Raw genomic sequence first — 72,089 nt, forward strand, 5'->3', positions numbered from 1 at the left:
TATCTATATACATGTATATTTCCTTCATATGAAAAGCGTCTAAGGGTATTACGTCGCATACCTCGAAGCCTATTAGCAGGCTGGTGAAAGCTTCATTCAGCCCGCTCTTTGCAGACTGAACCTTCTCAACCACCGCACCCATCAGGATGTGGTGCTCCTCCATGATGGCAGCACATCGTAGTGCCTCCACCAGAGTATTCGGCGCCTCCAGATTAGTGGAGGTCGCCATCGGAGTCGACGCTCCCCCTCCTTCTAAGGGGGTTGCTCGCTCGATTCTGGAGCCGTATGGGACTCCTGAATGAAGTCCGGCTGGGGCCCGGGCTGGTCAGGGTCCCCGTCGTCTGTCGCCATGGGGGTTGCACCCCCCATGTCTTCGGCAGCCGAGGTATTACCCTTGGGCGCCGTCTTGGTAGCTTTGCCCACCCCTCCGTGGCCTGGAGAGGTACTTCGGGACAACACCTCGGTGTCATTCGCGATGATGGGCGGTGAGGCTCGCAGAGGCGTCTCGCTCTCTGCCATCTCTGCTGGCAGGGAACTCCCCTCAAATAGCGAAGGATGGGGGAGGTTTCCGATAACCCACAAGTATAGGGGATCGCAACAGTTTTCGAGGGTAGAGTATACAACCCAAATTTATTGATTCGACACAATGTGAGCCAAAGAATATTCTCAAGTATTAGCAGTTGAGTTGTCAATTCAACCACACCTGAAAGACTTAATATCTGCAGCAAAGTATTTAGTAGCAAAGTAGTATGGAAGTAATGGTAACGGTGGCAAAAGTAACAGTAGCAGTTTTTGTAGCAATCGTAACAGTGGCAACGGAGAAGTAACTAAGCAAAGATCAATATGTGAAAAGCTCGTAGGCAATGGATCAATGATGGATAATTATGTCGGATGCGATTCCTCATGCAAGAGTTACAACATAGGGTGACACAGAACTAGCTCCAGTTCATCAATGTAATGTAGGCATGTATTCCGAATATAGTCATACGTGCTTATGGAAAAGAACTTGCATGCCATCTTTTGTCCTACCCTCCCGTGGCAGTGGGGTCCTATTGGAAACTAAGGGATATTAAGGCCTCCTTTTAATAGAGTACTGGACCAAAGCATTAACACTTAGTGAATACATGAATTCCTCAAACTACGGTCATCACCAGGAGTGGTCCCGATTATTGTCACTTCAGGGTTGCTGGATCATAACACATAGTAGGTGACTATTGACTTGCATGATAGGATCAAGAACTCACATATATTCATGAAAACATAATAGGTTCAGATCTGAAATCATGGCACTCGAGCCCTAATGACAAGCATTAAGCATAGAAAAGTCATAGCAACATCAATCTTAGAACATAATGGATACTAGGGATCAAACCCTAAAAAAACTAACTCGATTACATGGTAAATCTCATCCAACCCATCACCGTCTACAAGCCTACGATGAGAATACTCACGCACGGCGGTGAGCATCATGAAATTGGTGATGGAGGATGGATGATGATGACGATGGCGACAGATTCACCTCTCCGGAGCCCCGAACGGACTCCAGATCAGCCCTCCCAAGGAAGATTAGGGCTTGGCGGCGGCTTCGTATTGTAAAACGCAATGAATCCTTCTCCCTTATTTTTTCTCCCTGAAAGTGAATATATGGAGTTGGGGTTGAGGTCGGTGGAGTCCGAGGGGGCCCACGAGGTAGGGGGTGCGCCCCGGGGGGCGCCCCGCACCCTCGTGGACAGGGTGTGGGCCCCTTGATGCTGATTCTTTCCCCAATATTTTTCATTAATTCCAAAATGTGTCTCCGTGGATTTTTAGGTCATTCCGAGAACTTCTATTTCTACACAAAAATAACACCATGGCAGTTGTGCTGAAAACAGCGTCAGTCCGATTTAGTTCCATTCAAATCATGGAAGTTAGAGTCCAAAACAAGGGCAAAAGTGTTTGGAAAAGTAGATACGTTGGAGACGTATCAACTCCCCCAAGCTTAAACTTTTGCTTGTCCTCAAGCAATTCAGTTGACAAACTGAAAGTGATAAAGAAAAACTTTTACAAACTCTTTTTGATCTTGTTGTTGCAAATATGTAAAGCCAGCATTCAAGTTTTCAGCAAAGATTATGAACTAACCATATTCACAATAACATTTAGGTCCCATGTTTACTCATATCAATAGCATAATCAACTAGCAAGCAATAATAATAAATCTTGGATGACAACACTTTCTCAAAACAATCATAACATGATATAACAAGATGGTATCTCGCTAGCCCTTTCTGAGACCGCAAAACATAAATGCAGAGCACCCCTGAAGATCAAGCACTAACTAGACATTGTAACTCATGGTAAAAGTGATCCAGTCACAGTCATACTCAATGTAAACTAATAGCAATGCATGTGAATGACAGCGGTGCTCTCCAACTGATGCTTTTTAATAAGAGGATGATGACTCAACAAAAAAGTAAATAGATAGGCCCTTTCAGAGGGAAGCAAGGATTTTGAAAGGTGCCAGAGCTCGAGTTTTGAAACAGAGATAAATAATATTTTGAGTGGCATACTTTCATTGTCAACATAACAACCAAGAGATCTCGATATCTTCCATGCTACACACATTATAGGCGGTTCCCAAACAGAATGGTAAAGTTTATACTCACCCACCACCAACAAACATCAATCCATGGCTTGTCCGAAACAACGGTGCCTCCAACTAACAACAATCCTGGGGGAGTTTTGTTTGCAATTATTTTTATTTGTGCATGGGACTGGGCATCCTGGTTATCGGCCATTTTCTTGTGAGTGATGAGCGGAGTCCACCCATCGTGAGAATAACCCACCTAGCATGGAAGATATAGACATCCCTAGTTGATACATGAGCTATTAGAGCATACAAAACCGAATTTCATTTGAAGGTTTAGAGTTTGGCACATACAAATTTACTTGGAACGGTAGGTAAATACCGCATATAGGAAGGTATGGTGGACTCATATGGAATAACTTTGGGGTTTATGGAAATGGATGCACAAACAGTATTCCTGCTTAGTACAAGTGAAGGCTAGAAATAGACTGGGAAGCGACCAACTAGAGAGCAGCAACAATCATGAACATGCAATAAGATTAATCAACAATGAGTGCAAGCATGAGTAGGATATAAATCACCATGAACATAAATATTGTGGAGGCTATGTTGATTTTGTTTCAACTACATGCGTGAACATGTGCCAAGTCAAGCCACTCGAATCGTTCAAAGGAGGATACAACCCTATCATACCACATTACAACCATTTTAATATCATGTTGGCACGCAAGGTAAACTAGTATAAACTCCTAGCAAATTAAGCATGGCATGAGCAACTATAATCTCTAATTGTCATTGCAAACATGTTTCATTCATAATAGGCTGAATCAGGAACGATGAACTAATCATATTTACAAAAACAAGATAGGTCGAGTTCATATCATCTTCTCTCGTCTTAATAAGTCCATCATATATCGTCATTATTGCCTTTCACTCGCACGACCGAACGTTGTGGATAATAATAATAGTGCACATGCATTGGACTAAGCTGGAATCTGCAAGCATTTAATACAAGGGAGAAGACAAGGTAATATGTGCTCTTGGTTAAATCAACAATAATGCATATGAGAGCCACTCAACATTTTCATCATGGTATTCTCCTCTCGACCCCCAAAGAATAAGAAAAGAAATAAAACTATTTACACGGGAAAGCTCCCAACAAGCAAAAGAAGAACGAGAAATATTTTTGGGTTTTCTTTTAATTACTACTACTACAGGCACGGAAAGTAAACTAGCTAAAAGCTATAACTAATTTTTTTCTTAAAGTTTCTTTTTTTTCAAACACACAAGAAGAAAGCTTAGAAAAGAAAATAAACTAGCATGGATAGTAGAATGAAAAAGTATGAGCACCGACAACTGGCATGAGTGTGTGAACATGAATGTAATGTCGGTGAGAAACGCGTACTCCCCCAAGCTTATGCTTTTGGCCTAAGTTGGTCTATGGCCACTGCTAGCTTGGCGGATATCCAAAGTGATAGCTGGGCTTGTACTGAGATGCAGCAGCTTCTGCCTGAAGAGCTGCAGCTTGGAGGCGAGCTGCCTCTGCCCCCCTCTCGTACTCGTTCGCCTCCTCCCTGGTTATATCATATCTCCTTTTTTCCTGAAAGTTAAAGAAAGTAGAAGCAGGGAGGGCAACCTGGACAGTGCGCTGTCTGTCAAAGATTAGTCGGTACTGGAGGAACTGTTCATTCCTCTCAATAAACTGATGGTGAACCATAGCACTATTATCTAGATAAGCAGGAGGTAACTCCATATCATTTCCATGTATGGGTACAACGAAGATAATTAGCTACACGAGTTGCATAAATTCCACCAAACAAATCTCCACTTATACCATTAAGATGCAACCTTCGTGCCACAATGGCCCCCAAGTTATATTGTTTATCACCTAATACCGCACTCTTGAGGACACAAAGATCTAAAATGCACATGTGACAAGCCTCTTCTTTACCGTTAATGCATCTACCTATAAAGAGAGCAAAATAATGTATGGAAGGGATATGAATGCTCCCTATGGTAGCTTGTGTGATTTCTCTAGATTCCCCCACAATGATACTAGCACGAAATTCTTTATATTCAGATTTGCGAGGTTCACTAACATCGCCCCACTGCGGGAGTTTACAAGCAGTATTAAAATCTTCTAAATCCATGGTATATGATTTATCACAAAGATCAAATAAAGCAGCGTGAGAATTGCACGAGGATGTAAATTTAAACCTCCTCACAAAGGAATCAGTTAGGTAGTGGTACTGTAGGCAGTTATCTGACACGAAGTCCTCAAGATCAGCATTACACACATACGCGTCAAATTCATCCTTGATGCCTGCCTGGACCATAAACTCCTCTGACGGCCATTCACAAGGCCGCACTTGAGCTTCCCTCGGTGGTTCATCATCCGGCTCACGTATCGCAAGCCTTAGTCCTTGCTTCCTTGAGGAACCACCTTGGTACATTTTCCTATGCATTTTTCTTTGAAAAATTTCTGAAATTTTAGTGACTCAAAATAAAAGTGAACCAAACTCAACAAGATTGATAACAACTACTCCCATGAGTGCCTAGAGGCCATATCATGCATTAAAACTACTTTGGACCATATAAATTTGACATGCAAGATCAAGAACAGGGTCACCTTAGCAGCAAAAAATTGCAATAAATAAAGCACTAGAACAAAAACTAATTGGACCATTGGAGGAGTCACATACCGAAGAACAATCTCCCCAAACAGTTTTGTGAATGGAGCTTTGAGCAAAGAGATCGAGAATGGCAGCAAGATGAGCTAGAACACAGGTCTGAGCTATGGGAGGATTTTTTATGGAGGAAGACGAAGTGAGTGGGTGATGGAATAAGTGGAGGGGGTCCACGTGGGGCCCACGAGGCAGGGGCGCGCCCTAGGGGGTGAGTGTCGGTGTCAAAACCGGCAGATCTCGGGTAGGGGGTCCCGAACTATGCGTCTAAGGAGGATGGTAACAGGAGGCAGGGGACACGATGTTTTACCCAGGTTCGGGCCCTCTTGATGGAGGTAAAACCCTAAGTCCTGCTTGATTATTCTTGACAATACGAGTAGTACAAGAGTTGATCTACCACGAGATTGGAGAGGCTAAACCCTAGAAGCTAGCCTATGGTATGATTGTTTGTTGTTCTATGGACTAAAACCCTCCGGTTTATATAGACACCGGAGGGGGCTAGGGTTACACAAGGTCGGTTACAAAGGAGGAGATATACATATCCGTATTGCCTAGCTTGCCTTCCATGCCAAGTAGAGTCCCATCCGGACACAGGACGAAGTCTTCAATCTTGTATCTTCATAGTCCAACAGTACGGCCAAAGGATATAGTCCGGCTGTCCAGAGACCCCGTAATCCAGGACTCCCCCAGTAGCCCCTGAACCAAGCTTCAATGACGATGAGTCCGGGGCGCGGTGTTGTCTTCGGCATTGCAAGGCGGGTTCCTCCTTCGAATACACCACAGAAGAGTTTGAATACAAGGATAGTGTCCGACCCTGCAAAATAAGTTCCACATACCACCGTAGAGAGAATAATATTTCCACAAATCTAATCTGCTGACACGTTCTGGCAGCATGACATCACGCCACGGCCCGGTAATTATTTGAACCGTTTTTCTTTAACCCGCCCCGCACATAACGCGAGGCGGTTTCTTGACACGTCTTGTCAAAGCAGAGATCGTGTTCCCCTTATTACGGGATTCTCATCAATACGGACGTGGGTAACCCAACCGCGCCATCAATTACGGCGCTTGGTGAACAAGCGAGTTTTACCAGGCTAGTGGAGGCGCATAGTTTAGTCCGCCCTTATAAAGGGATAAGATCTCACATTTTTCTACCCACGCCTTCTTCCTCCTTGCTCATCCATTCTCACGCACTCGAGCTCCAACGCCCAAGTCCACATCCTTCTCCTCAACTCCAAACATGTCTGGAGCGGGAGGCAAGTGGATGGCCTCCACCGTCATGGAGGCAAGTGGATGGCCTCCACATGTCTGGAGCAGAGCCGGATACTTAGCCGCGGATATCGCGCACCGGCTGCCAGCCGCGGGGCAGTTCATCCCTACCCTAGAACCTCACAAGAGGGTGGTCTTCCTCCACCACTTCGTCCGCGGACTGGGGTTTCCCCTCCATCCATTTGCCCGCGGCCTCATGTTCTACTATGGGCTGGACTTTCATGATCTGGCCCCTAACTTCATCCTCAACATCTCGCCGTTCATCATCGTGTGCGAGGCCTTCCTCCGCATCCGGCCCCACTTCGGCCTGTCGCTGAAGACCTTCAATATCAAGCCGAAGGTGGTGGGTGGCCAATAGGCGGAATGCGGCAGAGCCATGGTGGGCAAGATGCCCAATGTCACATGGCTCGAGGGCTCCTTCGTGGAGACCATAAAGGGGTGGCAATCAGGGTGGTTTTACATCACCAAGCCGCGCAACACAAACTGGGCGGCGGCCCCCGAGTTGCGATCCGGAATCCCCATGCGGCTCACTTCCTGGAAGGAGAAGGGCCTGTCCTGGGGTTCATCGGTGGAGCTGGACGGACTCCAGAAATGTATCCGGAACATGACAAGCAAGAAACTTAAGCTTGTCAACATAGTCCAAGTCATGCTCTTCTGCCGGATCCTCCCGTGTCAGCAACGGGATTTCAACTTATGGGAGTTCGACTCGGCCCGGCACCAGACTCTAAGCGAGCTCTTCGACACGACGCACAAAGACGTCTAGAGGGTGCTGTTCAAGGGCGCCGAGGTCCCTCCCTCTCTCACCGAGGACCGCGGGTTAAGCGCAAAGCGCCCTGCGAATCCGGTAAGTGCTGTACATTTGGTAGGATATTTATTTCCCATACCTTAACCCTATGCGGGATCTGAGCTTTCATGCCTTTAACAGGACTGTGTGGAGGCATCAGAGCAGATCGACTGTCCGGCCTCTCTGCCCAAAGACACTGCGGGCGCTCTCCTGAGAGAGATGCTGACTCCGGCTCCTTATAAGGTGCCGGAGAAGACCAAGAAGAAGGCCAAGGTGTCGGTGTACTAGAGTAGGGGTACCCTAGTATCCCGAACTTGTGCACGGGCAGTCGCAGCGTCCCGCGGCAAGGCTTGCCGGGTGACTGCCAAGGTCCTCTGTGGTTACTTTGGAGCCATTCAAGAACAAAGTGTCCAAACCAAGGCAAGGCGCTTAAGGAGACAAGACCCCGGCAAGAGGAGCTTGCCGGGAAGGCCACCCAAGGCATCTCAAGAAACTTGCCGTGGCGCACCTCGCGCCTCGGCAAGGCCTGATGAGCGACAAGCTCCCGGACGTGACAAGACAACAACCGCGGCAAGGCGCTTGCCGCGGCAAGCCATCACTCCGCGCCCGCACTCCAGCACATCCACCAACGTATCGCTCTGGGGCCTTTCCAGGCATACGTGGCGGGAGGCTGTGCAGCCAGGGGTGCGCGGTGGCAAGCGGCGCTGACAAGATTGCCACCGTGGCGAGCAGTGGCGTCCCTGATGGTCCTTTTTGCACTGTTTAGGCGACACAGACGGGCATTTAATGCCCTTGTCCCCTGCCGTCAGGGTTAGGTATGATGCACTATAGCAGGTAGCTGTACCTACCGCAGCACCTTTCCATTTTTACCCTTGTCTACGTTGCCACCTGTCGGTGACCCCTTGAGCATATAAAAGGAGGCCATGCGCAACGTAGGTGGGGGTTAGCTGATTCAAGTTAGCTAGCTCAGAGAACACTCACGCTCGGTTTAGTTAGCCGCTGGTGTGTATTGTAGTACTCCGCGCTCCAGAGCAAGAAATCAATACAAACCACAAAGTAGGAGTAGGGTTTTACGCATCCGTGCGGCCCGAACCTAGGTAAACTGCTCGCGTGCCTCGCCTCGATCCGCTCTTTGCACGACCTCCGCCCTCACCGAATTGAAAGGGACTCGGCCCGCCGGTCCCATAGGTGTTCGTGGATCAGTCCCCCGACATCTTTGGCGCGCCAGGTAGGGGGGCGTCGAGATTGTACAAACCAGGTCCGGCGTTCACGCGGGCTAGATCTTCATCATCTTCATCAACATGCCGCCGAAGAAGAAGGTTTCGGAGGCAGCTGCTCTATCCGCGCCGAACCCACCACCGCCAGAGCAAACGGTTGGTGGGGCGGACGCCGGCGGAAGAACGGGCGTCGACGAGGGAGCTCGCGGTGCTGCCAGGTCCAAGGACAAGGCTGCCCTGCCCATCGGCGGCGTGGCCGGCTCCCACAATGACCGGGCGCACTCCAAGACCTCGGCGTCCGTGCATGCACCGCGCCCATCTCAGGAAGCGCGGGACCGGCAGCGTCATGGTACTCACGGTACCATGCGTTTGCTGGACTAAGATCGAGCTGGTGGATCTCGGAGCGCTCAAGACCAGCATGCACGCCAACATGCTGGCACGAGCGAGGCACGGTCGCCTGGACGGGATACTGCTCCTTCTAACATAGTTAGAAGTCCGAGCATATCTCGCTCCTCGCACCGTTCGCCACCGCCACCCGCCACTGCCACAGAAGCTTTGGCGCGAGCTCAACTGCTCCTGGACTACCCTCCAGCGCCGGACAAGATCGACGACTGGAGGGCCACCATTCGGAGTCTCATCGGCTTCGCCAACGGCGACGCCCAACGGCAACCGAGCACGTCGCAGCCGCGGCAAGTCAGCCAGGCACAAGCCGGTGGCGACAAGACCGGTGGGGGTGCAACCACTGTGCACTCTCCGCCCCGAAGGCCAAGATCGCCGACTCGCCGGATCCACCTCGACAGCGACTCCACCGCGTCATCAGATCCACGAGCTCGTCGCGATCAGCGCCAAGTTCTTCACGAACGACAACAAGAAGACGCTCGTACTCGCATCGAGCGCCGAAGAGAAGCGCGACGTCAATCAGACCAGCGCGCTGGGCCTCTGTCGACATGCATGCGCCAGGGGAACCAGGCGACTTGCCGTACGCGGTAGGTTGCCCTGCGTTTACTCGTGAGCTGCGGCAAGTCTAGTGGCCCAGCATGAAGAACTTCAAGCCAGACGTACCAGAGAAGTACGACGGCAAGTCGCATCCGTCGGAGTTCCTCAGCATCTACACCATCGCGGTGCAGGCTGCCGGGGGACGGGACGACAAGATCCTTGCCAACTACTTCCCGCTGGTGCTCAAGCCCAACGTCAGGTCCTGGCTCATGCACTTGCCGGACAACTCCATATCCTCCTGGGCAGACCTTTGCCATCAGTTTGTCGGCGCCTTTACAGGCGGCCACAAACCTCATGGCCAAGAAAGTGACCTTCATCTGCTCGCCCAGAAGGAAGGAGAGCCTCTGCGCAAGTACATTCAGAGATTCAGCCGTGTACAGCACAACATCCCAGATGTCCACCCTGCCGCGGTCATCAGCGCGTTTCATCAGAACGTGCGTAACCGCAGGATGCGGGAGGAGATGGCGATGTGCAAGATCAGAGACATCAGTGAGCTATATGCCCTGGCCGACAAGTGTGCACGTGCTGAGGAAGGGAGGAGACTCCCCGGAGAGAATATAGGAGCAGGAGGATCTGACAGTGAGGATGCTGCCCCGGCAAAGAAAAACCGGCGGCGGAACAGGAAGAAGAAAGGAAAAGAAGTGCTAGTCGTTGAGCAGTCCGGCAATGAAGGTGGCGCCAATAAAGCCAAAGTTGGTAGCTCCGGCAAGGAGATTGCCGCATGCACCAACTGCCAGGCTGTGGCAGCCGCCGACAAGCAGGACGGCTCCGACAAGCAGTACTGCAAAATCCACCGCACCAAGGGCCATGCCCTCCAGAGCTGCAAGAAGGTCGAGCAGCTTGTCCAGCAACAAAAGGCTGAATACGAGCGGCGCGATAAGGAGAGGGCCCAAGGCGGCGATGGAGAATCCGGCAAGAAGCGCGCCGGCCGGGGAGGACGTCGCGGCAAGGCCAAGCAGCGGCAAGGAGACAGACCTCCCCGCGGCCGCGACAAAGATGAAGATGACGACGACGACGAAGACATGGAGGATGTCGAGACCAGTGAGCAGGAGTTCCAGAAAGCCACAGAGGTCTTGTGCGTTGACGGTGGTGCTTCTCTACATACTTCGCACCGCCAGCTCAAGCAGTGGGTGCGGGAAGTCAATGCAGCGGAACCACCCGTCGAATCACGCAAGCTTCTGAAATGGTCCAGCACGCCTATCATCTTTGATATTGAGGACCAACCTGATCGCACAACTGCAGTCGGGTGCTTGCCGATGTTGGTTTCACCAACTATCCGCAACCTCAAGGTCACTAAGATGCTAGTTGACGGCGGGGCCGGCTTGAACCTGATCTCCTCCGCTGTACTCCAGAAAATCCAAATCCCTGACAGCGAGCTCGAAGAGACCGGCACATTCCAAGGAATCAACCCGGGAAGGAGCAAGCCGAAGGGGAAGGTCACGTTGCCAGTAACGTTTGGCAGCGAGCTGAACTTCAGGACTGAGAGGGTCACTTTTTACGTTGCCGATATTCCATTGCCTTACAATGGGATACTTGGCCGTCCAGCACTCGCCAAGTTCATGGCAGCCTCTCACTACGCATACAACATGCTGAAGATGCCAGGCCCGATAAGCGTCATCTCCGTCCCCGGCGGCAAGAAGGATGCCCTTATCTGCGCAGACAAGATCTACCGGGAAGCGGCAGTCGCAATAGACCGCAAGTCACTTGCCGCTGAAGCTCCCGGGGGGAAGAAGACCAAGTCCGGCAAGTGTTCTGATGCCCACTCCGGCAAGCGCACCCCTTCGGAGTGATGCGCTGCCGTCGAGGACGCACCATCGAGCTCCACCGGCAAGTGTAAGAAGACAATGGCAGCTCCGCCAGAGACGAAGAAGGTGTCCGCCAAGGAGGACGGCTCTGGTGGTACCTTCACCATCAGTGCCACTCTCGACCCTAAATAGGAAAGCGTGCTCATTGCTTTCCTGCGGGCGAATGTCGACGTGTTTGCGTGGCAACCGTCTGACATCCCCGGTGTTCCCAGGAAAGTAATTGAGCACCATATTGCCGTTTGTCCTCATGCGCGGCCCGTCAAGCAGAAGGTCAGGAAGCAGGCAGTGGAGCGCCAAGAATTCATCGCAGAAGAGATCAAGAAATTGGAAGCAGCAGGCCTTGTCAGAGGAGTGCTCCATCCTACGTGGTTGGCCAATCCTGTAGTCGTGCGCAAGGCAAACGGGAAATGGAGACTTTGTATCGATTTTACCGATGTTAACAAAGCTTGTCCCAAAGACCCATTTCCTTTGCCGCGCATTGACCAGATTGTTGACTCTACAGCCGGATGTGATTTGCTTTCATTTCTTGACGCATACTCAGGATATCATCAGATCTTCATGGCAGAAGAGGATGAGGAGAAGACCGCATTTATTACTCCATGTGGCACGTACTGTTTCGTACGGATGCCTTTCGGATTAAAAAATGCTGGTTCAACATTTGCAAGAGTAGTCCATGTCGCCCTTGAGCCGCAAATACACAGAAATGTGGAAGCCTACATGGATGATATAGTGGTCAAGAGCAAGGACAGGGCAACTCTGATTCAAGATTTGGATGAAACCTTTGCAAATTTGCGCAAGATCAGCCTCAAGCTCAACCCAGAGAAGTGTGTGTTTGGAGTCCCTTCCGGCAAGCTTCTCGGGTTCTTCGTGTCTCAGCGGGGAATTGAAGCCAATCCCGACAAGATCAAGGCCATTGAGCAGATTGAAGCACCAAAGCGCGTCAAGGATGTACAAAGACTTGCCGGTTGCGTGGCTGCTCTCAGCAGGTTTATCTCTAGGTCTGCTGAGCGCGCCCTGCCATTTTTTAAATTATTGAAAAGGGCAGGTCCAATGAAATGGACTCCGGAAGCGGAGGCTGCGCTGCAAGACTTGAAGAGATACCTGTCCTCCCCTCCAATACTTGTCGCACCTAAGCCACAAGAGAAGTTGCTGCTGTACATAGCGGCAACCAATCAAGTGGTTAGTGCTGCGTTAGTAGCGGAGAGGGAGGCAGATGACGAGCCAGCAACCACGGCAGGCGCATCCAGCGACAAGCAGGGGGCTTCCCCGACAAGCTCTGGTCCCGACAAAGATGGATCTGCGCAGACGCACGAGGAGCTACAGAAGAAAATGGTGCAGCGCCCAGTTTACTTTGTCAGCTCCCTTCTGCAGGGGCTAGGTCAAGGTACTCTGGCGTGCAGAAATTGCTTTTCGGCCTCCTCATGGCCTCGAGAAAGCTGCGCCATTACTTCCAAGCACATGAGATCACAGTTGTCACTCGCTTTCCGCTGAAGAGGATACTACAGAATCCCGAAGCAACAGGCAGGATTGTTGAGTGGGCACTGGAATTGTCGAGCTTTGGCCTTAAGTTTGAGAGTACTTCAACTATCCAAAGCAGAGCATTGGCAGAATTCATAGCAGAATGGACGCCAACATCAGATGAAGAAATTCCAGAAACAAGCATCCCCGTCAAGGAAGCAAGCAAAGAGTGGCTGATGTACTTTGATGGTGCCTTTTCGCTGCAAGGCGCCGGCGCTGGCGTGCTGCTTGTCGCACCCACCGGAGAGCACCTCAAGTACGTAGTCCAGATGCACTTTCCCAAGGAGCAAGCAACAAACAATACTGCAGAGTATGAAGGTTTGCTTGCCGGTCTCAGGATCGCGGCAGACCTTGGGATCAAGAAGCTCATTGTCAGGGGTGACTCGCAGCTTGTCGTCCGCCAAGTGAACAAGAATTATCAGAGTCCGTTGATGGAAGCCTACGTCGACGAAGTGAGAAAGCTAGAAGAGCACTTTGACGGCCTACAAATGGAACATGTTCCAAGAGCTCAGAACACCGTTGCAGATGGCATGTCAAAGTGCGCCGCACTTAAGTTACCTGTGGAACCAGGGATCTTTGTGCTCAAGCTGACTCAACCGTCCGTGAAGCCATCAACTGGACAGAGCAAGAAGAGGAAGTTGATTTCTGGTGACTATTTGCCGGCAGAGCTCCCCGAAGCCGCCGACAAGAAGGTCCCCAAGATCAACACCAAGAGCGCTGAGGAGCAGTCTGCTCCAGCAAACCCCAGGGTTTGTTCCGTTGAAGCAGAAGCTCCCGGCAAGTTTTGCTCTGGCAAGCTTGCCGGGGAACGTCACGCTCCGGCAGAGCCACAGGTTCTTGCCGTAGAAGCGGATGTTCCCGCAGCAATCCCCAAGATCAACGCCAAGAGCGCTGAGGAGCAGTCTACTCCGACAAACCCCAGGGTTTGTTCCGTTGAAGCAGAAGCTCCCGGCAAGTTTTGCTCCGGCAAGCTTGCCGGGGAACGTCACGCTCCGGCAGAGCCGCAGGTTCTTGCCGTAGAAGCGGATGTTCCCGCAGCAATCCCCAAGATCAGCACCAAGAGCGCTAAGGAGCAGTCTGCTCCGGCAAACCCCAGGGTTTGTTCCGTTGAAGTAGAAGATCCCGACAAGTTTTGCTCCGGCAAGCTTGCCAGGGAACGTCATGCTCCGGCAGAGCCACAGGTTCTTGCTGTTGAAGCGGATGTTCCCGCAGCAGCAGATTTGCCTTTAGTCCTTGTTGTCGAGCCACAAGCTCCAGCATGGGCGCAGCAGATTGTCCGTTTCCTTCAGACAAGAGAGCTTCCCGAAGAGCAAGAAGAAGCGGAAAGAGTAGCCCGGCAGTCAAGTATGTACCAGTTTGTCGACAAGACACTGTACAGAAGAAGACTCAGCGGAGTGAAATTGAAGTGTATTCACCGGGAAGACGGACAAAAGCTGTTGGCAGAGATACATGGAGGCATATGTGGTCACCACATTGGCGCAAGAGCACTTGTCGGCAAAGCATTCCGGCAAGGTTTCTTCTGGCCAACAGCCCTCCAGGATGCAACTGCACAAGTAACAAAGTGTGAAGCGTGCCAGTTCCATTCCAAGCAGATAGACCAACCAGCTCAAGCTCTCCAGACGATCCCTTTATCTTGGCCATTTCCGGTCTGGGGGCTCGACATCCTCGGCCCCTTTCCCCGAGCAGTCGGGGGCTTTGAGTACTTGTACGTTGCAATCGACAAGTTCACAAAGTGGCCGGAAGTGGAACCAGTGAGGAAGGTGACAGCACAGTCAGCAGTCAAGTTCTTCAGGTCGATTGTTTGCCGCTTCGGGATCCCCAACAGGATAATCACCGACAACGGTACACAATTCACGAGCCGCACCTTCATGCAGTACGTCCAAGATCTTGGCGCCAAGGTCTGCTTCGCTTCTGTTGCTCACCCGAGAAGCAACGGTCAAGCGGAGAGGGCAAATGCTGAAGTGCTGCGCGGGCTCAAGACCAGAACTTTCGACAGGCTGCACAAGTGCGGAAGAAACTGGATCGAGGAGCTGCCGGTGGCTCTTTGGTCGATCAGGACGACGCCAAATCGAGCCACTGGCCAGACACCTTTCGCTCTAGTCTATGGAGCAGAGGCAGTTATCCCCACGGAACTCGTATACGGGTCACCTCGAGTGCTCGCTTATGATGAGCTCGAGCAAGAGCAGCTGCGACAAGATGACGCGCTGCTCCTTGAGGAAGACCGTCTTCAGGCTGCTGTGCGAGCTGCTCGCTACCAGCAAGCTTTGCGCCGCTACCATAGCTGCAAAGTTAATGCCAGAAGTCTCAAGGAAGGCGACCTTGTTCTTCGGCGAGTTTAGTCCGCCAAGAATTCCAACAAGTTGACGCCGAAGTGGGAAGGCCCTTACCGGGTGAAACGAGTCACTAGGCCTGGCGCTGTCCGCCTTGAGACCGAAGATGGCATTCCGGTGAGCAACTCCTGGAACATTGAGCATCTTCGTAAGTTTTACCCGTAAGGCGCGGTTGCCGGAACCTGTTCCGGCAACCACCTTTTGTACAAGTCTTGCCGCTGTTGCATGTAATCCTTTGTACAAAGCCGGGCGCAGACCCCGTGCATAAGTAAAGCTCACGTGCTCAGCACATTTTGTCAATTTCAAGCTTTCTATTTTATGCATGTGTTATCTGACACTTTGTGCAGCACCTAACCCCGGTAAGCAATAACGAGCCGTAAGGCTCCATATCTTTATTTTCTCTTCTTTCTTTTTTCTCAAGGAAAGAAAGGTTCCCTCGCCCACAAGTTTGCGGGGAGGAAAGGAGAAGACGATGGTATGGACCAGGCGTCGTTCAAGAAAGTTTCACCTTGCCGGGAAGCAAGCAACAGAAAAGCTAAGTTGCCAAATTTGAGCAATCAGATTTTTTAAATTTTAAGTTATCTCCCTTGAACGACCGCACTTTGTATGGAAAACCTGTGCGCGGAGGAACCAACTCGTAGCTAGTTGCGCCTTTACTTTGTTTCGAGTCCGCTCAACAACTTAAGTGAGCTGCTAGCGCCCTTACTTTGCTTCGAGTCCGCTCAGCAACTTAAGTGAGCCGCTAGCGCCCTTACTTTGTTTCGAGTTCGCTCAGCAACTTAAGTGAGCTGCAACTAGTTGCGACAAGGTTTCTTGCCGGTAGCGGCACCGCCAGCAGGCTGCTGACGTCCCGCACTCAGCGCTCGCGGCCCAGGTGCCTGCACCGGCAAGTTCCCTAAAAGCGCAGGGTAAAAAGACATACAAAGGGAGGGATCAAGTAAAGGGAATAACATTGCAATCATTCCATAGAACAAAGCTATATTACAAAGATACCTTGTCGCAGCTCTAATAGATTGTTTTCATGACATAATAAACATCGACAAGGAAAGAAGAAATGGGCGGCCTAATCTACGCGATCGCCTTCGACCCTCCTGATCCTGCTCACCTTGTCCACAATGGGTGCGACAAGGGCCTTGAGCTCCTCCAGATCAGCCTCCGGCGGCAAGGTCCTGAGGATATTGGTGAGGCGGAGGCCCGGATTGCGGAAGGCCACCTTCATCAACACTTTCTGAAGAGCTCCCGCGCAGATCTTGCGCGACTCGTCAGCCAGTTGCTTGGGAATCCTCTCCCGAAGTCGTTGGAGTGCCGTCGCCACGCCCTTGAAGAACAGGACGAGCTTGGCGCTGGGTTGGAGGTTGTCGTCGGAGGGATACCCAAGATCTTCCATCCCCAGCTGAGCCAGCTCCTTGTCGATATCTGTGGCGGCGTTCACCAGACTCTCCATCCAGTGCGTCACAGTCTCCCTGAAAGCGTTGTGGGCGGCGGCAGCGCTCTCCAACAGCGCCTTGTCGGCCTTGATTTCCTCCTTCAAGGCCGCCTCCCGCTTCTTGGCGCTGTCCAGAGTCTTGGTCAAAGTGGTTAGCTTCAACTCAAGATCCACATTAGAGACCTTGGCGGCGCTGAGCTCTCTGCCCTTCTCGGCAAGATCGGCTTCTAGCTGCGCCACCTTCGTCTTCAACTCCTCCTTGGCGGCCTCGGCGGCGACGGCGGCATCCTTTGCTTGTTTAAGGGCTTCGCCGAGCTTTCCCTCGCACGCGGCAAGCTCCTCCTCGTGGGCGTCAAGATTGACCTTCCGCTGCGCCACCTGGCCCTCCTCCGCGGCTAGCTTCACAGCGGCAAGTCGTTGCCGCTCTTCGGCTTTGGCCTTCTCGAGGAGAAAGGCCTTCTGCGCCTCAGCGAGCTGCTCCTGCTCCTCTGCCAGATTTCGGAGGGCTTCCCGATGGAAACCCCCAAGCTCTTATGCGCGCTTTTCGATGTCAGCTCCCGCCTTCGCGACAAGTGCCTCGCGGGACTCCAGCTTGGCTTGCCGCGCGCGGTAGAGCGACATCAACTTCCGCAACAGCCGCTCTTCTTCGGGCTCGTTGCTGCTGCTGCTTGGCGCGTCGACCACCGTCAACCCCGCGGAGGCAAGCACTTCTCCGTCGAAGATCTCCCCCTCGACTGGCGCCCTGGAGCTTGACGCCCAGGGGAGGTTGACGAAGATGCCTTCGCCGGCCTTCAAGTAAATGCCCGGCTGGGGCTCCTCGGTGCTTGGCGCTGCGGCTTCAGCGGACGGGTCGACGGTCGGTGCAGCGCCTGTCGCTCCTGCGGCCTCTGGGCCGTCAGTACGATCGCCAGATCCCTCGCCAGTCGCCGCGGCGCCAGCCTTGGCGGTCTCGGCGCCGACGGGATCACCAGCGCCGGCTACGTCCTCGGTGTCCATCCGCTCTGCAGCAGATGGGTCTGACAGCCGGCAAGGGGAGAAGAGTCAAGCAAAATCCAGCAAAAACCCAGAAAGATCAAGAAAAGAAGAAACCGAGGGAAGTTTTGAAGCAAGAGGAGTACCTGCACTAGGCTCTGCAGTCGTGGTCTCCGCCATCGGGGGGCCGCTGGTGCTGTCTCTCGCCGGAGAACCCTCCCTTGCCGGAGACTTCTCCCTCACCGGGAAGCCTTCCCTTGCCATAGAATTCTCCCTTGTCGGGGGATTCTCCCTTGGCTCCTGGTAGGGATGCTCGGCTCCTACACAAGTCAACAAGCAGATATCAGCAAAGACAAGTACCCAAGCGCGCCTCGCAGCAGAAAGTAAATCATACACTTACGCTGGGGGCTGCCCTGGAGGAAAGTCGCCGGGTCCGGCAAGGTTGTCTCGGGCGCGCCACCTGTTGTTGCAGTGGGCTCGTTCTCGATGACGATCACCGGGACCTTGGCCCTCTTTGCCGCTCTCTGGGCCAGAGTCCTAAAGAGGGACAAGTTCAAAGAAAAGCAAGTGAGATACAAGACCAAACAACAAGAATTGAAGAAACGCAAGTACAGCAAGAGAAGCTCACTCTTCTTCTTTGTCCTCGTCGGAGCTGAACGCGGAGAAGTCGAAGTCCGGCGCGCGCCCGGCGCGAGGAGGCGGAGGAGAAGCTTCCCTTGGCCGCTTGGCGGGAGCAGTGGCGGTGGTCTGAGACGACCCCGCTCCGGCTACCGGCGCGGCATGAGCAGCGGCAGGAACTGAAGCGGTGGTCCGGCTAGACTCCGCTCCAGTTGCCGTCGCCGCATGAGGCGCTCCCGCGGCAACGGTGGTTGCCGCGATGGAGCGCGTCACGCGGCATGGCGACTGTTGACCCGCTTGCCGCTCCGCCACGTTACCGGCCTTGTGGAGACGCCTTCTTGGTGGGGATGGAGGCTCTGCTTGCAGCGAGCTGCCTGAAGATGAGGAGGAAGAAGTGTTGATGTCCAGCGAGCCGCTCGTATCCTTGGCGGGCTCGCTTGGCTCGGCGTCACGCCCGGCAAGCTCCTTCTTGCCGGCGGGCTCCCCTCGCTCGGCACGGCTTGCCGCCTCTGCTGCATCTGCCTCCTCCACGGTGAATCCAAAGTCACCCGCGGCTGCGGCTGCCGCCGCCTCTTCCACCCTAGTGGCGATGAGTGCAAGCTCCGCATCGGTGGTGTCGCGGGTGAGGCCCTTCTTCTCGTCGGAGCGGATCGGCACTTCCACCAAGTCATCGAAGAACTGCTGCACGACGTCGTCTGCGGGCTCCTGCCAAGTCGGCACAATTCCGTGCGAGTCGCACTCCGGCATCATTGCACGGATGCGGTCGAGCGAGGAATTGTTGCACAGCGGAACGACGCCCCCCGGCAACCTGAAGACCTCGGGATGTTGGGGGTCATACTTGAAGAGCTCCTGAAGCATCGCGTTGAGCTCCAGGACTGTGAAGTTGTAATTGAGGCCCGGCCGCAGCCTCATGATATCTGCCGCATTCTTGAACTCCCAAGTAGGCCTCCCCCGTTCCTGCAGGGGGCGATGCGACGGCGAAGGAAGTCTGCACCAACAGCGCCAACAGTTAGCCCGGCAAGCCTGAGACGCATGATCCTGGTGACGGCAATCTTCCGCCTGTCGTCTTTCGGGGCCACGTCACTCCAATCGCTGCCGCGTGCTACTGGGGTTTGGCGCCGGGTGGTGAATGGCTGCGGGTTCTCCTCGTCAATCCAGCACCAATCTGCTCTCCACTCCTCCCACTTGCCGCGGAACTCTCCCTCCAGATAGGTTTCTTTCTTGCCGGCCCTTGAGATCCAGGCGATTCCGCCGGATAGAGGCTCTCCTCTCTCTACTCGGGGTATGAAGAAGTGGCGGAAGAGGGCTACACTGGGGTGGACTCCGACAAAGTTTTCGCAGAGATGTGCGAAAACTGCCATGGTCGGAACGGCATTGGGGGTGAAGTCAAGGAGGTGGAATCCGTAGGTATTCATGATGTCACAGAAGAATTCAGAGAAAGGCGGGCAGAGCCCGCAGTAGAAGAACAATGCGAAGAAGGGGTATCCGTTTGGGGCCTTCTTCCAAGCGGCGGCGGGGAGTACCTTCGTGCGCGGATGCGCGCGCGTCTTCGTCGACCAGAAAAGATAGTACTTCTCCCTCAGCTCCTTCGTGCCAAGCTTGGGAGGGAAGACGGCCCGCTCCTTCCGCAGCGCCGCAAGCCGCTGCGCCTCGGTCGACTTCACGACCTTCCCCTTGTCGGCTTTTGGAGCCATGGCGGAAGCAGTAGAGGAGGTCGACGGCGTTGGTGGTGCTGGTGGCAATGTGGGGGCGGAGCGCTGCTCTCTCTCTCTCTCACAGTTTTGGGAAGGCGAGGGAGCGGCGGAGATTTCTGAGATTGGAGCAGCAACTGGCGAATGGGTGAACTGCCCCTGTTTCCTCTGCTTATAAAGAGGGAGGGGGCGGACGTTTCGCATTTCCGAATAAAGAAACCACCCACGACCTCTCCCACGACGCCGCATTCAACGCGTGCCGTTCAGGGAGGGCGCGGTGGATACGGAGAGAGATACGGCATAACCTAGGCCGCGCGTGCCCGTGCCCTGTTTTGGGCCTGGCCCAACAGCGCTCGGCACCGTGTATGGCCCAGGCCCGGGGGCTCCTGTCGGTGTACTAGAGTAGGGGTACCCTAGTATCCCGAACTTGTGCACGGGCAGTCGCAGTGTCCCGCGGCAAGGCTTGCCGGGTGACAGCCAAGGTCCTCCGTGGTTACTTTGGAGCCACTCAAGAACAAAGTGTCCAAACCAAGGCAAGGCGCTTAAGGAGACAAGACCCTGGCAAGAGGAGCTTGCCGGGAAGGCCACCCAAGGCATCTCAAGAAACTTGCCGCGGCGCACCTCGCGCCCCGGCAAGGCCTGGTGAGCGACAAGCTCCCGAACACGACAAGACAACAACCGCGGCAAGCCATCACTCCGCGCCCGCGCTACAGCACATCCACCAACGTGTCGCTCTGGGGCCTTTCCAAGCGTACGTGGCGGGAGGCTGTGCAGCCAGGGGTGGGCGATGGCAAGCGGCGCTGACAAGATTGCCATCGTGGCGAGTAGTGGCGTCCCTGACGGTCCTTTTTGCACTGTTTAGGCGACACAGACGGGCATTTAATGCCCTTGTCCCTTGCCGTCAGGGTTAGGTATGATGCACTGTAGCAGGTAGCTGTACCTACCGCAGCACCTTTCCATTTTTACCCCTGTCTACGTTGCCACCTGTCGGTGACCCCTTGAGCATATAAAAGGAGGCCCATGCGCAACGTAGGTGGGGGTTAGCTGATTCAAGTTAGCTAGCTCAGAGAACACTCACGCTCGGTTTAGTTAGCCGCTGGTGTGTATTGTAGTACTCCGCGCTCCCGAGCAAGAAATCAATACAAACCACAAAGTAGGAGTAGGGTTTTACGCATCCGTGTAGCCCGAACCTGGGTAAACTGCTCGCATGCCTCGCCTCGATCCGCTCTTTGCACGACCTCCTCCCTCACCGAATCGAAAGGGACTCGGCCCGCCGGTCCCATAGGTGTTCGTGGATCAGTCCCCCGACACAAGGGAACCCGAAAGAGTTCCTGGCGCCAGGTGGTATCAGACTCATCGTCTGATAACTCCGCGACGCACTCCTCCCATGAAGATGAGGAGGAGGAAGATGCTCCCCCTCCAGCCGGGGGAGACAAGAAAAGGAAGGCCGCCCCAACCGGGGAGGCCGAAGGGTCCAAGAAAGGAAGGACTCTCCTTCCGTACTGCTCCACCACCGTCGCCGAAGGCAAAGACGAGTGGCTGCTCAGGGCCAAGCCCCTGGCGAAGTCGTAAGTATCCGGATACCAGAGTAACTCATAGCATACCGTTGTCGCACTGCTTCTCCTAACGCCGAATATAATTATGCAGACCGCCCCAAGCCCGTATCGACGTATCCTCGTCGGACGGCTCCTTGGATTCGTCGGATATGGATAGCGATCCACTTCCGACCGCCTCCTCCCCTTACCCAATGGACAATGCCGAGGTATTGTCCCAAGGGGCCCCGAGCCGGGGGGAGACAGTCTCGGAGGCGCCTCAAGGCGACCTTCCGGACTCCAGGAGCAAAGGGATCAAGGCTCCCGGGGGCTCCAAGTTCGGCACTCAGACGGACACCACGCCGGAACCTCTAGTGGTTTCGGACTCGGGCAGGCGGCCCCCTTCCAAAATGGGTAAGACGCCCATTTCGGTGACCTCTGTCCATCCAGAGGCACCGGACAACCTGCTGGGAGCGCTTCGCGGCGCTTCCATCGATGAAGAGCACCGCACTATTATGAGTGCGGTGATGAAGAAGGTTCAGTCCGCCAAGAGTGGACCGACTGAAGCCTGTGCCAGCCCTCTAACAGGCTTTGAGGTAAGTATTTCAAATATAGGAAAAATATTACCGCATAGATAGTAGCCCCTGATGCTCTGTTTGGTGTTCACAAAGAAAAGCCGAATAGAGGATCAAGTAATATCTGCAGGAGTCTAACATAAGTATGTCTATATGCGTATGCAGGCTTCGCTGCTGACCTCTGCCGCACTCACTGCGGAGGTCGCCGCACTGAAGCCGGACCTCGAGGGGTCCGAGAAAGAGCTCGGCCTTGCTAAGAGGCAGCTCGAGGAGAACAAAGGTATGTAATACCTAGTCTATATATATATATACATAAAGAAGATGCGATTGCGAAATGACAGGATCATCATGAATTTGCCAGGGGCCATGACCGAGGTGGCGGCCCTGAAGCAAGCGCTATCCGAGGCCGAAAACAAAGCGGCCAAGGAGCGCACCGAGCGGGAAAAGCAAGAGGCACGGGTGGGCGAGGTGCAGCAAGAGCTCTAGGCTCTCGTGGCGAAGCACGAGGCTTTGGAGCTTGACTGGAAGACGCGAGAGTCCGAGCTCGCCGCGGCCCTCGAGAGCGCAAAAAATGCCAAGGCCAAAGCCCAAAAGGTCCTCCAGGAGATTGAGGCGATGAGGAATATAGCGGCGGGTAAGGCATTCAATATGCAAAGCAAGCATGTGAGAGTAAATTACTTATTACTTACCCGAGTCCGGAGCTCTCCAGGAGCATTCGCAGATTTGCTCCACAGCATGTCGGATGCCACGAAGTTTTACCAGGCCGAGGAGGGAAGCTCGACGGAGAAGCTGTTCTGGTCTCAGTATACTGGGACCGAACACCCGATGCCTATGAGCGACCAGCTGAAGCAACTGGTCGAGCTGCACAAGGCGGCCGAACAGGACATGAAGGGCTTTATAGTCCGGATGTGGCCTGGCGACGCCCTTCCCAATAGCTACTTCAGCCTGGTGAGGCGGCTTGTGGAAGCCTGCCCACGGCTGGAAGTCATCAAGCGGTTCATCTACATCGAAGGTGCACGCCGGGCTTTTGCCCGTGCGAAGGTGCACTCGGCCAAGCTGGACACCATGAAGCTGGTGAAGGAGGGGCCGATGCAGGGCAAGGAGCATCGCCACCCCGAGATGTATTATGAGGGTGTCCTGAAGGGTGCCCGTCTTGTAGCGGACGAGTGTGCAAAAGATGTAATATTTGAATGAACTTGCTCGTGTGATCCTGGGGTATGAAAACTTGTTCATATATGCTATGCAACGCTTGTTTGAATTTAAAATATTACCTTCTGTTCGGCTGTTTATCAAATCTGAGAGATGGCTAGTCGTCGGCTTCTGCCCCCGTGCCACAAGTGCTGGGGTGTTCGGGATAAACCTGAGCACTCTTGATCCCATTTTTGGGTCCTTCGAGGGAGGTGCTCAGCACAGCAAACAAGGCAATCGGACTATAATGCTTTATCACTCTCTCTTAGCCATAGAATTCTATAATTTTAAATTTTGGCGAAGCCCCTAGTATTCGTAAGGCCAAATTCGGGGCGCTGTACACACCTTAAGCCGGACAGAGCTGACTCCTCGCTCTAAGCGGCATAAGTCCTTAGGGACTTGAAACCTCTCGAACAGCGACCAGTCTCTCGCCTTATCATGACAGTCGATTTTAGCTTTCTCTACTGAGGTGCTTAGCCCAGCAGAACCGGGGCACAATCGCAGTAGTTCTCCTAGTGCTACCTTAGCCAATACAGCGGAACATAAGGTACCAAAACATGGGAGCCGGGCAAGCCCAACTATTGACCCAAGACATGATTCGGAGCTGATGCATATAATGTTATAAGTTCGGGGTGCCGCACTGTCGAAAGTTTTCGGACTTCTCACACCGTATTATGGGGTATGCTTAAGCCCCTAGCGTATTGGCCGTACTAGAGTGTAAGGGTGTTGGATGTCATGAATGAACATATATATATAATAAGAATGCAATAATAGTCTTAGTGCTATGCATTGTTTATTCAAAAAGGTGCGTTAAAGCAACATGATACAAGTAGTGCGATAAGCAAAAAGTGGGACTATCTGACATGTCCCCTCCAAGGGCAAGCTGAGGAATGGTATTGAAAGCAGGTATTTTACTCATTATCAGAGACCACCTGGGAATTCCATGACGCGATGTAGTTTTCTGCCTCCTTGGTTGTTGTATCGTGTGTCCGGCTGACAAACTGCCGGACGGTGTTTCTAGAGAGTAAAGTCCTGAAAGAGAGAAAACATAATAAGGCGGTAAGCCCCTAGTGTGGTTGAGCCGCGTCTTGGGGCGTGCCGTAGTCGTGCCCCCCTCCCCACCTGTGCCCATGGTATTTTCAATGCGTAATTATGTACGCGGGGCACGGCTTTAGCCGTTTGGCTGGGGCTGGGGTGGGGGCCGCATTGCTATGCAAGCTCGGAATGTGCCAGGCGGTTTTGTTGCCGATTATTCCAGGCGCGCTTGAAAGTGTCCGGGTTCTTAATCGCCGAACTAGTGGATTGCCTTAAGAGGCTGCTTTGTGCTTCTGCTGCGAGGGCCGCAGTGTGCTCCTCCATGCGGAGAGAGCGCTCTGTGTTTCCATTAACTGTGATGACCCCCCGAGGTCCTGGCATCTTGAGCTTGAGGTATGCATAATGCGGTACCGCATTGAATCTCACAAATGCGGTTCGCTTGACCAGTGCATGATAGCCACTTCGGAACGGGACTATATCAAAGATTAACTCTTCGCTTCGGAAGTTATCCGGGGATCCGAAGACCACTTCCAGTGTGACTGAGCCTGTGCAATGGGCCTCTACACCTGGTATGACGCCTTTGAAGGTCGTTTTTGTGGGATTTATCCATGAGGGGTCTATACCCATTTTGCGCACTGTGTCCTGGTAAAGAAGGTTCAGGCTGCTACCGCCATCCATAAGGACTCGAGTGAGGTGAAATCCGTCAACGATTAGGTCTAGGACCAGTGCGGAGAATCCGCCATGACGGATACTAGTGGGGTGGTCCCTGCGATCGAAGGTGATCAGACAAGAGGACCATGGGTTGAACTTTGGGGCGACTGGCTCCAACATATATACGTCCCTTAGCGTACGCTTCCGCTCCCTCTTGGGGATGTGGGTTGCATATATCATGTTCATCGTCCGCACTTGTGGGGGGAACCTCTTCTGTCCTTCAGTGTTCGGCTGTCGAGGCTCCTCCTCGTCATTGCTTTGTGACCCCTTATCTTTGTTTTCGGCATTTAACTTGCCGGCCTGCTTGAACACCCAACAATCCCTGTTGGTGTGGTTGTCAGGCTTGTCGGGGGTGCCATGTATTTGACACAAGCGGTCGAGTATACGGTCCAAACTGGACGGGCCTGGAGTGCTTCTTTTGAATGGCTTTTTCTGCTGACCGGGTTTAGAGCCTTTGAATCCGGCATTGACTGCCGTATCCTCGGTATTGTCGCTGTTAATGCGGCGCTTATGTTTGTTGCGACGTGACCTACCATTGCCATGCTTGGTATCTGAAGTACCATGGTTCTTTGATATGTTATTGCTGCGAGCCAGCCAGCTATCTTCTCCCGCACAATAGCGGGTCATGAGTGTCGTGAGGGCTGCCATAGATTTCGGCTTTTCCTGGCCAAGGTGCCGGGCGAGCCACTCGTCGCAGATGTTGTGCTTAAAAGCTGCTAGGGCCTCTGCATCCGGACAGTTGACAATTTGATTTTTCTTTGTTAGGAACCATGTCCAGAATTGCCTGGCCGATTCCTCTGGCTACTGAATTATGTGGCTCAAGTCATCGGCATCCGGTGGTCGCACATAAGTGCCCTGGAAGTTGTCGAGGAATGCGGCTTCCAGATCTTCCCAACAGCCAATGGATTCTGCTGGCAGGCTGTTGAGCCAATGCCGAGCTGGTCCTTTGAGCTTGAGTGGGAGGTATTTGATGGCGTGTAGATAATCACCGCGGGCCATGTGGATATGCAGGAGGAAATCCTCGATCCGTACCGCAGGATCTGTTGTGCCGTCATATGATTCTATATTTACGGGTTTGAAACCCTCTGGGATTTGATTATCCATTACTTCATCTATGAAGCATAGGGGGTGTGCGGCGCCTCTGTACTGGGCTATATCGCGACGCAGCCAAATGAGTGTTGCCCGCTGTGTTCGGCCCGTCTGGACTTACTTTTACTGTATCCGGCGTGACAGTTATCGTCTCGCATAGTGGCGCACCCTCGTGATCCGTAGATCGATCTTGCATGTTTTGCTTTGTCCTCCAATACATCTCGCAGGTCTGGCGTATTTACCCATGCCTTGACATTTTTATTTGAGTGGCGTCGGAGTGCAGTCTGAGCTTTTGGCTGAAATGCCTCTCTGTCACGTCCACGAGGTGGTCGGTCAGCCGCATCATATGCCGGAGATGTAGGTTTGAGTGCTTCTCCTCCAATCGGGGTAGCAACCTACGCTTTGGGTAACTCTTGGAGGGGCGTTCGACTTTATATTCCTCGGCCGCAAGGACTTCAGTCCATCTGTCAGCTAGCAAATCTTGATCAGCTTGAAGCTGCTGTTGCTTTTTCTTAAGGCTATTTGCCGTGGCTATAAGCCGGCGCTTGAAGCGCTCTTGTTCAACGGGATCCTTAGGCACGACGGATTCGTCATCGTCGAGGCTTGCCTCGTCTTCGGAGGGAGGCATGTAATTATCATCCTCCACCTCTCCATCTGCCGCTCTCTCTAGAGGGCTGGCTTCTCCATCCTCCTGCCCTAAATCTTGCTGGAGGGGATTGTTGTCGTCTTCGGCACTGTCCGGAGTGCTATTATCTCCTGTGCCGGGGTCACCGCTTTTGCCTTGGCGAGACTTAGAGCGGCGCCGCTGACGCTGGCGCTTGGGTTGCTTTTTGGAGGGGTCATCCTCCGCTGTCTCATCGCCATTGCCTTCTTTGGGTGTGTCCACCATGTATATATCATATGATGAGGTGGTTGTCCAGTGCCCGGTGGGTAGTGGTTCCTCTTCGCCTCCCGCATCGTCGTCCATGCCGTCGATGTCTTCGGAGTCGAAGTCAAGCATGTCGGTTAAGTCGTCGACAGTGGCTACTAAGTGGGTGGTGGGTGGGCGGCGAATTTCTTCGTCGTCTGCATCCCAATCCTGCCGGACATAGTTCGGCCAGGACTCTCCTGACAAGGAGAGAGACCTTAATGAGTGCTGAAAGATATCCGCAGAGGTAAACTCCATGATCGGTGCCCAATAGGATTCGATAGGCACGGGCGCAAGCGGTTGGGAGTCCGTGGCCGGGGAGGAATCCGGTAGTTCGGCGTCACGGCTCTCATGGAGGGTAAGGTCGATACTCGCCTCGATCGCCGATGAGAGTGCGGCCTCCATGGCGGGGTCTATCCACCCGCCCATGGGAGGCGCAACTGGCTCCGAGCTGAGGGCCGGAGCGGTTGCCGGCGTGATCTCCTGGACACTGTCCGATGGTAGAGCTAAATCATGCTCATCGTGGTCATATGGCGCACTAGGCAGGGGCTCGAATCCGTTGAAGATCAAGTCTCCGCGGATATCGCCTTGTAGTTTAAGCTTCCAAACCTGACCCGATGGCTAGGGGTGTAACTCTCGATCTCCTCCATATGGCCAAGCGTGTTGGCCCGCAGTGCGAAGCCGCCGAATACAAAGATCTGTCCGGGGAGAAAAGTCTCACCCTGGACTGCATAGCTATCGATGATCGAAGGAGCCATCAAGCCTAATGGTGACGACACAGAGGAACTCTCAATGAAAGCACCAATGTCGGTGTCAAAATCGGCGGATCTCGGGTAGGGGGTCCCGAACTGTGCGTCTAAGGCGGATGGTAATAGGAGGCAGGGGACATGATATTTTACCCAGGTTCGGGCCCTCTTGATGGAGGTAAAACCCTACGTCCTGCTTGATTATTCTTGACAATACGAGTAGTACAAGAGTTGATCTACCACGAGATCAGAGAGGCTAAACCCTAGAAGCTAGCCTATGGTATGATTGTCTGTTGTTCTACGGACTAAAACCCTCCGGTTTATATAGACACCGGAGGGGGCTAGGGTTACACAAGGTCGGTTACAAAGGAGGAGATATACATATCCGTATTGCCTAGCTTGCCTTCCACGCCAAGTAGAGTCCCATCCAAACATGGGACGAAGTCTTCAATCTTGTATCTTCATAGTCCAACAGTCCGGCCAAAGGATATAGTCCGGCTGTCCGGAGACCCCCTAATCTAGGACTCCCTCACTGGGCACGCCCTGTGACCTCGTGGCCAAATGGTGGACCCCCCCTGGTGTGTTCTTAGTGCTAGAAATTATTAAGTATTCTACAAAAAATCATATTTCATTTTCAGGATGTTTGGAGAACTTTTATTTTTGGGGTATTTTTATTGCAAGTATAATTCAGAAAACAGACAGAAAATACTATTTTTGCTTTATTTAATTGAAATAACAAAAAGTAAAATGAGAGTACAAAGAGTTGTGCTTTCTAACTTCATCCATCTCGTGCTCATCAAAAGGAATCCACTAACAAGGTTGATCAAGTCTTGTTAACAAACTCTTTCCAAATTGCATGAAACCAGAGAGTTTTCGAATAACACTAGGTTACCTCAACGGGTATATGCATGTCCCCAACAATAAGAATATCATATTTCTTCTTGACAGTAGGAAGAGGGAATTCAAAACCTCCAATAGTGATTGTTGAAAATTTTCCATTAGAATAGATACTGTGGACTTGAGGTTGTTTCCTCGGAAAGTGTACCGTATGCTCATTACCATTAACATGAAAAGTGACATTGCCTGTGTTACAATCAATAACAGCCCCTGCAGTATTCAGAAAGGTTCTACCAAGGATAATAGACATACTATCGTCCTCGGGAATATCAAGAATAACAAAGTCCGTTAAAATAGTAACATTTGCGACCACAACAGGCACATCCTCACAAATACCGACAGGTATAGCAGTTGATTTATCGGCCATTTGCAAAGATATTTTAAGGCGTCAACTTATTCAAATCAAGTCTATGATATAATGAGAGAGGCATAACACTAACACCGGCTCCAAGATCACATAATGCAGTTTTAACATAGTTTCTTTTAATGGAGCATGTATAGTTGGTACTCCTGGATCTCCTAGTTTCTTAAGTATTCCACCTTTAGAAGTATAATTGGCAAGCATGGTGGAAATTTCAGCTTCCGGTATCTTTCTTTTATTTGTAACAATATCTTTCATATACTTAGCATAAGGATTCATTTTAAGCATATCAGTCAAACGCATACGCAAAAAGATAGGTCTAATCATTTCAGCAAAGCGCTCAAAATCCCTTTTCATCCTTTTTCTTGGATGGTTTTGGAGGAAAAGGCATGGGTTTCTGAACCCATGGTTCTCTTTCTTTATCGTGCTTCCTAGCAATGAAGTCTCTCTTATCATAACATTGATTCTTTGATTGTGGGTTATCAAGATCAATGACAGGTTCAATCTCTACATCATTGTTATTGCTAGGTTAAGCATCAATATGAACATCATCATTAACATTATCACTAGGTTCATGTTCATTACCAGATTGTGTTTTAGCATCAGAAATAGAAATATCACTGGGATTTGATACGTCCATTTTGCATCATGCTTTTATATCAATATTTATTGCATTATGGGCTGTTATTACACATAATTCACAATACTTATGCCTATTCTCTCTTATTCTACAAGGTTTACATGAAGAGGGAGAATGCCGGTAGCTGGAATTCTGGGCTGGAAAAGGAGAAAATATTAGAGACCTATTCTGCACAACTCCAATAGTCCAGAAACTTCACCGGAGCACGTTTTGGAATATATCAAAAATACTAGCGAAAGAATTAACCAGAGGGGGCCCACACCCTGCCACGAGGGTGGGGGCGCGCCCTACCCCCTGGGCGTGCCCCCTGTCTCGTGGGCCCCTAGTAGGCCTCCGGTGCCCATCTTCTACTATATGAAGTCTTTTGTCTGAGAAAAATTCATAAGCAAGCCCACGGGATGAAACTCCGCCGCCACGAGGCAGAACCAATCTAGGGCTCCGGCGGAGCTGTTCTGCCGGGGAAACATCCCTCCGGGAGGGGTAAAACATCACCATCGTCATCACCATCGATCCTCTCATCGGGAGGGGGTCAATCTCCATCAACATCTTCACCAGCACCATCTCATCTCAAACCCTAGTTCATCTCTCGTATCCAATCTTTGCCTCAAAACCTTAGATTGGTACTTGTGGGTTGCTAGTAGTGTTGATTACTCCTTGTAGTTGATGCTAGTGGGTTTATTTGGTGAAATATCATATGTTCAGATCCTTCATGCATATTAATACCCCTCTTATTATGAACAAGAATATGATTTGTGAGTATTTATATTTGTTCCTGAGGACATGGGAGAAGTCTTGCTATAAGTAGTCATGTGATTTGGTATTCCTTTGATATTTTGATGAGATGTATGTTGTCTCTCCTCTAGTGGTGTCATGCGAACATCGACTACATGAGACTTCACCATTGTTCGGGCCTAGGGGAAGGCATTTAGAAGTAATAAGTAGATGATGGGTTGCTAGAGTGACAGAAGCTTAAACCCTAGTTTATGAGTTGCTTCGTAAGGGGCTGATTTGGATCCATATGTTTCATGCTATGGTTAGGTTTACCTTAATACTTCTTTTGTAGTTGCGAATGCTTGCAAGAGGGGTTAATCATAAGTGGATGCTTGTCCAAGGAAGGGCAGTACCCAAGAACCGGTCCACCCACATATCAAATTATCAAAGTACTGAACGTGAATCATATGAACGTGATGAAAACTAGCTTGACGATAATTCCCATGTGTCCCCGGGAGCGCTTTCCTTTATATAAGAGTTTGTACAAGCTTGTCCTTTGCTACAAAAAGGATTGGTCCATCTTGCTGCACCTTATTTTATTTTATTACTTGTTACCCGTTGCAACTTACCTTATCACAAAACTATCTGTTACCTATAATTTTAATGCTTGCAGAGAATACCTTACTGAAAACTTCTTATCATTTCCTTCTGCTCCTCGTTGGGTTCGACACTCTTACTTATCCAAAGGACTATGATAGATCCCCTATACTTGTGGGTCATCAAGACTCTTTTCTCGCGCCGTTGCCGGGGAGTGAAGCACCTTTGGTAGGTGGAATTTGGTAAGGAAAAATTTATATAGTGTGCTGAAATTTACTGTCACTTGTTATTATGGAACATAATCCTTTGAGGGGCTTGTTTGGGGTATCTTCACCCCGACTAGTAGAGCAAAGAGTTGCTCCTCAACCTACTGAACCTACTGAAAATGTTTACTTTGAAATTCCTTCGGGTATGATAGAGAAACTGCTAGCTAATCCTTTCAAAGGTGATGGAACATTACATCCCGATTTGTACCTAATCTACGTGGATGAAGTCTGTGGATTATTTAAGCTTGCAGGTATGCCTGAGGATGTTATCAAGAAGAAGGTCTTCCCTTTATCTTTGAAGGGAAAGGCATTGACATGGTTAGGCTATGTGATGATATGGGATCATGGAACTACAACCAATTGAAATTGGAATTTTATCAGAAATTTTATCCTATGCATCTGGTTCATCATGATCGTAATTATATATATAATTTCTGGCCTCGCGAAGGAGAAAGCATCGCTCAAGCTTGGGGGAGGCTTAAGTGAATGTTATAATCATGCCCCAATCATGAGCTCTCAAGAGAAATTTTTATTCAAAATTTTTATGCTCGTCTTTCTCTCAATAATCGCTCCATGCTCGATACTTCTTGTACTGGATCTTTTATGATGAAGACTATTTAATTCAAATGGGATTTATTGGAAAGAATTAAAAGCAACTCTGAAGATTGGGAACTCGGTGAAGGTAAGGAGTCAGGTATAACACCTAAGTTTGATTGTGTTAAATCTGTTATGGATACCGACGTTTTCCGTGAATTTAGCACTAAATATGGACTTGACTATGAGATAGTAGCTTCTTTCTGTGATTCCTTGGCTACTCATGTTGATCTCCCTAAGGAGAAGTGGTTTAAATATAGTCCTCCCATTCAACTAAAAGTAGTTGCACTTATTAAAGTTGAAGAAAAGACTATCACTTATAATGTTGATCCTGTTGTTCCTACTGCTTATATTGAGAAACCACCTTTCCCTGTTAGAATAAATGATCATGCTAAAGCTTCAACTGTGGTTCGTAAGAGTAATACTAGAACACCCACACCCCCTGAGCAAATTAAAGTTGAACCTAGTATAGCTATGGTTAAAGATCTCTTGGCCGATAATATTGATGGGCATGTTATTTACTTCTGTGATGAAGCTGCTAGAATTGCTAGACCTGACACTACAAATAAACATAGACCTGTTGTAGGCATGCCTGTTATTTCTGTCAAAGTAGGAGATCATTGCTATCATGGCTTATGTGATATGGGTGCTAGTGCAAGTGCAGTATCTCATTCCTTATACAAAGAAATTATGCATGATATTGCACCTGTTGAGATAGAGGAAATTGATGTTACAATTAAGCTTGCCAATAGAGACACTATTTCACCAGTTGGGATTGTTAGAGATGTTGAAGTCTTGTGTGGGAAACTTAAATATCCTGCTGATTTTCTTGTTCTTGGTTCCCCCAAGATAACTTTTGTCCCATTATATTTGGTAGACCCTTCTTGAATACTGTTAATGCTAGGATAGATTGCAAAAAGGATGTTGTTACTATTGGTTTGGGGAATATGTCTCATGAGTTTAATTTCGCTAAATTTCGTAGACAACCCCATGATAAAGAATTGCCTAGTAAAGATGAAATTATTGGTGTTGCTTCTATTGTCGTCCCTCCTAATGATCCTTTAGAACAATATTTGCTCGACCATGAAAATGATATCTTTATGAATGAAAGAAGGGCAATAGATGAAGTATTCTTTAAACAAGGACCTACTTTGAAACACAACTTGCCTGTTGAAATCCTAGGGGATCCTCCTCCACCCAAGGGTGATCCCGTGTTTGAGCGTAAACCATTACCTAATACTCTTAAATATGCTTATCTTGATGAAAAGAAGGTATATCTTATTATTATTAGTGCTAACCTTTCAGAGCATGCAGAAAATAAATTATTGAAAACTCTGAAGAAGCACCGTGCTACTATTGGATATACTCTTGATGATCTTAAGGGCATTAGTCCCACTCTATGCCAGCACAAAATAAAATTGGAGAAAGACGCGAAACCGGTTGTTGATCACCAATGACGGTTAAATCCTAAGATGAAAGAAGTGGTAAGAAAAGAAATACTAAAGCTTCTGGAGGCAGGTATAATTTATCCCGTTGCTGATAGTCAGTGGGTAAGTCCTGTCCATTGTGTCCCTAAGAAGGGAGGTATTACTGTTATTCCTAATGATAAAGATGAATTGATCCAACAAAGAATTGTTATAGGTTATAGAATGGTAATTGATTTTTGCAAATTAAATAAAGCTACTAAAAAGGATCATTACCCTTTACCTTTTATTGATGAAATGTTAGAAAGATTATCCAAACATACACATTTTTGCTTTCTAGATGGTTTTTCAAATACCTGTGTCAAAAGAGGATCAAGAAAAGACAAATTTTACTTGCCCTTTTGGTACCTTTTCTTATAGATGTATGCTTTTGGTTTATGCAATGCACCTGCTACCTTTCAAAGATGCATGACTGCTATATTCTCTGAATTTTGTGAAAAGATTGTTGAGGTTTTCATGGATGATTTCTCCGTATATGGCACTTCTTTTGATGATTGCTTAAGCAACCTTGAACGAGTTTTGCAGAGATGTGAAGAAACTAATCTTGTCTTGAATTGGGAGAAGTGCCACTTTATGGTTAATGAAGGTATTGTCTTGGGGCATAAAATATCTGAAAGAGGTATTGAATACGATAAAGCTAAAGTTGATGCTATTGAAAAGATGCCGTGTCCTAAGGCCATTAAAGGTATAAGAAGTTTCCTTGGTCATGTAGGTTTTTATAGGAGGTTCATTAAAGACTTCTCAAAAATTTCCAAGCCTTTGACTAATCTCTTACAAAAAGATGTTCCTTTTGTCTTTGATGATGATTGTGTAGAAGCATTTGAAATACTTAAGAAAGCCCTAATTTCTGCACCCATTGTTTAGCCTCCTGATTGGAATTTACCCTTTGAAATTATGTGTGATGTTAGTAATTATGCTGTAGGGGCTGTTCTAGGACAAAGAGTTGATAAGAAATTAAATGTTAGTAAAACTCTAGATAGTGCCCAGAGAAATTATGCTACTACTAAAAAGAATTTTTAGCAATTGTATTTGCTTGTGATAAGTTCAGACCTTATATTGTTGATTCTAAAGTAACTTTTCACACTGATCATGCTGCTATTAAATATCTTATGGAAAAGAAAGATGCTAAACCTAGACTTACTAGATGGGTTCTCTTGCTACAAGAATTTGATTTGCATATTATTGATAGAAAGGGAGCTGAGAACCCTATTGCAGACAACTTGTCTAGGTTAGAGAATGTTCTTGATGACCCACTACCTATTGATGATAGCTTTCCTGATGAACAATTAGCTATCATAAATGCTTCTCGTACTACTCCATGGTATGCTGATTATGCTAATTACATTGTTGCTAAATTTATACCACCTAGTTTCACATACCAGCAAAAGAAAAAGTTTTTCTATGATTTAAGACATTACTTCTGGGATGACCCACACCTTTATAAAGAAGGAGTAGATAGTGTTATAGACGCTGTGTACCTAAGCATGAACAGGAATAGATCCTACGCAAGTGTCACTCTGAGGCTTATGGAGGACACCATGCTGGAGACAGAACTACACATAAGGTATTGCAATCCAGTTTTTATTGGCCTACTCTCTTCAAGGATGCCCGTAAGTTTGTCTTGTCTTGTGATGAATGTCAAAGAATTGGTAATATTAGTAGATGTCAAGAAATGCCTATGAATTATTCACTTGTTATTGAACCATTTGATGTTTGGGGCTTTGATTATATAGGACTGTTTCCTTCCTCTAATGGGTATACACATATTTTAGTTGCTGTTGATTACATTACTAAGTGGGCAGAAGCTATTCCAACTAGTAGTGCTTATTGCTACCTCTTGAGCACTGCGTTGGATTTCCCCGAAGAGGAGAGGATGATGCAACAAAGTAGCGTAAGTATTTCCCTCAGTTTTTGAGAACCAAGGTATCAATCCAGTAGGAGGCTACGCGTGAGTCCCTCGTACGAACACAAAAACAATAGCTCAACGCAACCAACGCGCTTAGGGGTTGTCAATCCCTTCACGGTCACTTACGAAAGTGAGATCTGATAGAGATGATAAATAATATGTTTGGTATTTTTGGTATAGAGATGCAAAGTAAAAAGTAAAGGGCAAAGTAAAAGCAAAGCAATAATAAAGTGATGGAGATTAATATGATGAGAAAGAGACCCGGGGGCCATAGGTTTCACTAGTGGCTTCTCTCAAGAGCATAGGTATTCTACGGTGGGTGAACAAATTACTGTTGAGCAATTGACAGAATTGAGCATAGTTATGAGAATATCTAGGTATGCTCATGTATATAGGCATCACGTCCGAGACAAGTAGACCGACTCCTGCCTGCATCTACTACTATTACTCCACTCATCGGCCGCTATCCAACATGCATCTAGAGTATTAAGTTAAAAACAGAGTAATGCCTTAAGCAAGATGACATGATGTAGAGGGATAGTTTCATGCAATATGATAAAAAACCCATCTTGTTATCCTCGATGGCAACGATACAATACGTGCCTTGCTGCCCCTTTTGTCACTGGGAAAGGACACCGCAAGATTGAACCCAAAGCTAAGCACTTCTCCCATGGCAAGAACAACCAATCTAGTAGGCCAAACCAAACTGATAATTCGAAGAGACTTGCAAAGATAACCAATCATACATAAAAGAATTCGAAGAAGATTCAAATATTATTCATAGATAGACTTGATCATAAACCCATAATTCATCAGTCTCAACAAACACACCGCAAAAACAAGATTACATTGAATAGATCTCCACGAGAGAGGGGGGGGAACATTGTATTGAGATCCAAAAAGAGAGAAGAAGCCATCTAGCTACTAACTATGGACCCGTAGGTCTGAAGTAAACTACTCACACTTCATCGGAGGGGCTTGGATGATGATGTAGAAGCCCTCCGTGATTGATGCCCCCTCCAGCGGAGCTCCAGAACAGGCCCCAAGATGGGATCTCGTGGATACAGAAAGTTGCGGCGGTGGAATTAGGTTTTTGGCTCCGTATCTGATCGTTTGGGGGCAGGCGCGCCCCCCTACCTCGTGGCCTCCTGTTAATTGGCTTGACATAGGGTCCAAGTCTCCTGAGTTGTATTCGGTGAGAAAATCACGTTCCCGAAGGTTTCATTCCGTTTGGACTCCGTTTGATATTCCTTTTCTTCGAAACCCTAAAACAGGCAAAAAACAGCAATTCTGGGCTGGGCCTCCGGTTAATAGGTTAGTCCCAAAAATAATATAAAAGTGGATAATAAAGCCCAATAATGTCCAAAACAATAGATAATATAGCATGGAGCAATCAAAAATTATAGATACGTTGGAGACGTATCAAGCATCCCCAAGCTTAATTCCTGCTCGTCCTCGAGTAGGTAAATGATAAAAACAGAATTTTTGATGCGGAGTGCTACTTGGCATAATTTCAATATAAATCTTCTTAATTGTGGTATGAATATTCAGATTCAAAATATTCAAGACAAAATTTCATGTTGACATAAAAATAATAATACTTCAAGCATGCTAACAAAGCAATTATGTCTTCTCAAAATAACATGGCCAAAGAAAGCTATCCTACAAAATCATATAGTCTGGCTATGCTCTATCTTCACCACACAAAGTATTTAAATCATGCATCACCCCGATGACAAGCCAAGCAATTGTTTCATACTTTCGACATTTTCAAAACTTTTTCGATCTTCACGCAATACATGAGCGTGAGCCATGGATATAGTACTATATGTGGAATAGAATGGTGGTTGTGGAGAAGACAAAAAGAGGGGAAGATAGTCTCACATGAACTAGGCATATCAACAAGCTATGGAGATGCCCATCAATAGATATCAATGTGAGTGAGTAGGGATTGCCATGCAACAGATGCACTAGAGATATAAGTATATGAAAGCTCAACAAAAGAAACTAAGTGGGTGTGCATCTAACTCGCTTGCTCACGAAGACCTAGGGCATTTTGAGGAAGCCCATCATTGGAATATACAAGCCAAGTTCTATAATGAAAAATTCCCACTAGTATATCAAAATGACAGAATGAGAGACTCTCTATCATGAAGATCATGGTGCTACTTTGAAGCACAAGTGTGGTAAAAGGATAGTAACATTGTCCCTTCTCTCTTTTTCTCTCATTTTTTTGTTTGGGCCTTCTCCTCTTTTTTTATGGCCTCTTTTTTTCGTCCGGAGTCTCATCCCGACTTGTGGGGGAATCATAGTCTCCGTCATCCTTTCCTCACTTGGGACAATGCTCTAAAAATGATGATCATCACACTTTTTTTTCTTACAACTCAATACTTAGAACAAAATATGACTCTATATGAATGCCTCCGGCGGTGTACCGGGATATGCAATGAATCAAGAGTGACATGTATGAAAGAATTATGAACGGTGGCTTTGCCACAAATACGATGTCAACTACATGATCATGCTAGAAATATGACAATGATGGAGCATGTCATAATGAACGGAACGGTGGAAGGTTGCATGGAAATATATCTCGGAATGGCTATGGAAATGCCATGATAGGTAGGTATGGTGGCTGTTTTGAGGAAGGTATTTGGTGGGTGTATGATACTGGCGAAAAGTGTGCGGTATTAGAGAGGCTAGCAATGGTGGAAGGAAGGAAAGTGCGTATAATCCATGGACTCAACATTAGTCATAAAGAACTCATATACTTATTGCAAAACTCTAGAAGTTATCAAAGTAAAGTATTACGCGCATGCTCCTAGGGGGATAGATTGGTAGGAAAAGACCATTGCTCGTCCCCGACCGCCACTCAGAAGGAAGACAATCAATAAATAAATCATGCTCCGACTTCATCACATAACGGTTCACCATACGTGCATGCTACAGGAATCACAAACTTTAACACAAGCATTTCTCAAATTCACAACTACTCAACTAGCATGACTCTAATATCACCATCCTCATATCTCAAAACAATTATCAAGCATCAATTTTTTTTCTTAGTATTCAACGCACTCAAAAGAAAGTTTTACAAATCTTGAATACCAAGCATATTTTTATTAAGCAAATTACCATGCTATTAAGACTCTCAAAATAATCTAAGTGAAGCATGAGAGATCAATAGTTTCTATAAAACAAATCCACCACCGTGCTCTAAAAGATATAAGTGAAGCACTAGAGCAAAATTATATAACTCAAAAGATATAAGTGAAGCACATAGAGTATTCTATCAAATTCCAAATTATGTATGGCTCTCTCAAAAGGTGTCTACAGCAAGGATGATTGTGGTAGACTAACAAGAAAATACTCAAATCATAAAATACGCTCCAAGAAAAACACATATCATGTGGTGAATGAAAATATAGCTCCAAGTAAAGTTACCGATAGAAGTAGACGAAAGAGGGGATGCCTTCCGGGGCATCCCCAAGCTTTGGCTTTTAGGTGTCCTTATATTATCTTGGGGGTTCCATGGGCATCCCCATGCTTAGGCTCTTGCCACTCCTTGTTCCATAATCCATCAAATCTTTACCCACAACTTGAAAACTTCACAACACAAAACTTAAAGTAGAAAATCTCGTGAGCTCCATTAGCGAAAGAAAACAAAATACCACTTCAAGGTACTGTAATGAACTCATTATTTATTTATATTGGTGTTAAACATACTGTATTCAAACTTCTCTATGGATTATAAACTATTTTACTAGCCATAGATTCATCAAAATAAGCAAACAACACACGAAAAACAGAATCTGTCAAAAACAGAACAGTATGTAGTTATCTGTAGCTAGCGCAAGATCTGAAACCCCATAAATTCTAAAATAAATTGATGGACGTGAGGAATTTATATATTAATCATATGCAAAAAGAATTAACTAAATATCACTCTCCAAATAAAAATTACAGCAGTTCTTGTGAGCGCTAAAGTTTCTGTTTTTTACAGCAAGTTCAACAAGACTTTCCCCAAGTCTTCCCAACGGTTCTACTTGGCACAAACACTAATTAAACACAAAAAACACAACCAAAACAGAGGCTAAATAATTTATTTATTACTAAACAGGAGCAAAAAGTAAGGAATAAAAATAAAATTGGGTTGCCTCCCAACAAGCGCTATCGTTTAACGCCCCTAGCTAGGCATAACAAGCAAGAATAGATCTAGGTATTGCCATCTTTGGTAGGAAATGCATAAGTGGCTCTCATGATAGATTCATATGGTAATTTTATTTTCTTTCTAGGGAAGTGTTCCATTCCCTTTTTAATGGAAATTGAAATCTAATATTCCCTTCCTTCATATCAATAATTGCACCAACCGTTCTAAGGAAAGGTCTACCGTGAATAATAGGGCAAGAAAGATTGCAATCTATATCAAGAACGATAAAATCTACGGGCACATAATTCCTATTTGCAACAATAAGAACATCATTAATTCCTCCCATAGGTTTCTTAATAGTGGAATCCGTAAGATGCAAGTTTAGAGAGCAATCATCAAAATCACGGAAATCTAGCAAATCACACAAAGTTTTGGGAATAGTAGAGACACTAGCACCCAAATCACACAAAGCATAAAACTCATAATCTTTAATTTTAATTTTAATAGTTGGTTCCCACTCATAATAAAGTTTTCTAGGGATAAACTTCCAATTCAAGCTTTTCTTCATAAGATTGCATCAAGGCATCAACGATATGTTTAGTAAACGCTTTATTTTGACTATAAGCGTGAGGAGAATTTAGCACGGATTTTAACAAGGAAATACAATCAATCAAAGAGAAATTTTTATAGTTAAATTCCTTGAAATCCATAATGGTGGGTTTAGCAACATCTAGGGTTTTAATTTCTTCAATCCCATTTTTATCAAATATAGCATCAAGATCAAAAGATTCAGAATTATTGGAACGCCTTCTAGGTAGAGGTGGATCATATTCAGTCCCATCATTATCAAGATTCATATTTCAAAATAAAGATTTAATAGGGGACACATCAATAACTTTTAGATCTTCATCATTATTTTCATAGGAACTAGAAGAACACGCTTTTATAAAGGCATCTTTCTTAGCACGCATCCTAGCGGTTCTTTCTTTGCACTCATCAATGGAAATTCTCATGGCTTTGAGAGACTCATTGATATCATGCTTAGGTGGAATAGATCTAAGTTTCAAAGAATCAACATCAAGAGCAATTCTATCAATGTTCCTAGCCAAATCATCAATCTTAAGCAATTTTTCTTCAATCATAGCATTAAAATTCTTTTGCGTAGTAATAAATTATTTCATATTAGATTCAAAATCAGAGGGCATCTTATTATAATTTCCATAAGAATTGTTGTAGGAATTACCATAATTATTAGAGCGATTACTAGGATAAGGCCTAGGATTGAAATTTCCTCTATACACTTGTTACCAAAATTGTTCCTACCAACAAAATTCACATCCATAGAATCATTATTATTCTCAATCAAAGTAGACAAGGGAACATCATTAGGATCAGAAGAAACACTCTTATTAGCAAATAATTTCATAAGTTCATCCATCTTTCCACTCAAAACATTAATCTCTTCTATCGCATGCACCTTTTTATTAGTAGATCTTTCAATATGCCATTGAGAATAGTTAACCATAATATTATCTAGGAGTTTAGTAGCTTCTCCTAAAGTGATTTCCATAAAAGTGCCTCCCGCGGCCGAATCTAAAAGATTTCTAGAAGCAAAATTCAATCCGGCATAATTTTTTTGTATAATCATCCACAAATTTAAACCATGAGTAGGGCAATTATGTATCGTTAATTTCATTCTCTCCCAAGCATGTGCAACATGTTCGTGATCAAGTTGCTTAAAATTCATAATATCGTTTCTAAGGGAGATGATGTTAGCGGGAGGAAAATACTTAAAGATAAAAGCATCTTTGCACTTGTTCCATGAAGCAATACTATTTTTAGGCAAAGATGAAAACCAAGCTTTAGCATGATCTCTAAGTGAAAAAGGAAATAGCTTCAATTTAACAATATCATTATCAACATCTTTATTCTTTTGCATGTCACACAAATCAACGAAGCTATTAAGATGGGTAGCGACATCTTCACAAGGAAGGCCGGAGAACGAATCTTTCATGGCAAGATTCAGCAAAGCGTTATTAATTTCACAAGATTCAGCATCAGTAAGAGGAGCAATCGAAGTGCTAAGGAAATCATTATTATTGGTATTGGTGAAGTCACACAATTTAGTATTATCTTGAGCCATCGCGACAAACAAGCAATCCAACACACGAGCAAAGAAAAAGCATACAGGCAAAAAGAGACAAATAGAGAAAGAGAGGGAGGATAGAGAGAGAGAGGGTGAATAAAACGGCAAGGGTGAATTGGGGAGAGAGGAAAACGAGAGGAAAATGGCAAATACTATAATGCGGGAGATAGGGATTGTGATGGGTACTTGGTATGTTGACTTTTGCGCAGACTCCCCGGCAACGGCGCCAGAAATTCTTCTTGCTACCTCTTGAGCACTGCGTTGGATTTCCCCGAAGAGGAGAGGATGATGTAGCAAAGTAGCGTAACTAGTTCCCTCGGTTTTTGAGAACCAAGGTATCAATCCAGTAGGAGGCTACACGCGAGTCCCTTGTACCTACACAAAAACAATAGCTCAACGCAGCCAACGCGCTTAGGGGTTTTCAATCCCTTCACGGTCGCTTACGAAAGTGAGATCTGATAGAGATGATAAATAATATTTTTGGTATTTTTGGTATAGAGAAGCAAAGTAAAAAGTAAAGGGCAAAGTAAAAGCAAAGCAATAATAAAGTAATGGAGATTAATATGATGAGAAAGAGACCCGGGGGCCATAGGTTTCACTAGTGGCTTCTCTCAAGAGCATAAGTATTCTACGGTGGGTGAACAAATTACTGTTGAGCAATTGACATAATTGAGCATAGTTATGAGAATATCTAGGTATGATCATGTATATATGCATCACGTCCGAGACAAGTAGACTGACTCCTGCCTGCATCTACTACTATTACTCCACTCATCGACCGCTATCCAACATGCATCTAGAGTATTAAGTTAAAAACAGAGTAACGCCTTAAGCAAGATGACATGATGTAGAGGGATAGTTTCATGCAATATGATAAAAACCCATCTTGTTATCCTCGATGGCAATGATACAATACGTGACTTGCCGCCCCTTCTGTCACTGGGAAAGGACACCGCAAGATCGAACCCAAAGCTAAGCACTTCTCCCATGGCAAGAACAACCAATCTAGTAGGCCAAACCAAACTGATAATTCGAAGAGACTTGCAAAGATAACCAATCATACATAAAAGAATTCAGAGAAGATTCAAATATTATTCATGGATAGACTTGATCATAAACCCACAATTCATCGGTCTCAACAAGCACACCGCAAAAAGAAGATTACATTGAATAGATCTCCACGAGAGAGGGGGAGAACATTGTATTGAGATCCAAAAAGAGAGAAGAAGCCATCTAGCTACTAACTATGGACCCGTAGGTCTGAAGTAAACTACTCACACTTCAGCGGAGGGGCTTGGATGATGATGTAGAAGCCCTCCGTGATCGATGCCCCCTCCGGCGGAGCTCCGGAATAGGCCCCAAGATGGGATCTCATGGATACAGAAAGTTGCAGCGGTGGAATTAGGTTTTTGGCTCCGTATCTGATCGTTTGGGTGTACGTGGATATATATAGGAGGAAGAAGTATGTCGGTGGAGCAACAGGGGCCCCACGAGGGTGGGGGGCGCGCCTGGGGGGCAGGCGCGCCCCCTACCTGGTGGCCTCCTGTTAATTGGCTTGACGTAGGGTCCATGTCTCTTGAGTTGTATTTGGTGAGAAAATCACGTCCCCGAAGGTTTCATTCCGTTTGTACTCCGTTTGATATTCCTTTCTTCGAAACCCTAAAACAGGAAAAACAACAATTCTGGGCTGGGCCTCCGGTTAATAGGTTAGTCCCAAAAATAATATAAAAGTGGATAATAAAGCCCAATAATGTCCAAAACAGTAGATAATATAGCATGAAGCAATCAAAAATTATAGATACATTGGAGACGTATCACTGATCATAACACCTCTATTAAGATGCTTAAAGAAGTTATTTTTGCGAGGTTTGGAGTCCCTAGGTACTTAATGACTGATGGTGGTTCACATTTTTTTCATGGTGCTTTTCGTAAAATGCTTGCTAAGTATGATGTTAATGATAGAATTGCATCTCCGTATCACCCACAGTCTAGTGGTCAAGTAGAACTGAGTAATAGAGAGCATAAATTAATTTTGCAAAAGACTGTTAATAGATCTAGAAAGAATTTGTCAAAGAAACTTGATGATGCATTATGAGCCTATAGAACTGCAATTAAAAATCCTATGGGTATGTCTCCACATAAAATGGTTTTTGGAAAAGCTTGTCACTTACCTCTCGAACTAGAACATAAGGCATATTGGGCCATTAAAGAGCTCAACTATGACTTCAAACATGCCGGTGAGAAGAGGCTTTTTGACATTAGCTCACTTGATGTATGGAGAACCCAGGCCTATGAGAATGCCAAACTGTTTAAAGAAAAAGTTAAAATATGGCATGACAAAAGGATACAAAAACGTGAGTTTAATGTAGGCGATTATGTATTGTTATACAACTCTCGTTTAAGATTTTTTGCAGGAAAACTCCTCTCTAAATGGTAAGGTCCTTACGTCATCAAGGAGGTCTATTGTTCCGGTGCCATAAAAATCAACAACTTCGAAGGCACAAATCCAAGGGTGGTAAACGGTCAAAGAATGAAACATTATATCTCAGGTAATCCCATAAATGTTGAAACTAATGTTATTGAAACCGTAACCCCAGAGGAATACATAAGGGACACTTTCCAGAACATTTCAGACTCCGAAAAGGAAGAGGTACTTGGTACGGTAAGTAAACCGACTCCAAAACAGTTCTAATAGCATTTTTTCTCTGTTTTGGAATATTTTAGAAAATAGGAAAATAAGAAGCAGTTCGGGAAGGACACGAGGCATCCACGAGGGTGGAGGGCACGCCCTACCCCCTGGGCACGCCCCCCTGCCTCGTGGGCACCTCGTGTGCTCTCCGGATTCCGTTTTCTTGTGCGATACTTCTTTTGGTCGGTAAAAATTCATTATATAATCTCCGGAAGGTTTTGACCACCATACCACGCAAATATCCTCTGGTTTTGTTTCGAGCTATTTCTGCAGCAGATCTAGAGCAAGATGTCTTCTCAAGAGTCAGTCGGGGAGAGTCGGGTGTCTCATCTGATACCAGGGCCAAGAGCAAACAGCGATGCTGACAACTTTGGGGCATCAACTGAGGAAGAGATGGAGGCTGACTTGAAAAGGATATATGCCATGGAGGAGGATCAAGAAGTTACTTCTTGTTTCTGAGCTGGATTCACGATGGGGGAACTACATAGCTCAGCTATTCGAAACTCAGTCATCCCTTCCAACGTTAGATTTCTTTCTTATGAAAATATGACAAAGAGTGTTACGTGTTCTCCCACAGCTATGCAACATACTTGGATGAAAGGAGCTTTAGCCATCACGGGCAAGCTCCGTAAGGAAATAATGGACCTCGAGAAGCAAGTCAATAAGCTCGAGGAAGAGAATCGTATCCTGAGGGGCATCATCACCAAGAATATCACATCACCACCCCCAAAGAAAGAGACATAAACACATGGGTATGGGCACTCCCATTGGCAACTGCCAAGCTTGGGGAAGTGCCCCGGTATCGTATCACCATCGCACTTTCATCTTTACCGTTTTTCTTAGTTCGATCCTTTTGGTTATATCTTGATCTAGTAGAATAAAGTTTTAGTATGATCTAGTTTTGAGTTTTTCTTTATGATCCTTCTATGTAATCGAGTCCGTGAGCCATATATAATAAAGATTAGTTTTTTTTACAAAAAGACTGTAAGGGAACCCCATACAGTATAATTGGTGCAACAAACCCAAATTGCAAGTACCATGCATTGAACCTGGGTGGGTGGGAAGGCATCAGCCCCTTCCCACCACTAGGCTATGCCTTAGTCTGCAATAATAATAAAGATTAGTTATGAGTCAAGGGCCTGATTATCTTGCCATGATATGGAGGGAATAAAAATAAAAGAGAAGAGAAAGAATAAAAAGAAATAAAGAGATCATATGGATCTTATGGAGAGTAATGACTTCACATATAAAGAGTATGATGAATAAAAGTTGTTGAGAGTTGACAAACATAGTTTTGGTCATCGTTGCAATTAATAGGAAGTAATAAAGAAAGAGAGGTTTTCACATATAAATATACTATCTTGGACATCTTTTATGATTGTGAGCACTCATTAAAATATGACATGCTAAAAGGTTGATGTTGGACAAGGAAGACAACGTAATGGGTTATGTTTTCTTACATCCGAAATAAATTATATTGTCTTGGATCATCCAACATGTTGAGCTTGCCTTTCCCCCTCATGCTAGCCAAATTCGTTGCACCAAGTAGAGATACTACTTCTACTTCCAAATATCCTTAAACCCAGTTTTGCCATCAGAGTCCACCATATCTACCTATGGATTGAGCAAGATCCTTCAAGTAAGTTGTCATTGTTGCAAGCAATAAACATTGCTCTCTAAATATGTACGATTTATTAGTGTGGAGAAAATAAGCTTCATACGATCTTGTGATGTGGAAGAAATAAAAGCGACAGACTGCAAAATAAAGGTCCAGATCACAAGTGCCAATATAAAGTAACGTTCTTTTGCATTAAGATTTCGTGCATCCTACCATAAAAGCACTTGACAACCTCTGCTTCCTTCTGCAAAGGGCCTATCTTTTATCCTTGTCTTATACTTTATACAAGAGTCATGGTGATCTTCACCTTTCCTTTTTACATTTTATCCTTTGGCAAGCACTGTGTGTTGGAAAGATCCTGATATATATATAGCTAATTGGATGTGAGTTTTCATTAACTATTATTGTTGACATTACCCTTGAGGTAAAAGGTTGGGAGGAAAAACTATAAGCCCCTATCTTTCTCTATGGCCGATTAAAACTTCATACCCATAAATATTGCATGAGTGTTAGCAATTGTGAAAGACTAAATGATAGTTGAGTATGTGGACTTGCTGAAAAGCTCTTATATTGACTCTTTCCGATGTTATGATAAATTGCAATTGCTTCAATGACTGATATTATAGTTTGTAAGTTTTCAATGAAGTTCCTGATTCATACTTGAAATTGTGAATGAATTGTTACTTTAGCATAAGAAATCATATGACAATATATATATATATATATATGATGCTGTTATAAGAATGATCATGATGCCCTCATGTCTGTATTTTGTTTTATCGACACCTCTATCTCTAAACACGTGGACATATTTTTTGTTATCGGCTTCTGCTTGAGGACAAGCGAGGTCTAAGCTTGGGGGAGTTGATACGTCCATTTTGCATCATGCTTTTATATCAATATTTATTGCATTATGGGCTGTTATTACACATAATGTCACAATACTTATGCCTATCCTCTCTTATTTTACAAGGTTTACATGAAGAGGGAGAATGTCGGCAGCTGGATTTCTGGGCTGGAAAAGGAGCAAATATTAGAGACCTATTTTGCACAACTCCAAAAGTCCTGAAACTTCACAGGAGCATGTTTTGGAATATATAAAAAAATTCTAGCGAAAGAATTAACCAGAGGGGCCCACACCCTGGCCACGAGGGTGGGGGCGCGCCCTACCCCCTGGGCACGCCCCCCTATCTTGTGGGCCCCCTGCCAGGCCTCCGCTACCCATATTCTACTATATGAAGTCTTTCGTTCGAGAAAAAAATCATAAGCAAGTTCACGAGATGAAAGTCCGCCGCCACGAGGTGGAACCTTGGCGGAACCAATCTAGGGCTCCAGCGGAGCTGTTCTGCCGGGGAAACATCCCTCCGGGAGGGGGAAATCATCACCATCGTCATCACCATCGATCCTCTCATCGGGAGGGGGTCAATCTCCATCAACATCTTCACCAGCACCATCTCATCTCAAACCCTTGTTCATCTCTTCTATCCAATCTTTGTCTCAAAACCTCAGATTGGTACGTGGGTTGCTAGTAGTGTTGATTACTGCTTGTAGTTGATGCTAGTTGGTTTATTTGGTGAAAGATCGTATGTTTAGATCCTTTATGAATATTAATACCCCTCTGATTATGAACATGAATATGATTTGTGAGTAGTTACGTTTGTTCCTGAGGACATAGGAGAAGTCTTGCTATAAGTAGTCATGTGAATTTGGTATTCGTTCGATATTTTGATGAGATGTATGTTGTCTCTCCTCTAGTGGTGTCATGTGAACGTCGACTACATGACACTTCACCATTGTTTGGGCCTAGGGGGAGGCATTGAGAAGTAATAAGTAGATGATGGGTTGCTAGAGTGACAGAAGCTTAAACCCTAGTTTATGAGTTGCTTCGTAAGGGGCTGATTTGGAACCATATGTTTCATGCTATGGTTAGGTTTACCTTAATACTTCTTTTGTAGTTGTGGATGCTTACAAGAGGGGTTAATCATAAGTGGGATGCTTGTACAAGGAAGGGAAGTTCCCAAGCACCGGTCCACCCACATATCAAATTATCAAAGTACTGAACACGAATCGTATGAACATGATGAAAACTAGCTTGACGATAATTCCCATGTGTCCTCGAAAGCGCTTTCCTTTATATAAGAGTTTGTCCAGGCTTGTCCTTTGCTACAAAAAGGATTGGGCCATCTTGCTGCACCTTATTTACTTTTATTACTTTTTACCCGTTACAAATTACCTTATCACAAAATTATCTGTTACCTATAATTTCAGTGCTTGCAGAGAATACCTTACTAAAAACTGCTTATCATTTCCTTCTACTCCTTGTTGGGTTCGACACTCTTACTTATCGAAAGGACTATGATAGATCCCCTATACTTGTGGGTCATCAGGATTCTGAGGTGTGTCAACAACAGGTTCACTAGAAGCATGCAAAGTCCTATCATTTTTCTTTTTCTTCTTCTTAGAAGGACTAGGTGTATCAACATTAGTTCTCTGAGAATCTTGCTCAACTCTCTTAGGGTGGCCCTTAGGATACAAAGGTTCTTGAGTCATTCTACCCCCTCTAGTCTTAACTCTAACAGCAGTATCATTTTTTTATTATTTAATTCATTGAGCAAATCATCTTGAGCCTTAAGCACTTGTTCTACCTGAGTGGTAACCATAGAAGCATGTTTACTAATAAGTTTAAGGTCACCTTTAACTCTAGACATATAATCACTCAAGTGTTCAACCATATAAGCATTACGTTTCAATTGTCTACCAACATAAGCATTGAAGTTTTCTTGTTTAGCAATAAAATTATCAAACTCATCCAAGCATTAGCTAGCAAAGTTATTACGAGGAATATCACCTTCATCAAATCTATAGAGAGAATTTACCTTTACTTCCTGTGTCGGGTTATTAAGACCATGTATTTCTTCAATAGGTGGTAAATTCTTAGCATCTTTAGCTTTAATACCCTTTTCTTTCATAGATTTCTTTGCCTCTTGCATATCTTCAGGACTGAGAAAGAGAATACCCCTTTTCTTCAAAGTTGGCTTAGGAGTTGGTTCAGGAAGTGTCCAATCATTATCATTACTCAATATATTATTTAATAGCAATTCAGCTTGCTCAACAGTTCTTTCCCTGAAAAAACTACCATCACAACTATCTAGGTGGTCTCTGGAAGCACCAGTTAGTCCATTATAAAAGATATCAAGTATTTCATTTTTCTTGAGAGGATGATCAGGCAAAGCATTAAGTAATCAGAGAAGTCTCCCCCAAGCTTGTGGGAGACTCTCTTCTTCAATTTGCACAAAATTATATATTTCCCTTAAGGCAGCTTGTTTCTTATGAGTGGGGAAATATTTAGCAGAGAAGTAATAAATCATATCCTGGGGACTACACAGACAACCAAGAGGAAGAGAATTAAACCATGTTTTAGCATCACCCTTTAATGAGAACGGAAATGACTTAAGGATATTAGTAACGAATTTTTTCCTCATGAGTGAATAGGGTGGCTATATCATTCAATTTAGTAAGATGTGCCACAACATTTTTAGATTCATAGCCATAAAAAGGATCAGATCCAACCAAAGTAATTAACTCAGGATCGACAGAGAAATCATAATCCTTATCAGAAATACAGATAGGTGAAGTAGCAAAAGCAGGGTTATATTTCATTCTAGCATTCAAAGACTTTTCTTTCAGCTTAGCTAACAGTTTCTTAAGATCATATCTACCGTTGGAAGCAAAAAGGTCTCTAGCAATTTCTTCATCCATAACATAACCCTTAGAAACATCAGGAAATTCATATCTAGGGGGATAATCTTCATCATCACTTTCATCAAAATTATTTGTTTCAATAATTTCATTCTCTCTAACCCTAGCAAGTTGTTCATCAAGAAATTCACCTAATGGCACAGTATTATCAAGCATAGAAGTAGTTTCATCATAAGCATCATTGATGAGGACATGACTACCTTGGATACGACCAAAAATATTGCATACATGCATATTTTTCAGGTGATTTCTAATGCAAACTATTCAGTAATCTATTTATGTTATCCAGAACAAAAATACTTCACACACTTTTGTGTTTTGTGTAATTGCAGGTGTATGGGACATTTGTACAATCCACATATGAAGATAAGGGAAAAGGAGAAGTTTAGGTTATGTTCAAAAAGTCCTCTCACGTCACTTTTGGGCCAAGAGAAGATAGAGTCCAAGTCTCACACGTTCTGGATTCAGATTCGGACTGCACAGACATACCTGACTCAAAGCGCCAACAACTTTTTCATGCGACTCTGAATTGGGTGATTGTTTTTTTGTTGGAAACTAGATTTTGTGCTCTTTCCAAGCCAATTGGATTCACCTTTAAATTCGTCTAGAGCGTTGAGTTATAGACGAAACAATCTGACGTTGCAGCAGAATCCGAGTCAAACTACAAGCCCAAAGGTGTTGCATCACCTCCACTTGGGCCCATGAGCCTTGTACGACCTAGGGTTAGTTTTAGGATGCCTTGGGACGTCCTCCCACCTCCTTGGCCACCACCCCTTGCTCCTATATAAGTAGATCCATCTAGCATCTTTTTCCTTGGGTTTTGTTTAGATTAAAAGTTCGCCATAGCTGCAACTTCTCGTACTTCGTTTGTGTCCAACGACCAGACCAAGACGTCACAGAACCCCACCTTGATCAATAAAGCTTTCATCCTATATTCACAATATCCAGATTGCAATCTCAGTTTCTTGCTTGTTCTTCGTTTGCTTGCAGGAAACAGACCCTCGTGGTCAGGTTGATCGTGCTCCGGCGTGGTCAATAACCCCTCGGAAGTTGGTTTAGCGATTGCTAAGGCGCGACGTCTCGCATGTTCATACTCGGATCGTCAAGGTCGACACCCACAGAAACGATATCCACCATCTCATCGAAACATCGGGACACCTTTGCCTCTATCCAGTGGTATCAGTTTTCAGGTTGCTCGGTGAGAATTTCTACTTTTCCTACATTAGATTTATTTTCCTACCTTTTGTCCAAGAAAAAGCCAAAAAAAAGTTAGATCTATTCATCCTTTGTCCAAGCCAGTCTGAGCCTTCACATTTTTCTTTTCATTGCTTGCATAGTTGAATTATCGGTTGCATCGTCGTGTCGAGTTGCTGGTCTTAGTGTCTAGGTCGTTTAGAGTTTCGAGTTCTGTTCACATTAGTCACGCCGCCGCTGCATCATTATCCCTTCCGCTGTCCATCACCCATCCATCAATTTCCACCACGTGCTACCCATCGTTCATTGTCACAATCATAGTTGAGGTCGTTCACATCTTTGCTAGATCCAATCTGCATCTTATCTAGTTTGTTTTGGAAGGAGGGAGAAAAAAAACGAAGAAAAAAAAGTTAGAGAAAAAAAAATTTAGAGAAAAACAAGAGAGAAAGAAAATGAAAAAAAGTGTGAGGAAAAAAAGAGAGAAGAAAAAAATTCGGATCTTTCTAGACTCAATCTCGTAGTTGAATTCGGATTGGAATCTGTTTTATGCACTGTTCAGTCAAACAGACATAACTTCCTCATACGAAGTCCGTTTTGGCTCCGCGAGTACTCAAATGAAAGATAGAGACGAGCCGCTTCTAAATAGTTGCAGAAGCTTGTTCAATATTTGGCACCTCAAAATCGGCTTCTAAATAGGTCTTTTTGCCCTCCGAAGTTCACGAACACAACTTATTCCAGTTTTTCAGGCCAATTTTAGAATTTTTTTGACTCCTCATATCAACTCGGAATTGAGTGATTCCTTTTGAGTTTGAAATCTTGAGTCAATACCATTGTTGAAAAATTATCAAAAAAATTGGCACAAACTTTTCCAGAGGAAAGTTGGAGAGAAAGTTGTTGATATATCCTTCTTGGCTGTTGTTTCATATCATTATCTTTACTGATATTGTGATCTTCACTTATATCTTGCTGTCGAGAGCTACTTCATATCCTTTATTGATGCTAGTTGTGCTACGCCGTGACCTCATTAGTGTTCTAGGCTCGCGTCTCTAGTCAGGTCTAGCCTAGGACCAGCACAGTACCGTCGTTGAGCGTTTATTCAACATTGCATCTCTGAAATGATTATTGCTAATCTTTTGCTACCAAATATAGCCAACCCAACTCCACATATTTCTACACCGTGTATACGTATGTTCCCCTGGCAATCGCTTTACACAATCTTCGGAGTTATTTGACACCGCTGGTTGCTTGTCACCACCTGCCGCATGGTAAGAACTTGTAAGATATTGGTATTTGCTTTACTGTGAGCACTTTACAACCACATCCTAGTAGTTTATAGGAACATTATTCTCGAATTTTGTTTCTTGTTTCTACTAATCGTGACAGATTCCAGAGATAGAAGTTCTTGGACGACGGACACATCTTCACCATCACGAGATATGGGACAACACACACATCCAGATGGTCAGGTTATCTCTTTACCGTCATTTGAGGGTAGATTTAATCCTGCTATTTATCTAGCTTGGGAGCTTGAAGTAGAACAAGTTTTTACTCACCATGATTTTTCTGAACTTGAGAGAGTACGAGCTACCACTAGAGCATTTACTGGTTTTGCTTCTCTTTGGTGGAGTGTACATTGTAAGAAAAACATTGATAACCAACCCACAACTTGGAAAGTTTTGAAAGCTATAATGAGACAACAATTTTTCCCTCCTTACTATCGCCGTGAATTGCTTCGCAAATTTGAACAATTTAAACAAGGCAACAACACTGTTCATGCTTACTACCAAGAGTTCAAATCTTATATGCATCATTGTGACATAGAAGAATCTAAGAATGATACAATGAATAGATTCTTTGGTGGTTTGAACCATGATATTCAGGCAAGATTTCAGTATATTCCTTGTTGCATTACTGGTATGTATGTCCGTGCTTGTACCTTTGAGAGACAGATACAGGAGGATGCATTAGTTGACTACAAGAACTACTATTCCAGTTCATGCTCACCACCGCCGGTTGGTTCCTCCACCGTTGCACCTTGGATTATGAGCGCGACATCATCTCAAGGGTATGGTACATTGTCAACGTCCGTACCTACATCAGCTACATCTTTGCGACAAGTTAACAATAAAGGTATTGATGATATAACTTCACATGAGAATGATGCATGCCTAGTTAACTTGAATCCGTCATGTATTGAGTTACCTATTGATTTGAGCACACCACCTATTTTAGAGAATCTTGTTACTGTCATGAATGCGTCATGTGATCAAACAACTGAAATATCAACAATTTTGAGTGCACCCATTGAATTAACTGTTGATGCAAAAGAACCAATGTTTAATCATTTTGATATGACCTTCAATCTTGGTGATGATTCCGCGTCCAATGACTTATTGCATGTTTGCCTATTTAAGCATGTTGTAGCATGTAAATTTGATGCAAGTAAGGTTTATTCACCAAAGTTGGGATGGTTTAATGATGAACATTGCCAATCTTTTGAAATAAATAAGAGCTTCACTTATATGTGCAAACTGAGTTGCAATATTTTCATGCCTTCTACTTCTTGTGATAATTTTTTGGCTTTAGATTTTATGAACTATGTACATACATGCATATTTGTCAGGTGATTTCTAATGCAAACTATTCAATAATCTATTTATGTTATCCAGAACAAAAATACTTCACACACTTTTGTGTTTTGTGTAATTGCAGGTGTATGGGACATTTGTACAATCCACATATGAAGATAAGGGAAAAGGAGAAGTTTAGGTTATGTTCAAAAAGTCCTCGCATGTCACTTTTGGGCCAAGAGAAGATAGAGTCCAAGTCTCCCACGTTCTGGATTCAGATTCGGACTGCACAGACATACCTGACTCAAAACGGCAACAACTTTTTCATACGGACTCCGAATTGGGTGATTCTTTTTTTGTTGGAAACTAGATTTCGTTCTCTTTCCAACCCAATTGGATTCACCTTTAAATTCGTCTAGAGCGTTGAGTTATAGACGAAACAATCTGACGTTGCTGCAGAATCCGAGTCAAACTACAAGCCCAAAGGTGTTGCATCACCTCCACTTGGGTCCATGAGCCTTGTACGACCTAGGGTTAGTTTTAGGCTGCCTTGGGACGTCCTCCCACCTCCTTGGCCACTACCCCTTGCTCCTATATAAGTAGATCCATCTAGCATCTTTTTCCCTGGGTTTTGTTTAGATTAAAAGTTTGCCATAGCTGCAACTTCTCGTACTTCGTTTGTGTCCAACGACCAGACCAAGACGTCATAGAACCCCACCTTGATCAATAAATCTTTCATCCTATATTCGCAATATCCAGATTGGAATCTTAGTTTCTTGCTTGTTCTTCGTTTGCTTGCAGGAAACAGACCCTCGTGGTCAGGTTGATCGTGCTCCGGCATGGTCAATAACCCCTCGGAAGTTGGTTTAGCGATTCCTAAGGCGCGACATCTCGCACTTTCGTAGTCGGATCATCAAGGTCGACTCCCATAGAAACGATAGCCACCATCTCATCGAAATATCGGGACACCTTTGCCTCTATCAATCATGCGTAGCAGAAGTGGCATCATCAATAACATGCGACATTTCAGAACCAATAACAGGTGTAGGTGTCGCAAATTTACTCATAACAGAAGGTGAATCAAGTGCAGATCTAAATGGCCGTTCCTTACCTCCCCTCGTAGTTGAGGGAAAAATCTTGGTTCTTTCATCTTTCAAGTTCCTCATAGTGATCAATAGATATAAATCCCAAGTGACTCAAGAGCTATGCTCCCCGGCAACAGCGCCAGAAAATAGTCTTGATAACCCACAAGTATAGGGGATCGCAACAGTTTTCGAGGGTAGAGTATTAACCCAAATTTATTGATTCGACACAAGGTGTGACGCCCCGAGACCGACGCTCCAGAAGACTTCCATCTATTCCGAGTTTCGTCGTGTGATTTGTTTTATTTGTTGCATTCATCCTTGCATCATGTGCATTGCTTCATGTCATCATGCCATCATATCATTAATTTTTTAAAACCTCAACTAAATAAATCGTATGGATTTTTTTTTCGATCCATTTAAATCGAGGGAACTCACATGGTGACTTCTCTTTATAACATATCCTCCATTATTAGGGAGCTATAATAAAATATTCCACTATTTTGGAATCACCAAAACACACTTACAAAATAATTTCGTTCCTTTTCTGCTTCAAGTTTGGTCTCCAAACCTTGCCCATATATTCTTTCTTGTTTTTCCGGAGCTCCACCAAAAATCCGAACATTTTTGGACCTTCCTTTTATCAAGTCCTAGTTCAAACCCATTTGAATTAAATTCAAATGTGTTTGAATTTAAATCTTTCAATCATGCCCCTTTCTATTTTTCTTGGACCGAGCATATTTTTGCGAGTCCGGAAAAATTTATCCCCATGCCCAGATTCCACCCCTAACTTCTCTTTCTCTTCTTCCTCTTTTTCTGTTTTGTTTTAATTAGTAAAGGAAATAGGGGAGAGGGAGAAGAGAGTCCAGCCCAGCCTGGGCCTCCCAGCCTCCCGCGCCGGCCCAAGGCCAAAGCCCAGCCGACCTAACCCTAGCCCGAACCCCCCTGCCCGATCCCCTCAGCCATCGCTCCCTCGTTTCCCTCACAGCGCCGCAACCCCTCCTATCGATCCCATCTCCCTCCTCTGCGCTCGCATCTCTCGCCCATGACGCCCCCCCCCCCCCGAAGTGTTCGGGTTCGACAAGTCCGATGTCGTGCTTGTCCAACTACGCTGCCAAGTACCTCTACCGGTGACTCGAACAACTACCGCAAACGTGTACAACTACCGTCGCCAAGACCGTCAAGTTCGACTACCACCGACGTGTACTACTTCAGTTGCGAGAACGTCTACTTCTACTACGACACGAGTACAACTACTTCCACTACGAGATGTACCTCTACCGTCGCCGTGAACAACTACTTCCCTCGACGACTCGAACCGCTCCGAAAACGCACGCTTCGAAGGTATAACCCCGAGATGACCGATCGTGACCGAATGCATGTGTTGAATGAGATGCATCGTTTGCTCCGTGATCGAATCGTCCTTGCGATGCCCCTCTTTTGCCGTGCCACCGTCCCGTGGGAACCCGGTAGTCGGGATCACCCCACCATCTTGCATGACTCGCTCACTTCCTTTTGCACCGGTATCTCTGTAAGCTACCGGAACTGATATGTTGCCGTGGCATCATTTTCCGTTTCATCGCCGTGGCACCCTTTTTGTTCCGCCATGGTGACCAAATGCTTCATAACATGCTCTTGTCAAGTTTTAATAAAATTGCATAAACTTGTATATGTCATCCGCATCATGATAACAACATTTAAAATGTTTAAACTTGTTGTTGCATTAAATTGCTAAATGCATATGGGGATTTACCAGATTTATTGTTTTTATATCCGGCCCCATTTAAATTGTTTAGATGGTATAGTTTATATTATGTTTCACCCCTTGCCATGTTTAACCAAACTTAATATTGTTGTGTTCCGTAACGAGAGAGAACTAAATAATTGATGTGGTGTTTTGTCAATATGCAACTCGTTGCATATTGAGCTCCACTTAACTTGTAGTATTGTTTGTTGCACTTTGCCATGCCATGCCTCATTAAACCGGACATGCATTATACTTGTTTGCGCATCATGCCATGTTTATGTGATGTTTGTTTACTATGTTGTTTGTTTCTTTCCAGGTTGCTTCTCTCGTTAGCTTCGGTTTCGTTCCGGAGTTGTGAGGATTCGTTCGTCTACGACCGATTGTCTTCTTCTTGGACTCGTTCTTCTTCCTTGCGGGATCTCAGGCAAGATGATCATACCCTCGAAATCACTACTATCTTTGCTATGCTAGTTTGCTCGCTCTTTTGCTATGCCAATGCTATGATGCCTACCATTTGCTTGTCAGCCTCCCAAATTGCCATGTCAAACCTCTAACCCACCATGTCCTAGCAAACCGTTGATTGGCTATGTTACCGCTTTGCTCAGCCCCTCTTATAGCGTTGTTAGTTGCAGGTGAAGATTGAAGTTTGTTCCTTGTTGGAACATGGAGATGTTGTTCCTTGTTGGAACATGTTTACTTGTTGGGATATCACAATATATCTTATCTAATTAATGCATCTATATACTTGGTAAAGGGTGGAAGGCTCGGCCTTATGCCTGGTGTTTTGTTCCACTCTTGCCGCCCTAGTTTCCGTCATATCGGTGTTATGTTCCCGGATTTTGCGTTCCTTACACGGTTGGGCTATAATGGGAACCCCTTGACAGTTCGCCTTAAGTAAAGCTCTTCCAGCAATGCCCAACATTGGTTTTACCATTTGCACTAACAACCTACCACCTTCCCTTGGGTTCTGCAGACTCAAGGGTCATCTTTATTCTAACCCCCCCCGGGCCAGTGCTCCTCTGAGTGTTGGTCCGAACTAGAGCCCTGTGCAGCGCCCCCTCGGGGAAACTTGAGGTTTGGTTTTAGTTTTACAGATTGCTCATCTGAGTGTGCCCTGAGAAAGAGATATGTGCAGCTCCTATCAGGATTTGTCGGCACATTCGGGCGGTGTTGCTGGTTTAGTTTTACCCTGTCGAAATGTCTTGTTGTACCGGGATACCGAGTCTGATCGGAACGTCTCGGGTGGAGGTCTATTCCTTCGTTGACCGTGAGAGCTTGTCATGGGCTAAGTTGGGACACCCCTGCAGGGTATTATCTTTCGAAAGCCGTGCTCGCAGTTATGTGGCAGATGGGAATTTGTTAACGTCCGGTTGTAGAAAACCCGAAGTTGACCTTAATTAAAATACATCAACCGCGTGTGTAACCGTGATGGTCTCTTCTCGGCGGAGTCCGGGAAGTGAACACGGTGTTGGAGTTATGCTTGACGTAGGTTGCTATAGGATCACTTCTTGATCATACTTGTATCGACCGTGCTTTGCCCTCTCTTCTCGCTCTCTTTTGCGATTGTAGCCACCATATATGCTAGTCGCTTGCTGCAGCTCCACCTCATTACTCCATCCTTCCTATAAGCTTAAATAGTCTTGATCTCGCGGGTGCGAGATTGCTGAGTCCCCGTGGCTCACAGATACTTCCAAAACCAGTTTGCAGGTGCCTATGAGTCCGTGCAGGTGACGCAACCAAGCTCAAGGAGGAGCTCGATGAAGATCTTGCCCTTTGTGTTGTTTCGTTCTAGTTGATCAGTAGTGGAGCCCAGTTGGGGTCGATCGGGGACCTTTGTCGCATTTGGGGTTCTTCTTTTATTTTGGTTCCGTAGTCGGACCTTGATTGTATCTGGATGATGTAATGCTTTATTCATGTAATTGTGTGAAGTGGCGATTGTAAGCCAACTATGTATCTCTTTCCCTTATGTATTACATGGGTTGTGTGAAGATTACCTCACTTGCGACATTGCTTTCAATGCGGTTATGCCTCTAAGTCGTGCTTCGACACGTGGGAGATATAGCCGCATCGAGGGCGATACAAGTTGGTAATCAGAGCCTTCCCCGACCTTAGGAGCCCCACTGCTTGATCGTTTTTAGCGGCTGAGTTGTGTCTAGAAAAATATTTTGAGTCATTTAGGATTATATATATCGGAGAGTTAGGAATTCTTTTTACTCCCCAGTCTCTTCATCGCTCTGGTAAGGCATCCTGACGTAGAGTTTTGACTCTTCTCTTCTCAAATTTCACTAAATTTTTTTTAGGATCACGCGGGTATCTTGGAATCGTTCCGATGGTTTTATGATGACAACATTGTCTTGGTGCCTCCTGTCAGGGGTTTAGTGGAAGTGTCCCGGGGAGTTGAGCTCTGAGGTGTTGTCGTCATAATTTTATCATTGCAGTTCTGGAATACCTGAGTTTAGTACGCCGACATCAAAAATCTCTTTTATGCAGTTGTTGGTGAGATAACCCCGATAACCCAGTACTGAGGTGAGTACGGGAGTATCGCCATAACTTGTATAACGGATGCTTTTCGAAGGTTGAGGTAGATGATTTCCGAAGGTTTCTTGGTTATGTGTTGAAGGATGGATACAGCTGGATGTAGGATTTGTTAGTTTGGGTGAGATATTATGCTTCCCCTGTATCCCCAACACCTGATTGCATAACCGGAAAATTTCGGGAGTTTCATAGGTGGGAATTCAAGTAGCTCTTAGGATATCTTTCCGACGGATGTATGATATGAAATTGGGGTTCGACGTCTAGTGGTCCGCCTATTCACGGTCGATTTTACAGTGGTCTCGTTGTGTCTTAAAGAGTCCTTGGCTATGCCGACTCGGGGACGCTTCGTATGTCATGTGCACTGCCTTGTACATGATGGTGCTGTACGATCGAGCCCGTGTAGGCCCCACCACGAAAACTTCGGACGAAATCTCTATCATATGTTTGTTCTGGCTTATTTTGCAAGCCAATCCTTTGTTTTGTTTTGAGTTGTGGTATTCGAGTTGCTTCGAAGTCAAATGTTGATTCCATACCTTTTCCAAATGGTGTTCTCATATTCCTATGTGAATACTAATCCTTCTTGATCATCGAGTCTGTCTTGTCAATCCTTTTTTTTAACCGGTGTGTCTCTCCTCAAGTGGATCCGTTCACGTCAACATTTGCAAGATCATTTATCACTTCTTCTCAACGGTGTTTGTTTCATCCGTCTCCAAGTTGTCTTTGTTTTTCCCACCCTCCCTCCCTTTTGTTTTCTTCAAGGACTAAGATTTCTTCTTCAAGTATCCATTTTATTGATGGGAAGTTTCTCCATTCTTTTCCGTCAATGTTCTTATCCGGTGATTCTCATGAAGATTCTAATGGAGCTTCAAGTTCGTCATTCCTCGTTCTTTTCTTCTCCGGTGGATTTAATTCAAGATTTGGTATTAAGCATACTCCTTTTCTTTTTTTTCCAATGCTTTTCTTATGCCGGTGCACCTCTTAATCATCCATCTCTCGCTATTAAATTGTTCCGGAGTGCTCAAGATATCTCGAAGATTCGTGTTTACGCTCTGCATTCGTTCAAGCTCTTTCGAGATTGGTATCTCATTCAAGTCATTTAATTCAACCGGTGCAACATCTCTTTTAAATCTTTTCAATGGCGTTCTTTTGAGTGGGCCCTAACCCACAGGTCTTTTCCCAGGATCTTACCTGACTCTTCTATTTTCCCAGAGCTATCCTAAATTCTTCTCCAAGTTTGACGTAAGAATGAGTTATCATTAGTCAAATGCTTTTCTCCAAGATCTTTCAAATTCTTTTCATAGTTGGCTCAACCTCTTTGCTTTTGATTCTTCCGGTGTGCCTCAATAATTCTTGGTGGTGTTTCTCGTTGTCATTCTCATCATTTGAAGACCGAAGAAGAGTTTCTCTTTAATCTTGGTCTATTCTCTTCAAGATTCATGGTGCTAGCTTGTTGCCATCCTCTCATAATTGTTTTCGATTGTGAGAATCGTTTTCACCCATCAGGAGATATTCAAGAGTCTTCTCAGTTTGTCATCCGGAGCCCATCAATTCAGGTTTATTCATTCTCAGCCGTCAGTTATCATTCTCCTATCTTGCCGGTGCATCTATCGAATATCCTCTAATCAGTTCTTGATCTCTTTGTTCTCATGTATCTAGTTTGTCTCAAGCACCTTCGTTCATTTGCTAATTCTTACCGGTGATGCACCCCTACTTCGATCATTTTCAATTCTTACGGTGGTTCTTTCAAGATCTCTCTTCCTTGTTCATCATATCAATTCATTTGTTGTTCCAATCCTACCGGTGGTTCGTTGAAGACCTTCTCAAGTTTTGATATATCTCTTTTAATCCTTTCTACGAGAATAAGTAGTATGCCAAATCCGTTGATTGTCATCAATTTAATTGGTGAAGGATAAGCATAACATAATTCTTATTCTTGTTCATCCAAGTGATTAATTCTTTATTCCGGAGGCCCTTCAAATTCTCGGTTTCATTTGTTTCATCTTCTCTTTTTCCCGGAGTTCCAAGCTCTAATTATCACGGAGATCCATCTAAATCATTGCAAGGATTCACCTTGTGTTTTCAATTTCTCTTTCTTTTCATTCCTTTTGTTTACCGGAGTTCTTCATGGAGGTTCTACATGATGGTTCATCAAGGATTTAATTCCCTTCTCAAAGTTTTCATCAAGATTCATTTCTAGGGAGCTCAAGCTTTCTTCATATTGTAATCCGGAGTGCAATTTCTTTCTACCATATTATCGGAGGTGGTATTATGTCATTCTTGATAATTTGAGTTCATGTTTTTTTCATGTTTCACATGTTGTCAAGATTGGGATATTTTAAATCCATCAACCTATTCGTTGGAATTGTCTTGGGTTATATTTCACCTAAAGCCATCCCTAAGGACTGTTGCTATTTATGGTGCTCATAAATGACCCAAGTTCTTCATCTATCCTCCCGGTGAAATAATTTCTCGTCTCCTTGTTCTTATCAATACAATTCTTTTCCCGCGAGTGGCATGTTGTCACCTCATAATTTGAGATGTATTCCGCAAGACCATATCAAGCTTATCTTTTCATTGTTGGTTTTCCAACAATTCCGTTCTAACATGTGTTGTAAGCGTGCTCTCGTTTTTCCCTTCGTTCATTCCATTCTTACTTTTGTTCCGGAGGCAGTGTGTTGTTGATTTCATCAAGTAACATCCCATCTTCTCAAGTTCATGTTCTATTCCTTCCATGTTCAACCGGAGTACTGCCCGAATTCTTCCCCTCTCATCTTGTTTTAACCGGAGTGGTTTCGAATTCTATCTTGTCCATTAAACTCTTGATTCATGTCTTTGCAACCTTCAAGTTCTCGTAATGTTCCTTGTTCCTCTTTCTAACGGATTTTTTGCAATCTCGTTCATCTCCTTTGTATTCTTTCTTTCAATTTGTTCAACCTCTCAAGGTTCTTTGGTTTCACTCATTGGTCAAAGAAGCAACTTAGTTTTACCTCTTCTCTTCCTCTTCCATTTCTCTCCGGTGCCATCCTAGATCTCGGGACGAGATCCTCTCGTAGTGGTGGAGTGTTGTGACGCCCCGAGACCGACGCTCCAGAAGACTTCCAGCTATTCCGAGTTTCGTCGTGTGATTTGTTTTATTTGTTGCATTCATCCTTGCATCATGTGCATTGCTTCATGTCATCATGCCATCATATCATTAATTTTTTAAAACCTCAACTAAATAAATCGTATGGATTTTTTTTCGATCCATTTAAATCGAGGGAACTCACATGGTGACTTCTCTTTATAACATATCCTCCATTATTAGGGAGCTATAATAAAATATTCCACTATTTTGGAATCACCAAAACACACTTACAAAATAATTTCGTTCCTTTTCTGCTTCAAGTTTGGTCTCCAAACCTTGCCCATATATTCTTTCTTGTTTTTCCGGAGCTCCACCAAAAATCCGAACATTTTTGGACCTTCCTTTTATCAAGTCCTAGTTCAAACCCATTTGAATTAAATTCAAATGTGTTTGAATTTAAATCTTTCAATCATGCCCCTTTCTATTTTTCTTGGAACGAGCATATTTTTGCGAGTCCGGAAAAATTTATCCCCATGCCCAGATTCCACCCCTAACTTCTCTTTCTCTTCTTCCTCTTTTTCTGTTTTGTTTTAATTAGTAAAGGAAATAGGGGAGAGGGAGAAGAGAGTCCAGCCCAGCCTGGGCCTCCCAGCCTCCCGCGCCGGCCCAAGGCCAAAGCCCAGCCAACCTAACCCTAGCCCGAACCCCCCTGCCCGATCCCCTCAGCCATCGCTCCCTCGTTTCCCTCACAGCGCCGCAACCCCTCCTATCGATCCCATCTCCCTCCTCTGCGCTCGCATCTCTCGCCCATGACGCCCCCCCCCCCCCCGAAGTGTTCGGGTTCGACAAGTCCGATGTCGTGCTTGTACAACTACGCTGCCAAGTACCTCTACCGGTGACTCGAACAACTACCGCAAGCATGTACAACTACCGTCGCCAAGACCGTCAAGTTCGACTACCACCGACGTGTACAACTTCAGTTGCGAGAACGTCTACTTCTACTACGACACGAGTACAACTACTTCCACTACGAGATGTACCTCTACCGTCGCCGTGAACAACTACTTCCCTCGACGACTCGAACCGCTCCGAAAACGCACGCTTCGAAGGTATAACCCCGAGATGACCGATCGTGACCGAATGCATGTGTTGAATGAGATGCATCGTTTGCTCCATGATCGAATCGTCCTTGCGATGCCCCTCTTTTGCCGTGCCACCGTCCCGTGGGAACCCGGTAGTCGGGATCACCCCACCATCTTGCATGACTCGCTCACTTCCTTTTGCACCGGTATCTCTGTAAGCTACCGGAACTGATATGTTGCCGTGGCATCATTTTCCGTTTCATCGCCGTGGCACCCTTTTTGTTCCGCCATGGTGACCAAATGCTTCATAACATGCTCTTGTCAAGTTTTAATAAAATTGCATAAACTTGTATATGTCATCCGCATCATGATAACAACATTTAAAATGTTTAAACTTGTTGTTGCATTAAATTGCTAAATGCATATGGGGATTTACCAGATTTGTTGTTTTTATATCCGGCCCCATTTAAATTGTTTAGATGGTATAGTTTATATTATGTTTCACCCCTTGCCATGTTTAACCAAACTTAATATTGTTGTGTTCCGTAACGAGAGAGAACTAAATAATTGATGTGGTGTTTTGTCAATATGGAACTCGTTGCATATTGAGCTCCACTTAACTTGTAGTATTGTTTGTTGCACTTTGCCATGCCATGCCTCATTAAACCGGACATGCATTATACTTGTTTGCGCATCATGCCATGTTTATGTGATGTTTGTTTACTATGTTGTTTGTTTCTTTCCGGGTTGCTTCTCTCGTTAGCTTCGGTTTCATTCCGGAGTTGTGAGGATTCGTTCGTCTACGACCGATTGTCTTCTTCTTGGACTCGTTCTTCTTCCTTGCGGGATCTCAGGCAAGATGATCATACCCTCGAAATCACTACTATCTTTGCTATGCTAGTTTGCTCGCTCTTTTGCTATGCCAATGCTACGATGCCTACCATTTGCTTGTCAGCCTCCCAAATTGCCATGTCAAACCTCTAACCCACCATGTCCTAGCAAACCGTTGATTGGCTATGTTACCGCTTTGCTCAGCCCCTCTATAGCATTGTTAGTTGCAGGTGAAGATTGAAGTTTGTTCCTTGTTGGAACATGGAGATGTTGTTCCTTGTTGGAACATGTTTACTTGTTGGGATATCACAATATATCTTATTTAATTAATGCATCTATATACTTGGTAAAGGGTGGAAGGCTCGGCCTTATGCCTGGTGTTTTGTTCCACTCTTGCCGCCCTAGTTTCCGTCATATCGGTGTTATGTTCCCGGATTTTGCGTTCCTTACACGGTTGGGCTATAATGGGAACCCCTTGACAGTTCGCCTTAAGTAAAGCTCTTCCAGCAATGCCCAACATTGGTTTTACCATTTGCACTAACAACCTACCACCTTCCCTTGGGTTCTGCAGACTCAAGGGTCATCTTTATTCTAACCCCCCCGGGCCAGTGCTCCTCTGAGTGTTGGTCCGAACTAGAGCCCTGTGCAGCGCCCCCTCGGGGAAACTCGAGGTTTGGTTTTAGTTGTACGGATTGCTCATCTGAGTGTGCCCTGAGAAAGAGATATGTGCAGCTCCTATCAGGATTTGTCGGCACATTCAGGCGGTGTTGCTGGTTTAGTTTTACCCTGTCGAAATGTCTTGTTGTACCGGGATACCGAGTCTGATCGGAACGTCTCGGGTGGAGGTCTATTCCTTCGTTGACCGTGAGAGCTTGTCATGGGCTAAGTTGGGACACCCCTGCAGGGTATTATCTTTCGAAAGCCGCGCCCGCGGTTATGTGGCAGATGGGAATTTGTTAACGTCCGGTTGTAGAAAACCCGAAGTTGACCTTAATTAAAATACATCAACCGCGTGTGTAACCGTGATGGTCTCTTCTCGGCGGAGTCCGGGAAGTGAACACGGTGTTGGAGTTATGCTTGACGTAGATTGCTATAGGATCACTTCTTGATCATACTTGTATCGACCGTGCTTTGCCCTCTCTTCTCGCTCTCTTTTGCGATTGTAGCCACCATATATGCTAGTCGCTTGCTGCAGCTCCACCTCATTACTCCATCCTTCCTATAAGCTTAAATAGTCTTGATCTCGCGGGTGCGAGATTGCTGAGTCCCCGTGGCTCACAGATACTTCCAAAACCAGCTTGCAGGTGCCGATGAGTCCGTGCAGGTGACGCAACCAAGCTCAAGGAGGAGCTCGATGAAGATCTTGCCCTTTGTGTTGTTTCGTTCTAGTTGATCAGTAGTGGAGCCCAGTTGGGGTTGATCGGGGACCTTTGTCACATTTGGGGTTCTTCTTTTATTTTGGTTCCGTAGTCGGACCTTGATTGTATCTGGATGATGTAATGCTTTATTCATGTAATTGTGTGAAGTGGCGATTGTAAGCCAACTATGTATCTCTTTCCCTTATGTATTACATGGGTTGTGTGAAGATTACCTCACTTGCGACATTGCTTTCAATGCGGTTATGCCTCTAAGTCGTGCTTCGACACGTGGGAGATATAGCCGCATCGAGGGCGATACACAAGGGGAGCCAAAGAATATTCTCAAGTATTGGCAGTTGAGTTGTGAATTCAACCACACCTGAAATACTTAATATCTGCAGCAAAGTGTTTAGTAGCAAAGTAGTATGGAAGTAACGGTAACGGTGGCAAAAGTAACAGTAGCAGTTTTTGTAGCAATCGTAACGGTGGCAACGGAAAAGTAACTAAGCAAAGATCAATATGTGAAAAGCTCGTAGGCAATGGATCAATGATGAATAATTATGTCAGATGCGATTCCTCATGCAACAGTTACAACATAGGGTGACTGAGGGAGTCCTGGACTAAGGGGTCCTTGGGCGTCCGACCTATTGGACGTGGGCCGGACTGATGGGCTGTGAAGATACGAGGACCGAAGACTCTACCCGTGTCCGGATGGGACTCTCCTTGGCGTGGAAGGCAAGCTTAGCGTCCAAATATGAAGATTCCTGTCTCTGTAACCGACCTTATGTAACCCAAGATCCCTCCGGGGTCTATATAAACCGGAGGGCTAGGTCTATAGACATATATCCTCATAATCATAGCCAGTCAGGCTAGACTTTTAGGATTTAGCCATTATGATCTCGTGGTATATCAACTCTTTGTAATACTCATATTCATCAAGATCAATCAAGCAGGAAGTAGGGTATTACCTCCATAGAGAGGGCCCGAACCTGGGTAAATGTTGTGTCCCCTGTCTCCTATTACCATCGACCTTAGATGCACAGTTCGGGAGCCCCTACCCGAGATCCGCCGGTTTTGACACCGACAGTGACATAGAACTAGCTCTAGTTCATCAATGTAATGTAGGCATGTATTCTGAATATAGTTATATGTGCTTATGAAAAAGAACTTGCATGACATCTTTTGTCCTACCCTCCCATGGCAGCGGGGTCCTATTGGAAACTAAGGGATATTAAGGCCTCCTCTTAATAGAGTACCGGACCAAAGCATTAACACTTAGTGAATACATGAACTCCTCAAACGACGGTCATCACCGGGAGTGGTCTCGATTATTGTCACTTCGGGGTTGCCGGATCATAACACATAGTAGGTGACTATTGACTTGCAAGATAGGATCAAGAACTCACATATATTCATGAAAACATAATAGGTTCAGATCTAAAATCATGGCACTCGGGCCCTAGTGACAAGCATTAAGCATAGCAAACTCATAGCAACATCAATCTTAGAACATAATGGATACTAGGGATCAAACCCTAACAAAACTAACTTGATTACATGGTAAATCTCATCCAACCCATCACCGCCTAGCAAGCCTACGATGAGATTACTCACGCACAACAGTGAGTATCATGAAATTGGTGATGGAGGATGGTTGATGATGACGATGGCGATGGATTCCCCTCTCCGGAGCCCCGAACGGACTCTAGATCAGCCCTCCCGAGGAAGATTAGGGCTTGGCAGCGGCTCCGTATCGTAAAACACGGTGAATCCTTGTCCCTGATTTTTTCTCCTCGAAAGTGAATATATGGAGTTGGGGTTGAAGTCGGTGGAGTCCCAGGGGGCGCGCCCCGGGGGGGGGGGGGGGCGCCCTGCATCCTCTTGGACATGGTTTGGCCCCCCTGATGTTGATTCTTTCGCCAATATTTTTCATTAATTCCAAAACGTGTCTCCGTGGATTTTCAGGTCATTCCGAGAACTTTTATTTCTGCACAAAAATAACACCATGGTAGTTCTGCTGAAAACAACGTCAGTCCGGGTTAGTTCCATTCAAATCATGCAAGTTAGAGTCCAAAACAAGGGCAAAAGTGTTTGGAAAAGTAGATACGTTGGAGACGTATCAGTCATGAGCAGGGCTCAAATACACACAACATAATATGGTGTATTAGAAACATAAAGGACCGAATACTTGTAATGTATATTTTGATACGTACGATGTGGCCAAGGGCTTCACCCTGGAAAGCCTCTGGGATGGATTCAGCATCTGAATCCGAACCATCCGAGAGGGTTATCTTCCCACTCTTGGACACCCCCTCCTCAGGGTCTATGGAGGTTGCCCTTTTCCTTTTCCTCCCCTTAAGAGGGGAGTCGCTTTCTGCCTCCTCCTCCTCTTCGTCTTTGTCTCCCTCGTGGGAGGAGGGGACTTCGGTCTCTCCGGACACTGCGTCTGAAGTACCCTTACGGCGGAGGCCGCCCTTGGCCTCCTTTCTCTTCTTCTTGGCCTTCTTCTTCGGCGCCTGATAGGGCGTCGGTGTTGGGGAACATAGTAATTTCAAAAAATTTCCTACGCACACACAGGATCATGGTGATGCATAGCAACAAGAGGGGAGAGTATGTCTACATACCCTCGTAGACCGTTCGCAGAAGCATTATATCAACGCGGTTGATGTAGTCGTACGTCTTCACGATCGGACCGATCCAAGTACCGAAAGCACGGCACCTTCGAGTTCTGCACACGTTCGGCTTGGTGACGTCCTCGCCTTCTCAATCCAGCAAGAGGGGCGAAGTAGTAGATGAGTTCCGGCAGCATGACGGCATGGTGACGGTGTTGGTGAAGAACAATCTCCGCAGGGCTTCGCCTAAGCACTACGAAAACTATGACAGAGGATAAACTAGAGGGGACGGGGTTGCCAGCACACGGCTTGGAGTTTCTTGATGTCTCTTTGGTGCTAGCCCTGCCCCTCTATATATATGTTGAGCCCTGGGGTCGAAACTTGGAGCGAAAGCCTCCTCAAAGTCGGTTTTTCCCGAAAGGCAAGAGTCCCACTCGGACTCCAGGACCAAACGCCACAATCCTTTGGGCCAGGGCCAGACGCCAGGGTCTCCGGCGTTTGGCCCCTGGCCTCCGCAAAATTCCTTTTGCACCGACTTATAGCCCCATGGGCCTGACCCCTTGGCCTAACCATATCATCCAATATATGAATCTTTACCTCCGGACCATTCCGGAGATCCTCGTCCTGTCCGTGATATCTTCCGGGACTCCGAACAACATTCGGTTACCAACATACATAACTCATAAATACTATATCGTCAACGAACGTTAAGTGTGCAGACCCTATGGGTTCGAGAACTATGTAGACACGACCGAGACACTTCTCTGGTCAATAACCAATAGAGGAACCTGGATGCCCATATTGGCTCCTACATATTCTACGAAGATCTTTATCGGTCAGACCGCATAACAACATACGTTGTTCCCTTTGTCATCGGTATGTTACTTGCCCGAGATTCGATCGTCGGTATCTCAATACCTAGTTCAATCTCGTTATCGGCAAGTCTCTTTACTCGTTCCGTAATACATCATCCCGCAACTAACTCATTAGTTGCAATGCTTGCAAGGCATATAGTGATGTGCATTACCGAGTGGGCCCAGAGATACCTTTCCGACAATCGAAGTGAGAAATCCTAATCTCGAAATACGCCAACCCAACAAGTACCTTCGGAGACACCTGTAGAGCACCTTTATAATCACCCAGTTACGTTGTGACGTTTGGTAGCACACAAAGTGTTCCTCCGGTAAACGGGAGTTGCATAATCTCATAGTCATAGGAACATGTATAAGTCATGAAGAAAGCAATAGCAACAAACTAAACGATCAAGTGCTAAGCTAACAAAATGGGTCAAGTCAATCACATCATTCTCCTAATGATGTGACCCCATTAATCAAATGACAACTCTTTGTCTATGGTCAGGAAACATAACCATCTTTGATCAACGAGCTAGTCAAGTAGAGGCATACTAGTGACACTCTGTTTGTCTATGTATTCACACATGTATTATGTTTCCGGTTAATACAATTCTAGCATGAATAATAGACATTAATCATGAAATAAGGAAATAAATAATAACTTTAGTATTGCCTCTAGGGCATATTTCCTTCAGTCTCCCACTTGCACTAGAGTCAATAATCTAGTTCACATCGCCATGTGATTTAACATCAATAGTTCACATCTTTATGTGGTTAACACCCATAGTTCACATTGATATGTGATCAACACCAAAAGGGTTTACTAGAGTCAATAATCTAGTTCACATCGCTATGTGATTAACACCCAAAGAGTACTAACGTGTGATCATGTTTTGCTTGTGAGATAATTTTAGTCCACGGGTCTGTCACATTCAGATCCGTAAGTATTTTGCAAATGTCTATGTCTACAATGCTCTGCATGGATCTACTCTAGCTAATAGCTCCCACTTTCAATATGTATCTAGATCGAGACTTAGAGTCATCCAGATCGGTGTCAAAGCTTGCATTGACGTAACTCTTTACGACAAACTCTTTATCACATCCATAACCGAGAAATATTTCCTTATTCCACTACGGATATTTTTTTACCGCTGTCCAGTGATCTACTCCTAGATCACTATTGTACCCTCTTGCCAAACTCTTGGTGAAGTACACAATAGGTCTGGTACATAGCATAGCATACTTTATAGAATCTATGACTGAGGCATAGGGAATGACTTTTCATTCTCTTTCTATTTTCTGCCGTGGTCGGGCTTTGGGTCTTTACTCAATTTCACACCTTGTAATACAGGCAAGAACTCTTTCTTTGCATGTTCCATTTTGAAGTACTTCAAAATCTTGTCAAGGTATGTACTCATTGAAAAAACTTATCAAGCGTCTTGATCTATCTCTATAGATCTTGATGATCAATATGTAAGCAGCTTCACCGAGGTCTTTCTTTGAAAAACTCCTTTATGCTTTGTAGAATAATTCTGCATTATTTCCGATCGACAATATGTTATTCACATATATTTATCAGAAATGTTGTAGTGCTCCCACTCACTTTCTTGTAAATACAGGCTTCACCGCAAGTCTATATAAAACTATACATGCTTTGATCAACTTATCAAAGTGTATATTCCAACTCTAAGATGCTTGCACCAGTCCATAGATGGATCGCTGGAGCTTGCACATTTTGTTGGCACCTTTAGGACCGACAAAACCTTCTGGTTGCATCATATACAACTCTTCTTTAAGAAATCCATCAAGGAATGTAGTTTTGTCATCCTTTTGCCAGATTTTATAAAATATGGCAATTTGCTAATATGATTCGGACAGACTTAAGCATCGCTACGAGTGAGAACATCTAATCGTAGTCAACACCTTGAACTTTGTCAAAACCTTTTTTGACAAGTCTAGCTTTGTAGATAGTAACACTACTATCAGTGTCCTTCTTCCTCTTGAAGATCCATTTATTTTCTATGGCTTGCCGATCATCGGGCAAGTCAACCAAAGTCCACACTTTGTTCTCATACATGGATCCCATCTCAGATTTCATGGTCTTAAGCCATTTCACGGAATCTGGGCTCATTATCGCTTCTTCATAGTTTGTAGGTTCGTCATGGTCAAGTAACATGACCTCCAGAACAGGATTACCATACCACTCTGGTGCGGATCTCACTCTGGTTGACCTACGAGGTTCGGTAGTAACTTGATCTGAAGTTACATGATCATCATCATTAGCTTCCTCACTAATTGGTGTAGTAGTCATAGGAACATATTTCTGTGATGAACTACTTTCCAATAAGGGATCAGGTACAGTTACCTTATCAAGTTCTACTTTCCTCCCACTCACTTCTTTCGAGAGAAACTCCTTCTCTAGAAAAATCCATTCTTAGCAACGAATATTTTGCCTTTGGATCTGTGATTAGAAGGTGTACCCAACAGTTACTTTTGGGTATCCTATGAAGACGCATTTCTCCGATTTAGGTTCGAGCTTATCAGGTTGAAACCTTTTCACATAAGCATTGCAACTCCAAACTTTAAGAAATGACAACTTTGGTTTCTTGCCAAAGCATAGTTCATACGGTGTCGTCTCAATGGATTTAGATGGTGCCCTATTTAACGTGAATGCAGCTGTCTTTAATGCATAACCCCAAAACAATAGTGGTAAATCGGTAAGAGACATCATAGATTGCACCATATCTAATAAAGTACGGTTACGATGTTCAGACACACCATTATGCTGTGGTGTTCCAGGTGGCGTGAGTTGCAAAACTATTACCCATTGTTTCAAATGAAGACCAAACTCGTAACTCAAAGATTCGCCTCTGCGATCAGATCGTAGAAACATTATTTTCTTGTTACGATGATTTTCCACTTCACTCTGAAATTATATGAACTTTTCAAATGTTTCAGACTTATGTTTCATCAAGTAGATATACCCGTGGTGTTGGGGAACGTAGTAAATTCAAAAAATTTCCTACGCACACACAGGATCATGGTGATGCATAGAAACGAGAGGGGAGAGTATGTCTACGTATCCTCGTAGACCGTTCGTAGAAGCGTTATATCAACGCGGTTGATGTAGTCATACGTCTTCACGATCCGACCGATCCAAGTACCGAAAGCACGGCACCTCCGAGTTATGCACACGTTCGGATCGGTGACGTCTTCGCCTTCTCGATACAGCAAGAGGGGCGAAGTAGTAGATGAGTTCTGGCAGCACGACAGTGTGGTGACGGTGTTGGTGAAGAACAATCTCCGCAGGGCTTCGCCTAAGCACTACGAAAACTATGACGGAGGATAAACTAGAGGGGACGGGGTTGCCGGCACACGGCTTGGTGTTTCTTGATGTCTCTTTGGTGCTAGCCCTGCCCCTCTATCTATATGTTGAGCCCTGGGGTCGAAACTTGGAGCAAAAGCCTCCTCAAAGTCGGTTTTGCCCGAAAGGCAAGAGTCCTACTCGGACTCCAGGACCAAACGCCACAATCCTTGGCGTCTGGCCTAGACGCCATGGGCCTCGGCGTCTGGCCCAGGGCCAGACGCCAGGGTCTCCGGCGTTTGGCCCCCTGGCCTCCGCAAAACTCCTTTTGCACTGACTTATAGCCTCGTGGGCCTGACACCTTGGCCTAACCATATCATCC

The sequence above is a fragment of the Triticum aestivum genome, chromosome 5A (assembly GCF_018294505.1).
Source record: "Triticum aestivum cultivar Chinese Spring chromosome 5A, IWGSC CS RefSeq v2.1, whole genome shotgun sequence".
NCBI lineage: Eukaryota > Viridiplantae > Streptophyta > Magnoliopsida > Poales > Poaceae > Triticum > Triticum aestivum.